This window comes from Pararge aegeria (genome assembly GCF_905163445.1).
Source record: "Pararge aegeria chromosome W unlocalized genomic scaffold, ilParAegt1.1 SUPER_W_unloc_3, whole genome shotgun sequence".
NCBI classification, from domain to species: Eukaryota; Metazoa; Arthropoda; class Insecta; order Lepidoptera; family Nymphalidae; genus Pararge; species Pararge aegeria.
Genome location: NW_024396989.1, coordinates 585,865 through 657,953, shown reverse-complemented (window position 1 = coordinate 657,953; position 72,089 = coordinate 585,865). Strand labels below are relative to the sequence as shown.

General features: G+C 35.3%; 3 protein-coding genes, 1 long non-coding RNA gene and 1 pseudogene across 4 annotated transcripts; 3 read left to right on the top strand and 2 right to left on the bottom strand.

Annotated features, from left to right (window-relative positions):
• The first annotated feature begins 25,329 nt into the window (after window positions 1–25,329).
• On the top strand, window positions 25,330–31,845 carry LOC120636820. Its single transcript, XM_039908383.1, has 7 exons — window positions 25,330–25,549; window positions 25,645–25,836; window positions 25,922–25,999; window positions 26,713–27,355; window positions 27,693–27,857; window positions 30,309–30,327; window positions 30,857–31,845. The coding sequence occupies exons 4-7, from the start codon at window positions 27,161–27,163 to the stop codon at window positions 31,063–31,065; spliced, it is 588 nt and encodes a 195-aa protein (XP_039764317.1). The 5' UTR covers window positions 25,330–25,549; window positions 25,645–25,836; window positions 25,922–25,999; window positions 26,713–27,160; the 3' UTR covers window positions 31,066–31,845.
• Window positions 31,846–34,575: 2,730 nt separating this feature from the next.
• On the top strand, window positions 34,576–39,542 carry LOC120636819. The gene is made up of 4 exons (XM_039908382.1): window positions 34,576–36,369; window positions 36,667–36,975; window positions 37,903–38,249; window positions 39,023–39,542. The coding sequence occupies exons 1-4, from the start codon at window positions 35,185–35,187 to the stop codon at window positions 39,540–39,542; spliced, it is 2,361 nt and encodes a 786-aa protein (XP_039764316.1). The 5' UTR covers window positions 34,576–35,184.
• A 3,259-nt stretch (window positions 39,543–42,801) lies between these two features.
• On the bottom strand, window positions 42,802–44,442 carry LOC120636825 (annotated as a pseudogene).
• A 188-nt stretch (window positions 44,443–44,630) lies between these two features.
• LOC120636829 lies at window positions 44,631–47,530 on the top strand. The gene is made up of 3 exons (XR_005659399.1): window positions 44,631–44,659; window positions 45,898–45,992; window positions 47,434–47,530. It is a non-coding gene; the product is annotated as an uncharacterized LOC120636829 (long non-coding RNA).
• A 5,060-nt stretch (window positions 47,531–52,590) lies between these two features.
• On the bottom strand, window positions 52,591–58,340 carry LOC120636818 (proton-coupled amino acid transporter-like protein pathetic). The gene is made up of 7 exons (XM_039908381.1): window positions 58,164–58,340; window positions 55,916–56,054; window positions 55,545–55,566; window positions 55,369–55,490; window positions 54,797–54,902; window positions 53,185–53,284; window positions 52,591–52,638 (listed from the first exon to the last, which is right to left on the bottom strand). The coding sequence occupies exons 1-7, from the start codon at window positions 58,338–58,340 to the stop codon at window positions 52,591–52,593; spliced, it is 714 nt and encodes a 237-aa protein (XP_039764315.1).
• Between the last annotated feature and the right edge of the window lie 13,749 nt (window positions 58,341–72,089).

The window sequence follows — 72,089 nt, the reverse complement described above, 5'->3', positions numbered from 1 at the left end:
AGAATTAAAAACATTATTCACAAATGTAAATACCTTTTAGTGTCTTTTAAGAAAATTAAGGATCTAATATTATCGAATTAGTCTTTCGTTTTGAAAATAATCTATGAAACCAAACGCTGTCTCAATTTTGAAAAATGAATAATTTAGGTTTTCCAGGAATCATTGGAGAGTGAGAGAGTTAACAATAAATATGGTTTCTATTTATTGTTTACATATCAAAATAAAATAGCGTTCGTACCCATACTTACAAAAAATTAAAGACATATTTTGACTAATTTCGATTGCAATATTATCATTAGCATATTCGATCGCCATTATTGTTTACCTTCGAACAATGCTGTATGGCGTTGGTGATAAATAAACGGTTCAAGTGCATAAATTCAGTAACTTATAAAAGTTTGAGCAGTGATAGTTTAATGTGTTAAGGTTAATTTATAGTTTATTCATTCATTTTATAATGAAAGCATATTCGTGCGGTCTTTGTTTGGGTTCAGTGTGCCTGGAAAAAGTACTTAGAGAAAACTTTAATTTCTATCCCTACTTATATCGTAAAATTAGAAATCATTCGCAAAGGAAGGAGTGTACCAATGTTACAAATATCCCAAAAAAAGGTGATAAAGTAACGCGTATATTTAATAATAAATATTACGAAAACTATTCTTGGCTAAGCGGCTTTGTACACACCAATCGATTAATTTGCTTTCCTTTTGTTTTATTGTCCAATATACGTAAAGTGTGGAATGATAAAGGATATTGTGATCTTAATAATTTTCATAAAAACGCTAAAAACATGATATGTTGGAAAAATATTATCATCATCAGTGTGCTTAGAAAATGCTGCCGAATGGTGTGTCATAATTTTGTGACGTAAATCAGGGTATGTACTTTTATTCAATTAGCAGTAGATAGACGATAGTATTAAATCAATCAAAAATATAACTTTCGTAAAGTAATTTGATTATAAACCGACATACCTATCTAAAATCTAAATTTTAATTTTACTTTATGTTTGTATTGAACACCTTGTGCATACCCTGGGTCCAAGGGCTATGCACGCCACTGAGTATATACCTTCAAAGAAGATAGCGGGCGTGTAGTTGTCCTGCGTAGTAGTCATACATAGCGCATGCCACGGATCGACCGAACCGTGCACGTACGCGACCCGACCGGCGGGTATGTTTAAACCACCGAACTCTTCATTAGTCCACTCAGCACACGCGTTCACAAACACAGAGTCAAATCTGTAACGAAGAGAAAATAATATTAAAAATTGTTCAATGTACATACTTGTTTCAGTGTTTATTTTATAACTTAAGCTTATTTAAGCGATTATTTATGAACTATTTATGAAATTTATAGCTAATAAATCTAATAGGTTGGGGAAAAAGTCTTTTCGCATTATAGTATGTATGAACATGTAATAAAATCTCTTTGGCTATACTATTTGTATCTGGCTGGTTTTGGTATCAAATTAGGAAAATGTGTGAAGATGAGTGAATCTAATGAAGAAATTCCTTTTTACCTTTTAAAATTTTACTACAAAAAAGGTAAAAATGCAACGCAAGCCGCGAAAAAAATTTGGGTTTAGCGTTTTCAATCCGGAAATTTTGATGTCAAAGATGCACCTCGCTCTGGTTAGGAGGAGCCCTATGACGGATATAATGGATGCCATTTTTGAAAAAGTGGACCAAGATGGGCAAATCAGTAGGTACAATGTAGCTGAAGAACTGGGAATTGACCACAAAACCATTTTTGACGGAGCTGATAAGAAGTGGATCATGACCGAACCATTTTTGAACTGGTGATGAGAAGTGGATCATGTACGACAAGAAAGTGCGAAAAAGGTCACGGTCAAAGGCCGATCAGGCTTCACAGACTGTGGCGAAACCCGGGTTAACTCGCAACAAGGTGACGCTGTGTGTGTAGTAGTAGGATTGGAAGGGCATTATTCATTATAAGCTGTTACCACCAGGCAGGACCATCAATTCTGAATTCTACTGCGAACAACTGATGAGATTAAAGCAAGAAGTTTAGAGAAAGCGGCCGGAATTAATCAACAGAAGAGGTGTGGTTTTTCATCATGATAACGCTAGACCTAACACATCTTTAGCCACTCAGCTAAAATTAAGATAGTTTGGCTGGGAGGTGGTAATGCATCCGCTGTATAGTCCTGACCTTACACCTTCAGATTTCCACCTGTTTCGGTCTCTTCAGAATTCTTTAGGCAGTGTCAGGTTAACATCACGAGAGGACTGCCAAAACTACTTGTCGCGGTTTTTTGATTTCAGAAACCCCAAAATTTCTATAGCAATGGGATTATGTCCCTACCTACCTATGCCTAATTTATGCAAAGGAAGAAAATAAATTCCAAAAACTTTTTAATGATGATAGTACTTCTAGAAAAAGAGGTAGTATTTAGATTTTATTACAACGTTCTACATAGATACTAGTTTGCGAAAAGACTATTATTCCCGCAACCCACTTTTCCGCAAATTTCTCCCTATATCACATTTCAATTTGTATGTCCACTTAAACTAACTTTATAACATTACTATCAGCAGGTGGATCAACTGAATTCCAAACTTTTTTCTCCAAAAGTGACAGATACTCTACATTCATAGCTTTTTGCCACCAGAGGAGTTTGATAACTTTATTGCCTACACATATGTTTGTGGCTTCTCAAAAATTCTGGTCTACATACCTATTTTATAATCGCCATATTTCGTCGGCGGTGTACCACGTGTACTGCGCATGGATCGGCAGCTGACAGACTCCTCTGTACTAGTCGCCACTTCCCCTCCAACTATAGCGCCGCCGACGTCTCGCGTCGTTTTTTCTCTCTTCCGCCTTTCCTCAGCAGAAGACTCGGCATCAGTAGAGGCCTGCTCTACCTCACTGTTGTTGCAGCAGTCATCGCCAGACTCACCATCTGTTAATTCATATAAAAATCATGTGATTTATTTATATTATATAAGACGAGAATTACGATATTCATCAATGTCAGCACATTTATTTTCAATAAAAAGTACATTAGGAATGTGCTTTTTACTATACAGAATAACCTTCCTTGGATTTATTTAATGGTTCTATAAATCGGTAACGCTGAATAACCGACAAAAATGCACAACTTTCTCTTAGCGTTCAATTTATTATGTAGACTAGACTGCGGGATTAATGAATAGGCAATGCATCCAAAAACAAAGGTTTCCTTTACAAATAGTGTGTCGGGACCACACTTCCTCAGTGTTGCTTCTGGTATTCAAATACATCTGCTGAGTACAATGCGGTAAGGTAAGCTGGTGAGCTGTTCCCTTCTTCTCTAGGAAACACTTAACACTGCCCCTATGGTAATTCAAAATCAAAACCAATGTTATCAAAACGCAGGCATTTTATATGTTACGCACTTACGTAATAATTATTTGATAAAGCAATCTTACACTTCACACATTTTCTTGAATAAATATCTAAAGTTTTGAAGAGAAAAATTATTAGTAGTAAGGGCGAGTAAGTACCTTGCATTTCCACAGCTGGAGTCTCTCATAGGGCTCCACACGTCACTATGGATGAGTTCCAAGGGTCGGCCAACACGTTTCGTAGATCTTTTCGGAGCCCGGGCCACAGGCTTTCCTTCCAGGCAGGCGCAAACTTGTTGAAATCTTCTTTGTCATCCTGAAATGAACATACCTTTAAGACAATGATACCCTAACCGTCTATGCCATAAATCAGTATTCATGTTAAGTATTATTAGACTTAACTAACTTTGCAATATTGACTTCCTGCGCTTGATGTAGGACAGTCATCGATTGCTCTTTTGCAAAACAAAACATTCATTCTATCAGTGACGTGCATAGAGGGTATGTAAAGTATATGCAAATGTTTATTTAATTTTCATTTTCATTAATTCTTCATTTTATATCATCTGCATACCCTGTACATAGCCTCAATGCACGCTACTGCATTCTATATACACCCACATAGATTAGCAGATATAACAGGCTGGTGTTGTATACTACAACTGTCATGGACAAAACACCCATCTACATTCATGATCACAACCATGCCTCTTTCACATAATTTAATAACAGAAAACAAATTTTGCAGACAACTACGGAACGTAAAAAACATTGTTTAAGGTTTTATCAAAGTTATTTATGCTGTTTACATGAATATCTGTAGAGCTCTCCAGTTTAGTCGCTCCATCATCACAAGTGATCATCCTTTTCCATCCATCACCACGGAAAGATCTGGAGCAGTCTTATTCCTAGCCAGGACTGCACGGACAATGTGATCAAAAGAGTTAGTGTTTAAAATTATACAACTTTAGGAAGTAACAGTTTCTACCCTTAGTAAAAGTTTGTTCACTGGCAATACAGTACAGCGTCGCTGGTACAGTTGCTTTCGAGTATTGTAGCAGTATACTTCAGTTAAATTGAATGTATATCCAAACCCTGTTTTAAAGCCTATAAACACTTCAACAGCCTAGACAGTAGATCTAAAAGGAACGTTTGTAAGTGGATAAAAATCAATACAGGATTTGCGACACTAAAACGATTGCAGTAAGAAGTTTTACTAAGACCGAAAGTTTTGTTTCGATACGCGAAATCGACTACGACTGCGAGCGTGCAAATGTGCTAAGGGTAAAAAGTCTTTCCCCATCAAATAAATAAATGAAAATATCATAATAATGTACTCAAGACTCCCCAGTAAACTGGTTAAAAGTAAAAGTCTTTTAAACTGTAATAAACCACATCCGAGCATGTTCACATTGAAATTGCCTGGTCTCCCCGTCCTCCCGTGTCAAACGGATGGTAACCCCTTTAGACCCTGACCTATTACCCCCATCTCTCCCATCCCCCTTAATTCTTAAATCTAGACAGATTACGAGTCTTAGAATATCTACGTCGAGTTTGTAAACACTTATTTTTCTTCAGTTAAAGGCAAATCCGCGTAACTATTACGCACCAACGCCAACATTAATAATCAATCAAATCCAACATATTCATTAAAATTAATTTTGGTCAGAACATTTCAATTATAAGTATAGGTATTAAAGAAAATGTAGATAGAGCGAAAGTACAATCTCATGTTAAATGTTTTTAAGGAGAAGTAGAAAGCTTCTGAAATCCATTGGTTGATATTATAGTGTATTCTTAAATCTAAGTAAAAAAAAAAAAAAAAAAAAAACTGCATTGATAACCTCTTCCTTTATTTGAAGTCGGTTAGAACTATGAAATATGAAATCTCCCAATCCGGTTGGTCACCGTGGGAGAGAATGACCACCACCCTCCAATCAGCAACAATAAAAGTAAAAATTCGGAAATCGGTACCAACAATTTTATAATAAAAAATTATAGTATTAAAAAACAAAAGTTTAATAACTTCCACATTTTGAGCATGAACGTTAGAACATTAGGAAGCGATGAACGATTAATGGAATTGGAATTAGCACTTCAAAGAGTGAAATGGGATATACTTGGTCTATGCGAAGTTCGCAGAATGGGAGAATGTATAGAGGAAAGGGATGACTATATTTTCTTTCATATAGGTGAAACCAAAGGCCAGTATGGTACAGGCTTTCTAGTAAAAAAATATCTCAAAAAGAACATTAAAGAATTTATCGGAATATCAGAGCGCATAGCTATATTAAAAATTTACCTTAGAACTTTGGGTATGACAACAATAATAGAAGTATGGCGTATACTTCTATTATTGTTGTCATACCCAACGGAAGAATCAGAAAAACAAAAAAAAGAAGATTTTTACACTAAATTACAGGAGACTATTAATAATAACTTAGAGAAAAATATTTTTGTCATGGGTGATTTTAATGCTCAAATCGGTAAAGGTAAGAAGCAAGGTGACTTCATAATGGGCCCATACACTTATGGCACGACGTGTAATGATAACGGAGAAAGAATTATTCAATTAGCAAGAAGTAATAACCTCTCTATAATAAATACTTTCTATAATAGAAAACAACAACGAAAATGGACCTGGATATCACCAGATGGTCATACGACCAACGAAATAGACTTCTTTTTAAGCAATAACAAAAAACATGTAAAAAACTTCAAGATTCTAAATAACTTTAACTTTTATTCTGATCATAGACTAATAAGAGCTGAAGTAATTCTAAAACACCAAAAAAAGAGTAGAAAAAACTATTCGAACAACACTAAAAGATTTGGAAGAGAAGACAGTCTAATAATTAACAAAGAATTGGAACAATGGAAAAATGAAGAAAATTTTAATAAAACTGATGTCACGTCAATAGAGGTACAACAGTGTTATAATAATTTTGAAGCAAAGATCAAGTCAATACTTAATTCCTTAACTACTAAAACTTCTAATGAAAAACATGTATCAAAAACTCTTTTGGGTTTGATGGAGCAGCGGAAACTGTTACTATCAAATAGAACACATAACAAAGCAGAAATAACTAAAATTAGTAAAAAAATTAACCGATATTCTAGGCTGAAAAAACGAGAATACAGATCAAATACATTAAAAAAATATATAGAATTATCTGGGGCTACTCATAAAGCATACAGAGAATTAGATAAAAAAATACAATGGATGCCCAAAATTCTAAATAAAGAAAAGAAAATAGTTAACAATAGAGAAGGAATTATATCTATAGCTACAGAATTCTACGAACGTTTATATAAATCTAGCCAAAACTCTATCGAAGACATAGACTCGAATAGTATTGAGGAATCGATACCATGGATCTTGCCGAAAGAAGTATCCAACGCTTTGTCATCACAAAAAAATAATAAATCTCCAGGTGAGGACGGTTTTACTAATGAACTTCTTAAGTCTGCCGAACCTACAATTAGTGACATATTATGCACAATTTTCAACGCAATTTTATACACTGAAAATATACCAATGCAATGGACGCGATCAATAATAAAACTACTTCATAAAAAAGGTGATACTAGCGATATCAATAATTACCGTCCCATTAGTTTATCTTCGAATATTTACAAAATATTTTCAAAAGTAATTTTGAAAAGAATAGAAAATAGATTGGATGAAAATCAGCCTCTAGAACAAGCTGGTTTTCGAGCAAGTTTTTCAACTATTGATCATATTCATACACTGAATCAAATTATAGAAAAATATAACGAGTATAAGAAAACCATATACATCTTATTCATAGACTACTCAAAAGCGTTTGATAGTCTAGAATTTAGTGAAATATGGAGGGCACTTTTTGAACAAGGGGTACATCCAAAATATATACGGATAATAAAAAATATATATGTCAATAGCACGGCAAAAGTCAAATTAGATCGTGAAGGCAAATGGTTTAAACTGTCAAGAGGTGTAAAGCAGGGAGATCCTATGTCGCCAAAAATTTTTAACGCAGTTCTTGAAAATATATTTCGTAGATTAAGTTGGGAAAACCAAGGAATAAAAGTAGATGGCAAATTCTTAAGTAATTTGAGATTTGCGGACGATGTAGTCTTATTCTCTGAAAGCCCTACTAAATTAGAATCAATGTTAAATGAACTACTGTATGAAAGCAAAAAAGTCGGCCTGGATATGAATATGCAAAAGACAAAGGCAATGACAAACGGAGATCATAAATGCATTAAAGCTAATAATATGGAGATAGAATATGTGGAAGAATACATTTATCTCGGGGAAATAGTGTCTACAACAGACGCAATAAGTAAGAAAATAGAACGTCGAACCACAAATGCATGGAATAGGTACTGGATGTTTAAAGAAGTGATGAAATCGAAAGACATGCCAATGAAATACAAACAAAAAGTTTTCGATATGTGCATAACTCCTATATTAACCTATGGAAGCCAGACTTGGGCTTTAACGCAAAAGTTAGAACAAAAATTAGCAATTTGTCAGCGCTCGATGGAACGTAGTATGTTACATGTTAAACGGTTAGACAAAATAAGAAATGAATCACTAAGAAAAGAAACGAACATAACAGATGTTAAAGTAAAAATCCGAAAACTAAAATGGAAATGGGCGGGACATGTGTGCAGGCAAAAGCAAGACAGGTGTGCCAAAAGAGTTAAAGAATGGTATCCGAGAGAAGGGAAGCGATCTAGAGGACGGCAGAGAATTAGGTGGAGCGATGATTTTGTCAAAATGATGGGAGCAACATGGCAAAGACTGGCGCGTGATAGAGATGCATGGAAAGAAATGGAGGAGGCCTTCGTCCAAAGGGCGTACTGAACTGCGAAACTGTCAAATATAAATAATATGTTAAGAAAAATAGTCATAAGGAAGATTGTGTTTTAAATAATAGTTTAAATATTTATGTTTTTTTTTTGTTAACAATCATGTATTTTTTTTTCAGTAATAAAGGGCTTTATTATTATTATTATTATTAGAACTATGAAAGAAGAAATAACCTACCCTACCCAGTAATGCGGAAGCCACTTAGGAAGAATAAGTTAAAAGTAGTTAATAATTAGTATATACAGTGGCGTGCATTGCATATATGCAAATAAGCAGTGCATACCCTACCCTCAGGGTCTTAAAGAGCCTTCAGATAGGACCATTAAAGTTTTGTAATTAAAAAAACACTAAGTAAAAAATATATGAAAGCGCCATCTAGTAATGAGCGGCCAAACTTCTAGGTCAATTGTCGCTAGACAGGCGACAGCGCAACCAGCGCGCGCGAGGCGCATAGCGTACAAAATAAAATCTTTAGCGTATATCTCTAAAAGCGTATTTTAATTTTTAACCGTAAATGCTAAACATTTACCTTTTAAAACACGTAAAAATCTCATGTTATCTATTGCAGGGTAAATCAATTATTATGAATCACTCGACATATGACGCCCTCTACTGTTGCATAGAAATATCAAATAAAATAAGCACGCCCAAAGAAAGAATCGTTCTGCTAGATGTGTGCGTGCAAGTTAGTAGTGTGTGTCGTGTAATGTTATAATCGTGCGCTTGTACTTACAAGATTAGCATCGGTCTTGTGTGAACAGTTTCATTCATAAATTCTCTATTCTCTAATTACGTGTTTCATTTTTTCTATGAATAAAATGATTTGCTTGGTTTGTTATTGTTGTTAAAGGTCATTATTCTTTTTTTAGAATTAAAAACATTATTCACAAATGTAAATACCTTTTAGTGTCTTTTAAGAAAATTAAGGATCTAATATTATCGAATTAGTCTTTCGTTTTGAAAATAATCTATGAAACCAAACGCTGTCTCAATTTTGAAAAATGAATAATTTAGGTTTTCCAGGAATCATTGGAGAGTGAGAGAGTTAACAATAAATATGGTTTCTATTTATTGTTTACATATCAAAATAAAATAGCGTTCGTACCCATACTTACAAAAAATTAAAGACATATTTTGACTAATTTCGATTGCAATATTATCATTAGCATATTCGATCGCCATTATTGTTTACCTTCGAACAATGCTGTATGGCGTTGGTGATAAATAAACGGTTCAAGTGCATAAATTCAGTAACTTATAAAAGTTTGAGCAGTGATAGTTTAATGTGTTAAGGTTAATTTATAGTTTATTCATTCATTTTATAATGAAAGCATATTCGTGCGGTCTTTGTTTGGGTTCAGTGTGCCTGGAAAAAGTACTTAGAGAAAACTTTAATTTCTATCCCTACTTATATCGTAAAATTAGAAATCATTCGCAAAGGAAGGAGTGTACCAATGTTACAAATATCCCAAAAAAAGGTGATAAAGTAACGCGTATATTTAATAATAAATATTACGAAAACTATTCTTGGCTAAGCGGCTTTGTACACACCAATCGATTAATTTGCTTTCCTTTTGTTTTATTGTCCAATATACGTAAACTGTGGAATGATAAAGGATATTGTGATCTTAATAATTTTCATAAAAACGCTAAAAACATGATATGTTGGAAAAATATTATCATCATCAGTGTGCTTAGAAAATGCTGCCGAATGGTGTGTCATAATTTTGTGACGTAAATCAGGGTATGTACTTTTATTCAATTAGCAGTAGATAGACGATAGTATTAAATCAATCAAAAATATAACTTTCGTAAAGTAATTTGATTATAAACCGACATACCTATCTAAAATCTAAATTTTAATTTTACTTTATGTTTGTGTTGAACACCTTGTGCATACCCTGGGTCCAAGGGCTATGCACGCCACTGAGTATATACCTTCAAAGAAGATAGCGGGCGTGTAGTTGTCCTGCGTAGTAGTCATACATAGCGCATGCCACGGATCGACCGAACCGTGCACGTACGCGACCCGACCGGCGGGTATGTTTAAACCACCGAACTCTTCATTAGTCCACTCAGCACACGCGTTCACAAACACAGAGTCAAATCTGTAACGAAGAGAAAATAATATTAAAAATTGTTCAATGTACATACTTGTTTCAGTGTTTATTTTATAAATTAAGCTTATTTAAGCGATTATTTATGAACTATTTATGAAATTTATAGCTAATAAATCTAATAGGTTGGGGAAAAAGTCTTTTCGCATTATAGTATGTATGAACATGTAATAAAATCTCTTTGGCTATACTATTTGTATCTGGCTGGTTTTGGTATCAAATTAGGAAAATGTGTGAAGATGAGTGAATCTAATGAAGAAATTCCTTTTTACCTTTTAAAATTTTACTACAAAAAAGGTAAAAATGCAACGCAAGCCGCGAAAAAAATTTGGGTTTAGCGTTTTCAATCCGGAAATTTTGATGTCAAAGATGCACCTCGCTCTGGTTAGGAGGAGCCCTATGACGGATATAATGGATGCCATTTTTGAAAAAGTGGACCAAGATGGGCAAATCAGTAGGTACAATGTAGCTGAAGAACTGGGAATTGACCACAAAACCATTTTTGACGGAGCTGATAAGAAGTGGATCATGACCGAACCATTTTTGAACTGGTGATGAGAAGTGGATCATGTACGACAAGAAAGTGCGAAAAAGGTCACGGTCAAAGGCCGATCAGGCTTCACAGACTGTGGCGAAACCCGGGTTAACTCGCAACAAGGTGACGCTGTGTGTGTAGTAGTAGGATTGGAAGGGCATTATTCATTATAAGCTGTTACCACCAGGCAGGACCATCAATTCTGAATTCTACTGCGAACAACTGATGAGATTAAAGCAAGAAGTTTAGAGAAAGCGGCCGGAATTAATCAACAGAAGAGGTGTGGTTTTTCATCATGATAACGCTAGACCTAACACATCTTTAGCCACTCAGCTAAAATTAAGATAGTTTGGCTGGGAGGTGGTAATGCATCCGCTGTATAGTCCTGACCTTACACCTTCAGATTTCCACCTGTTTCGGTCTCTTCAGAATTCTTTAGGCAGTGTCAGGTTAACATCACGAGAGGACTGCCAAAACTACTTGTCGCGGTTTTTTGATTTCAGAAACCCCAAAATTTCTATAGCAATGGGATTATGTCCCTACCTACCTATGCCTAATTTATGCAAAGGAAGAAAATAAATTCCAAAAACTTTTTAATGATGATAGTACTTCTAGAAAAAGAGGTAGTATTTAGATTTTATTACAACGTTCTACATAGATACTAGTTTGCGAAAAGACTATTATTCCCGCAACCCACTTTTCCGCAAATTTCTCCCTATATCACATTTCAATTTGTATGTCCACTTAAACTAACTTTATAACATTACTATCAGCAGGTGGATCAACTGAATTCCAAACTTTTTTCTCCAAAAGTGACAGATACTCTACATTCATAGCTTTTTGCCACCAGAGGAGTTTGATAACTTTATTGCCTACACATATGTTTGTGGCTTCTCAAAAATTCTGGTCTACATACCTATTTTATAATCGCCATATTTCGTCGGCGGTGTACCACGTGTACTGCGCATGGATCGGCAGCTGACAGACTCCTCTGTACTAGTCGCCACTTCCCCTCCAACTATAGCGCCGCCGACGTCTCGCGTCGTGTTTTCTCTCTTCCGCCTTTCCTCAGCAGAAGACTCGGCATCAGTAGAGGCCTGCTCTACCTCACTGTTGTTGCAGCAGTCATCGCCAGACTCACCATCTGTTAATTCATATAAAAATCATGTGATTTATTTATATTATATAAGACGAGAATTACGATATTCATCAATGTCAGCACATTTATTTTCAATAAAAAGTACATTAGGAATGTGCTTTTTACTATACAGAATAACCTTCCTTGGATTTATTTAATGGTTCTATAAATCGGTAACGCTGAATAACCGACAAAAATGCACAACTTTCTCTTAGCGTTCAATTTATTATGTAGACTAGACTGCGGGATTAATGAATAGGCAATGCATCCAAAAACAAAGGTTTCCTTTACAAATAGTGTGTCGGGACCACACTTCCTCAGTGTTGCTTCTGGTATTCAAATACATCTGCTGAGTACAATGCGGTAAGGTAAGCTGGTGAGCTGTTCCCTTCTTCTCTAGGAAACACTTAACACTGCCCCTATGGTAATTCAAAATCAAAACCAATGTTATCAAAACGCAGGCATTTTATATGTTACGCACTTACGTAATAATTATTTGATAAAGCAATCTTACACTTCACACATTTTCTTGAATAAATATCTAAAGTTTTGAAGAGAAAAATTATTAGTAGTAAGGGCGAGTAAGTACCTTGCATTTCCACAGCTGGAGTCTCTCATAGGGCTCCACACGTCACTATGGATGAGTTCCAAGGGTCGGCCAACACGTTTCGTAGATCTTTTCGGAGCCCTGGCCACAGGCTTTCCTTCCAGGCAGGCGCACACTTGTAGAAATCTTCTTTGTCATCCTGAAATGAACATACCTTTAAGACAATGATACCCTAACCGTCTATGCCATAAATCAGTATTCATGTTAAGTATTATTAGACTTAACTAACTTTGCAATATTGACTTCCTGTTGATGTAGGACAGTCATCGATTGCTCTTTTGCAAAACAAAACATTCATTCTATCAGTGACGTGCATAGAGGGTATGTAAAGTATATGCAAATGTTTATTTAATTTTCATTTTCATTAATTCTTCATTTTATATCATCTGCATACCCTGTACATAGCCTCAATGCACGCTACTGCATTCTATATACACCCACATAGATTAGCAGATATAACAGGCTGGTGTTGTATACTACAACTGTCATGGACAAAACACCCATCTACATTCATGATCACAACCATGCCTCTTTCACATAATTTAATAACAGAAAACAAATTTTGCAGACAACTACGGAACGTAAAAAACATTGTTTAAGGTTTTATCAAAGTTATTTATGCTGTTTACATGAATATCTGTAGAGCTCTCCAGTTTAGTCGCTCCATCATCACAAGTGATCATCCTTTTCCATCCATCACCACGGAAAGATCTGGAGCAGTCTTATTCCTAGCCAGGACTGCACGGACAATGTGATCAAAAGAGTTAGTGTTTAAAATTATACAACTTTAGGAAGTAACAGTTTCTACCCTTAGTAAAAGTTTGTTCACTGGCAATACAGTACAGCGTCGCTGGTACAGTTGCTTTCGAGTATTGTAGCAGTATACTTCAGTTAAATTGAATGTATATCCAAACCCTGTTTTAAAGCCTATAAACACTTCAACAGCCTAGACAGTAGATCTAAAAGGAACGTTTGTAAGTGGATAAAAATCAATACAGGATTTGCGACACTAAAACGATTGCAGTAAGAAGTTTTACTAAGACCGAAAGTTTTGTTTCGATACGCGAAATCGACTACGACTGCGAGCGTGCAAATGTGCTAAGGGTAAAAAGTCTTTCCCCATCAAATAAATAAATGAAAATATCATAATAATGTACTCAAGACTCCCCAGTAAACTGGTTAAAAGTAAAAGTCTTTTAAACTGTAATAAACCACATCCGAGCATGTTCACATTGAAATTGCCTGGTCTCCCCGTCCTCCCGTGTCAAACGGATGGTAACCCCTTTAGACCCTGACCTATTACCCCCATCTCTCCCATCCCCCTTAATTCTTAAATCTAGACAGATTACGAGTCTTAGAATATCTACGTCGAGTTTGTAAACACTTATTTTTCTTCAGTTAAAGGCAAATCCGCGTAACTATTACGCACCAACGCCAACATTAATAATCAATCAAATCCAACATATTCATTAAAATTAATTTTGGTCAGAACATTTCAATTATAAGTATAGGTATTAAAGAAAATGTAGATAGAGCGAAAGTACAATCTCATGTTAAATGTTTTTAAGGAGAAGTAGAAAGCTTCTGAAATCCATTGGTTGATATTATAGTGTATTCTTAAATCTAAGTAAAAAAAAAAAAAAAAAAAAACTGCATTGATAACCTCTTCCTTTATTTGAAGTCGGTTAGAACTATGAAAGAAGAAATAACCTACCCTACCCAGTAATGCGGAAGCCACTTAGGAAGAATAAGTTAAAAGTAGTTAATAATTAGTATATACAGTGGCGTGCATTGCATATATGCAAATAAGCAGTGCATACCCTACCCTCAGGGTCTTAAAGAGCCTTCAGATAGGACCATTAAAGTTTTGTAATTAAAAAAACACTAAGTAAAAAATATATGAAAGCGCCATCTAGTAATGAGCGGCCAAACTTCTAGGTCAATTGTCGCTAGACAGGCGACAGCGCAACCAGCGCGCGCGAGGCGCATAGCGTACAAAATAAAATCTTTAGCGTATATCTCTAAAAGCGTATTTTAATTTTTAACCGTAAATGCTAAACATTTACCTTTTAAAACACGTAAAAATCTCATGTTATCTATTGCAGGGTAAATCAATTATTATGAATCACTCGACATATGACGCCCTCTACTGTTGCATAGAAATATCAAATAAAATAAGCACGCCCAAAGAAAGAATCGTTCTGCTAGATGTGTGCGTGCAAGTTAGTAGTGTGTGTCGTGTAATGTTATAATCGTGCGCTTGTACTTACAAGATTAGCATCGGTCTTGTGTGAACAGTTTCATTCATAAATTCTCTATTCTCTAATTACGTGTTTCATTTTTTCTATGAATAAAATGATTTGCTTGGTTTGTTATTGTTGTTAAAGGTCATTATTCTTTTTTTAGAATTAAAAACATTATTCACAAATGTAAATACCTTTTAGTGTCTTTTAAGAAAATTAAGGATCTAATATTATCGAATTAGTCTTTCGTTTTGAAAATAATCTATGAAACCAAACGCTGTCTCAATTTTGAAAAATGAATAATTTAGGTTTTCCAGGAATCATTGGAGAGTGAGAGAGTTAACAATAAATATGGTTTCTATTTATTGTTTACATATCAAAATAAAATAGCGTTCGTACCCATACTTACAAAAAATTAAAGACATATTTTGACTAATTTCGATTGCAATATTATCATTAGCATATTCGATCGCCATTATTGTTTACCTTCGAACAATGCTGTATGGCGTTGGTGATAAATAAACGGTTCAAGTGCATACATTCAGTAACTTATAAAAGTTTGAGCAGTGATAGTTTAATGTGTTAAGGTTAATTTATAGTTTATTCATTCATTTTATAATGAAAGCATATTCGTGCGGTCTTTGTTTGGGTTCAGTGTGCCTGGAAAAAGTACTTAGAGAAAACTTTAATTTCTATCCCTACTTATATCGTAAAATTAGAAATCATTCGCAAAGGAAGGAGTGTACCAATGTTACAAATATCCCAAAAAAAGGTGATAAAGTAACGCGTATATTTAATAATAAATATTACGAAAACTATTTATAATAGTGTGTGTATATCGTCCCCCCTCAGGTGATTTTAGCCTTTTTGAGGATGTAATGGAAGATGTGCTTAAGCGATTGTCTGTATCCACAAAAAAAGCAATAATATGCGGGGATTTAAATGTTGATATTTTACTTAGTAATGCAACTACGACTAGGTTGCTAAACTTATTTAAATGTTTTAATTTAAATTATGCTTTTAGTGAACCTACTAGAATCACAGCAACCTCAGCATCGTGTTTAGATAATATTTTTCTCAACTGTGATATCTTAGGTAAATCGATAATAACCAACTTAAGATCAGATCATTGTGGCCAACAAATTACTGTTTTGAATAATATAAACAAAGATAAACATATCGTCAAGTGTAGGCCGATACCTAAGAGCAAATTGACGCGATTCAAAGGTGAAATATCATCCAAAATTCCTGCCCTTGTCTTTAAGAACGGTCATCCTGACAGCATTTATGGTACGCTCTTTAATATCATAGAAAATGAATTTAACAAAATATTCAATTTCAAACATATAGATTTCAATAAAAAAATAAAGTTTAGCGATTGGGCAACTATTGGCATATACAAAAGTAGAGATAATTTGTATGAGCTCTATAGTGAAAAACAATATAACCATACTCCAGCTTTCCTACAACACGTAAAAATGTACTCTAAAACGTTTAAGAACGTTTGCTTTCATGCTAAGTCGCTATACTTTAAGGATCAAATCATAAAATCGGATAACAAAGTACAAACAACCTGGAAAATTGTTAATAATGAAACTGGGAAAGCTAAATCTCGCAACGTAAACTTTGAATTAATTATTAATGATAATAAAGTTACCGCTGACAGTGAGGTTGCAAGTACCTTTGAAAACTTTTTTCAGAGTGTTCCTATTTTGTTGACTGATTCACTTAATTCTTCACCTACTGCAGCTCAGAGTTTATTGAGGAACAACGTTAATGAGTGCAACGTTTTATTTAATTTTAAACATATATCTGCATATGATATAATAAAGAATTTTAAGTTGTTGAAACAGAAAAAAACCGGTGATTTATGGGGTATGTCTGTAATGGTAATATCTAACATTATAGACGTTATTGCCCCTTACTTAGCCATACTTTTTAATGAATGTGTTGATAGAGGTACTTTTCCAAATTTAATGAAACATAGTAAACTTATACCTCTATTTAAATCTGGCAATAAAAACGACATTAACAATTACAGACCCATTTCAATCTTACCAGCTCTTAGTAAGGTCTTTGAAAAAATTATATTAAATCAACTTTTGAATCACTTCAATGTAAATAACTTACTACATCCGGAGCAGTACGGTTTTACTAAAGGTCGTAGCACCACGGATGCAGGCGCTAAACTTTTAAAACATGTGTACGATGCCTGGGAACGTTCGCAGAATGCCATTGGTGTTTTTTGTGATCTATCCAAAGCATTCGATTGTGTCGATCATAAAACCTTGCTTCTTAAACTAGCCCATTATGGTATCAAAAACGTTGCACTAAATTTGGTTGCCTCTTATCTCAGTGACAGAACCCAAAGGGTTTGCATAAAAGACATTAAGTCGCAGGGGTCGGCTACGTCAATGGGTGTCCCACAGGGTTCAATCTTGGGTCCCTTTCTATTTTTGGTGTATATAAATGATCTACCACACCATGTCAGTGAAACCTGTGACATTGTACTGTTTGCTGATGATACATCTCTAATTTTTAAAACTGATAGAGGTAGAGACAACTCTGACGATGTAAGCCGTGCTATGTCGCATGTGTCGCACTGGTTTACTGTCAATAATTTACTTTTAAATGCAAAAAAAACTAAGTGTGTGGAATTTATTTTACCAAATGTAAAGAAAGTTAATAAAAATATAATAATAAATGGAGAATCACTAAAAATGGAAGATTCCACGGTTTTTCTGGGCATGACCTTGGATTGTAAGCTTCAGTGGGGTACCCATATAGATACACTAGCAGGTAAACTAAGCTCGGCTGCCTACGCCGTCAGGAAAATTAGACAGATTACTGACGTAGAAACAGCAAGACTTGTTTACTTCGCGTACTTTCATAGTGTGATGTCTTACGGGATCTTATTATGGGGCAAAGCTGCTGATATTGAAACTATATTCATATTGCAGAAAAGAGCTGTACGGTCAATATATAAACTTAAATCACGTGAATCGCTCCGGGAAAAATTTAAAGAAATTGGTATACTTACGGTAGCCTCACAATACATTTATAACAATATAGTATTTGTAAGACAACATATTAGTCTTTATAAACAAAAAGTGGATATAAACAGTCGACTTACAAGAAATGGTCATAAATTGGTGACATCTGCATATCGTCTGCGAAAGGTGCAGAAGTCATTTGTGGGATTGAGTATACGCTTTTATAATATGATTCCTAAGGTAATTTTGGACCTACCAATCCATAAGTTTAAAGAATGTGTTAAAACACATTTATTACAGCGAGGTTATTATACAATTGATGAGTTTCTTAATGACAAGGTTGCTTGGAAGCACCCGGCTCCGCTTTCATCTCTCACAAGATAGAAAAATGAATGTTAAAATATAAAATGTAAATTTTTGATGTTGGAAAAGAGCAACTGCTGAGTTTCTTGCCGGCTTCTTCTCGGTAGAATCTGCCTTCCGAACCGGTGGTAGAGTCACTACACACGGACAGACTTGACGTTTCAAAAGTGCTTGTATTAGGCCTACTTGAAATAAATGAATTTTGAATTTTTTGAATTTTGAATTTATTCTTGGCTAAGCGGCTTTGTACACACCAATCGATTAATTTGCTTTCCTTTTGTTTTATTGTTTAATATACGTAAAGTGTGGAATGATAAAGGATATTGTGATCTTAATAATTTTCATAAAAACGCTAAAAACATGATATGTTGGAAAAATATTATCATCATCAGTGTGCTTAGAAAATGCTGCCGAATGGTGTGTCATAATTTTGTGACGTAAATCAGGGTATGTACTTTTATTCAATTAGCAGTAGATAGACGATAGTATTAAATCAATCAAAAATATAACTTTCGTAAAGTAATTTGATTATAAACCGACATACCTATCTAAAATCTAAATTTTAATTTTACTTTATGTTTGTGTTGAACACCTTGTGCATACCCTGGGTCCAAGGGCTATGCACGCCACTGAGTATATACCTTCAAAGAAGATAGCGGGCGTGTAGTTGTCCTGCGTAGTAGTCATACATAGCGCATGCCACGGATCGACCGAACCGTGCACGTACGCGACCCGACCGGCGGGTATGTTTAAACCACCGAACTCTTCATTAGTCCACTCAGCACACGCGTTCACAAACACAGAGTCAAATCTGTAACGAAGAGAAAATAATATTAAAAATTGTTCAATGTACATACTTGTTTCAGTGTTTATTTTATAACTTAAGCTTATTTAAGCGATTATTTATGAACTATTTATGAAATTTATAGCTAATAAATCTAATAGGTTGGGGAAAAAGTCTTTTCGCATTATAGTATGTATGAACATGTAATAAAATCTCTTTGGCTATACTATTTGTATCTGGCTGGTTTTGGTATCAAATTAGGAAAATGTGTGAAGATGAGTGAATCTAATGAAGAAATTCCTTTTTACCTTTTAAAATTTTACTACAAAAAAGGTAAAAATGCAACGCAAGCCGCGAAAAAAATTTGGGTTTAGCGTTTTCAATCCGGAAATTTTGATGTCAAAGATGCACCTCGCTCTGGTTAGGAGGAGCCCTATGACGGATATAATGGATGCCATTTTTGAAAAAGTGGACCAAGATGGGCAAATCAGTAGGTACAATGTAGCTGAAGAACTGGGAATTGACCACAAAACCATTTTTGACGGAGCTGATAAGAAGTGGATCATGACCGAACCATTTTTGAACTGGTGATGAGAAGTGGATCATGTACGACAAGAAAGTGCGAAAAAGGTCACGGTCAAAGGCCGATCAGGCTTCACAGACTGTGGCGAAACCCGGGTTAACTCGCAACAAGGTGACGCTGTGTGTGTAGTAGTAGGATTGGAAGGGCATTATTCATTATAAGCTGTTACCACCAGGCAGGACCATCAATTCTGAATTCTACTGCGAACAACTGATGAGATTAAAGCAAGAAGTTTAGAGAAAGCGGCCGGAATTAATCAACAGAAGAGGTGTGGTTTTTCATCATGATAACGCTAGACCTAACACATCTTTAGCCACTCAGCTAAAATTAAGATAGTTTGGCTGGGAGGTGGTAATGCATCCGCTGTATAGTCCTGACCTTACACCTTCAGATTTCCACCTGTTTCGGTCTCTTCAGAATTCTTTAGGCAGTGTCAGGTTAACATCACGAGAGGACTGCCAAAACTACTTGTCGCGGTTTTTTGATTTCAGAAACCCCAAAATTTCTATAGCAATGGGATTATGTCCCTACCTACCTATGCCTAATTTATGCAAAGGAAGAAAATAAATTCCAAAAACTTTTTAATGCTGATAGTACTTCTAGAAAAAGAGGTAGTATTTAGATTTTATTACAACGTTCTACATAGATACTAGTTTGCGAAAAGACTATTATTCCCGCAACCCACTTTTCCGCAAATTTCTCCCTATATCACATTTCAATTTGTATGTCCACTTAAACTAACTTTATAACATTACTATCAGCAGGTGGATCAACTGAATTCCAAACTTTTTTCTCCAAAAGTGACAGATACTCTACATTCATAGCTTTTTGCCACCAGAGGAGTTTGATAACTTTATTGCCTACACATATGTTTGTGGCTTCTCAAAAATTCTGGTCTACATACCTATTTTATAATCGCCATATTTCGTCGGCGGTGTACCACGTGTACTGCGCATGGATCGGCAGCTGACAGACTCCTCTGTACTAGTCGCCACTTCCCCTCCAACTATAGCGCCGCCGACGTCTCGCGTCGTTTTTTCTCTCTTCCGCCTTTCCTCAGCAGAAGACTCGGCATCAGTAGAGGCCTGCTCTACCTCACTGTTGTTGCAGCAGTCATCGCCAGACTCACCATCTGTTAATTCATATAAAAATCATGTGATTTATTTATATTATATAAGACGAGAATTACGATATTCATCAATGTCAGCACATTTATTTTCAATAAAAAGTACATTAGGAATGTGCTTTTTACTATACAGAATAACCTTCCTTGGATTTATTTAATGGTTCTATAAATCGGTAACGCTGAATAACCGACAAAAATGCACAACTTTCTCTTAGCGTTCAATTTATTATGTAGACTAGACTGCGGGATTAATGAATAGGCAATGCATCCAAAAACAAAGGTTTCCTTTACAAATAGTGTGTCGGGACCACACTTCCTCAGTGTTGCTTCTGGTATTCAAATACATCTGCTGAGTACAATGCGGTAAGGTAAGCTGGTGAGCTGTTCCCTTCTTCTCTAGGAAACACTTAACACTGCCCCTATGGTAATTCAAAATCAAAACCAATGTTATCAAAACGCAGGCATTTTATATGTTACGCACTTACGTAATAATTATTTGATAAAGCAATCTTACACTTCACACATTTTCTTGAATAAATATCTAAAGTTTTGAAGAGAAAAATTATTAGTAGTAAGGGCGAGTAAGTACCTTGCATTTCCACAGCTGGAGTCTCTCATAGGGCTCCACACGTCACTATGGATGAGTTCCAAGGGTCGGCCAACATGTTTCGTAGATCTTTTCGGAGCCCTGGCCACAGGCTTTCCTTCCAGGCAGGCGCACACTTGTAGAAATCTTCTTTGTCATCCTGAAATGAACATACCTTTAAGACAATGATACCCTAACCGTCTATGCCATAAATCAGTATTCATGTTAAGTATTATTAGACTTAACTAACTTTGCAATATTGACTTCCTGTTGATGTAGGACAGTCATCGATTGCTCTTTTGCAAAACAAAACATTCATTCTATCAGTGACGTGCATAGAGGGTATGTAAAGTATATGCAAATGTTTATTTAATTTTCATTTTCATTAATTCTTCATTTTATATCATCTGCATACCCTGTACATAGCCTCAATGCACGCTACTGCATTCCATATACACCCACTTAGATTAGCAGATATAACAAGCTGGTGTTGTATACTACAACTGTCATGGACAAAACACCCATCTACATTCATGATCACAACCATGCCACTTTCACATAATTTAATAACAGAAAACAAATTTTGCAGACAACTACGGAACATATTAAACATTTTTATCAAACTTATCTATGCTGTTTACATGAATATCTGTAGAGCTCTCCAGTTTAGTCGCTCCATCATTACAAGTGATCATCCTTTTCCATCCATCACCACGGAAAGATCTGGAGCAGTCTTATTCCTAGCCACGACTGCACTCAAAAGAGTTAGTGTTTAAAATTATACAACTTTAGGAAGTAACAGTTTCTACCCTTAGTAAAAGTTTGTTCTACGACTGCGAGAGTGCAAATGTGCTAAGGGTAAAAAGTCTTTCCCCATCAAATAAATAAATGAAAATATCATAATAATGTACTCAAGACTCCCCAGTAAACTGGTTAAAAGTAAAAGTCTTTTAAACTGTAATAAACCACATCCGAGCATGTTCACATTGAAATTGCCTGGTCTCCCCGTCCTCCCGTGTCAAACGGATGCTAATATGTATATTATAACATAAGAAAGTATATCAAGTATGTGCAATAGACCTAAAATATATATTTTTAAAACATATTATAGACTAAAGAATAAAGTAAAAATTGATTTTTTCTATAAAGGCAGGTAAGAAAAGATGTGATCTATAAATAAACACAAGAAGCCTTATTTTATTTATTTGCGAACAATAACATAACTTAACCACTAATTAATGAAACAATGATTACTGTAAATCTGTAACAGTGATAAATATTATTATTTTAAGAATAAATTTTTGCACTACTTGCCAATTTCAAACTTTGAAAACCTTTCTACACTAATGGTGAGTTTTGGGTTCTGTAAGCAAGGCCTTAAATCATCCCTTCTTTGTCTAGGTTAAAGAAAATTTGTTATCAATCTGCCAAAAGATTTTACATTAAAAAAAAGTATCTACATTAAAAGTATGAGAAATACATACAAGTAAATTAAAGGTAATCTTATAAAATATCTACATATTTTTATGGTCCCTTAGTTGAACATTTTAATGTTTATTCATTCATATTAGGATCCTATACAGGATGAGTTCAAGTATAGACAAGTATAATCTAATAAATAGTAGACAAACTCATAGGAGTTTCTAGGGTAAATAAACTGAGTTTTAAGATGTGTTCAGCGGCGATCTAGCGTCAAAAAAAAATAAGGAAGTAATTGTTCTAAGTATAGAGAGGGCATTTTAGTCTTTTAACATGATTCTGTATTAGAACATGTACAGAAGGATTAGAAGCTAGAATGTTAGTTTATAATTGGAAATCCATCAATGCATAACGATAGTTTATGATTAGGTTAGAAACAAAATGCAACTCACCGAATTGTCAAAAGAAACACACACTCATCCTTGTAAACCAGCTGCTGGGGCGCCGGTATTTTAATTTTGGACAAATGCGGTGTTAGAGCGTCCAACGATGCCATTTTAGCGATGCTATCGCATATATATTTAATTTTAATTAATTTAAAGAAACTTGTTTAGCGGCAGAGCCAGTCTCAGAAAAATGACAATTGACAAATTTGAAATGACAATGAAAACCATAGATTAAATTAGAAATACCGAGAAAATACCAAATGTTAATAGTCTAAAGAGAGGTTCTAAAGATTGTTTAATGCTGGCGTATGTATCCTCATTGTGTGTTGCCAAAGAGCGTATAAATATACAACTAGAAGAAAACAAAAGAAGAAAATACCATGATATAATGTATGTCACGCTTGTATACTTATTGATGCAAACTATTACACTACACTGTGACAATGATGATCCAATCAGAGATATTTATTATATCTTATGATCATCCTCGATTATCTACTGGTTTTTTTTAAAGGGCACAGTCAGCTGGACTTAATTACAAAAAAAAATTGCATAATGCTGAAGCCTGGTTGAGTAAAAATATGAGTGATCCTATGAAATTTGGTAGATGGGTCCTTTACAGAAGGATTTACTAACACAATAATTATTTCGCTCATGCTTCTCGTCCAGGCGGCTCGCTGCGCGCGTCAAAGGTTAATAATATGAGTTCAACCGTTGAATTTAACTGAAGAGTACAGGCTCTAGACTTATAATTACTGATTTAAAGAGTCCGTCAATATAAAAGATTGCTTAATATTATGAGATTCTACAAAAAGGATGTTTTCAAGGATTGCTATAGACTCCCTAGTGAATACCGAGGATTGTGGTTTGCACTTGAATTTTACACATATTTCACTTTTTACAATTTCAAGCAAGGATTTCATTGCTCCAAGTAAGATTTTGTAGAGTCTCAAAGATTTTAATTCAATTTTAATCAATTTGTTGAAAGCCAATTTGTTTATAGGGTTTAATACAAATAGCCCATAGTCTAAATGACTGCGAACTATGGCATTGTATAGAAGTTTTTTAGAAAATGGTAGAGTACCCAACCACACCCCCGATAAAGTCCGTTCCCTAGCTAAAGATTATTGATTTTGGTATTGATAACAAAAAACTTTGCAACTGCAACTGATAGTTTAAAAATCTCAAAATAATTGATATACGCAGTGATTTTCACAGTTCAAGCGGTATATAAGAAATTATTGTTTCTAGAGAAGTGACGTCGTAATTTTGAATTCGGCGATTCAACCGCCATGGCAGATCGCTAGATTTTGCAGTTTTATTTATTCAAATTCAAATTCATTTATTTCAAGTAGGCCTACTTTATAAGCACTTTTGAAACGTCAAGTATGTATGTTTGTGTGACTCTACCACCGGTTCGGAAAGCAGATTCTACCGAGAAGAGCCGGCAAGAAACTCAGTAGTTGCTCTTTTCCAACATCAACATTTACAATCATTTTGCTATCTTGCGGGAGATGAGAGCGAGTCTGGCTGCTTCCATTCTACCTTGTCATTGAGGAATTCATCAAATGTATAGCTGTACTAGATGCGTTTTTACACATTTTTTAAATGTATGCATTGGTAGGTCAAGAATTTCCTTAGGAATCATGTTGTAAAAGCGTATACTCAACCCCACAAAGGAGTTCTGCACCTTTCGCAGACGATATGCAGATATCACTAATTTATGACCGTTTCTGGTAAGTCGATTGTTAATTTCAGCTTTTGATTTATAAAGAGTAATATTTTGCCTCACAAAGACTATATTATTATAAATGTATTGCGAAGCTACTGTAAGAATACCTATTTGTTTAAATTTTTTACGAAGCGATTCGCGTGATCCAAGTTTATATAATGATCGTACGGCTCTTTTCTGTAGTATAAATATACTTTCAATATCTGCAGCTTTTCCCCACAGCAAGATCCCATAGGACATAATACTGTGATAGTATGCGAAATAAACAAGCCTATTGAAAAATAAATACCAATCTGACTTGAAACTGCTGAGTGCGCTGTAGCCTGTATGCGACTGACACTTCAGTACGTTGGTATTTAGTCTATTCTGAGGCTGTATGGTATGTATGTATGGCTGTATGAATCTTTGCCTGTCCTGAGAGGAATTAAAAAACAATATTAGTCTATTGTCTGGTACTACTCTCTAGTATAGTGTACAATCTATGGGTACTGCAGTGGTAAAAATATGAGTTTCGTAATTGTGGAGAAAGAAGGACTCTATTCTATTGTTGTTAAACATGGCAGATAAATATAGAAAGTGTGTGAAGTGTGGTGTATCTGCTGCGTAAGACCCACTTACTTTTCATTCTTTCCCGAGAGCTGGAAAGGCATCTAATTTAGCAAGGTAGGTAATATAGTTTATGTAATTATCACTTCGCCGTTTTATTAAATAACTAAAATATTTTCTAAAAACACCATTAATTTCTTTAACTTCTAAAGTGGTTGAAAGTTGAAAATATTGCTGAAGTGGAGTTGAAAGACTTGCACAAGAGCCATAAGTTATTGTGTAGTAAGCATTTTGATCGCAGTGCCTTCACGAATGAGACGATGAAAAGGTTAAATCCTAATGCTGTTCCAAATTTGTTGTTCCCACCATTATTAGCGGAATTGTCACAAATGGAAGATTCAGCGGTATGATATTTAACACTTTTTTTGTTAATTTTACAAATTTTCCTTTAAAAAAGGGTTGTAATTTTATCTGCATTTTTTATTTCAGAGAACTTCAGTGTCTTCGCAATCTTTTACACAATATCTGCCTAACTCGCCTCTAAAAGGTCAAACACTGCAATTGGACGTAAGTATCATGCATCATCTATAGACTAAAACAGTACACTGCTAGACCAAAGCCCTCAAGAGGGAAGGGTATGTCTATAATCACCATGCTGGGCAGACGGGTTAGTGATTGCATTACTATGAATAGTTTTGCCCGCAGCTTCACTCACATTCAAATAGATAAATGTAAATTATTTTTTATTAGTGTACTACCTGCTGTATACTGTATTGCTATTTAATGGTTAATATATGATAAACTTATAAACTTATGAGATTTTAGAGGAATGTGCAGCGTCCAAATAAACTCATGTGAGTTTCAGAATGCGAAGATTAATAATTTTAGTAGTTTGTGTAATAAAAAAATAAATAAATAAAATAAATAAATAAAAAATAAAATTCAGGTTTTTTTTCTACTGGAAGAAATCTTGTTTTCTTCATTTGTGACAATTTGCATTCAAAATTTTCATGATGATCACTTGAACAGTGAGTGTGAAAGTGTAACAACCAAATAACCTTGTATTTGTATTTTTATTATTATTAGTTTGGATGTTCTGTTATGCTTCATAACAATGTTTTTTCATAATCTTCACCGACATCATCATGCATGCAACTTTCAGGCATGTGGGTTCCATCACAATGTTACTCTTCACCATCAACGCAAGTGATTTGTAATTGCTAAACAAAGTAAAATATACAAACTGTAATATAAATTAAATGGATATTTCTGTATTCCAGATTACTTTTGTGACTCAACCTGTCAATTTGAAGAACACAAAAAAGGCAAAAATTCTGCAGCAAGTAGAAAATCGCTATTAGACTCTCTCTCAAAGAGTGAGTACTTAGAAAAATTAAATGAAAATTTAAAACCTGCATTTGGTGTGCTTTGACAAAGCCAAATGGTTAATACACCTAGAAAATTAAATGGTCGTCGTTGGACTCTAAATGAAAAAATCATAGCACTGGCTATGTATAAAAAATCCAGTGCATGCTATAGATTGCTCAGAAGATTGTTTTGCTTGCCAAACCCTGGTACTTTAAAAAGTCTTTTAAATTAAGTAAATTTACCTTGTGGAATTGACAGTAAAGTTATGGCAAATTTAAAGGAAATTACACTAACACAGTCAAAAACTGATAATTTGTGTACATTAATGTTTGACGAGATGACAATTCGAAAAATAATCGTATGTTATATATTCCAAGAACAGACAAGATTGAAGGATACCAGGATCATGGTTCCCAAGGTAGAAGCCAACAAATAGCATCACATGCATTGGTTTTTATGTTGGTAGGATTAAGAAAAAGGTGGAAGCAACCAATAGCCCACTATTTCTCAGGAGAATCGGTAACAGCTGATAGACTTCAAGCAATTATTAAAGAGGTGCGTAGATAAACACTAATATTTCATAACTGCTCCCTTTACTAAACTTTGTAGTTATTCCATATACAGTAGAAGTAGGGGTGAGAAGTATGATCAGCAAAATTTCAATTACCTTCTAAAAGATATCTTGAACAATTACTGTAATATTTTAACATATTAACTTTAAATAATATTAAACCTATACATAATAACCCTACCTCTTAAATCACTCGATCTAATGATGAAACCAGTAGTTTTAAAGATATAAGCAGAGGAACAGATGGTGGAAAGTACCTTTGTATTATTCTATGCAGATACCTGTTTTATATGTATTTAATCACATTTTTGTTTATTTTAGGTATTGTCAGAATGTTACTTAAACAATTTAATAGTTGTAGCAACAGTGTGTGACATGGATGGAGTAAATGTAAGAGCCATAAATTCCCTAGGGTCCACACTCAGTGGCGTGCCTAGGGTTTTGAGTTTTAGCAAGCCCAGTTACCTAAAGGACAAATTTAACTCGTCATGATCTCCAAGTCACCATTCTTGTTGTGATAAATGACAAACAATATCAACAAATCTTTGAAAAATACTAGGTACGATTAAGTCAGCACGCGAATTATGATAAAGAAGTTTCTATGCAATGTTTGCCAACATTAAAAGTAATCATAGAAATCCCAAGTGTTTCTTTGAGTTCTGCTCTCTTTAATTCTTATGATGACTAGTAATTTATGTCGTAACCAGCCGCGTTCCAACCATTCTTTTCATTAGAAAAAAAATATGCAAAGCCAACAAACAATTTTTAAATTAAATAAATTTACCTGTTGTTCGCCAATTATTTTTTGATTTCGCCACAGAAACAATTTGCACACAATTGGAGCTCATATTTAACAATATTTACTATAATTTGTAAGAATATTCAACTCAAAAAAAACAATAAACTCCTAACTAGTTATTAATCAATAATAATGAATCTGTTAAGTGTCAACTAGTTGAAGCGCAAATAATAACACGCGTGAAGTTGTTTCAATTCGCTCGCTGGTCATCTTCACTAACTTCAACTCGCAATCTGGCATTTGATCTCCATACTAAATTATAACTTCAACTCGCAATCTGGCATTTGATCTCCATACTAAATTATTAAATAATCTAGATTGTCTCTGCTAAATACATGGAAATTTCTATGAGAGAGAGCAGTAAAATAAAAGCCCCGTATAAGCAAATGAGTGTGAGCGAGACAAAGCGGGACCTCCGATCGCGTACGAAGACACGCGAAGAGCGCGATAGTGATAGTTCGGCGCGGCGCCGCGCCGTTCGGCTGGTTGCCACCACAGAGTCTACCTGCCAGAGTAACGTAGTGCTTACAGTAAAGTAGACAAAGAGTATATACATTATTGAGCAAAAGTTAAAAAATTGTATTTATATCCTCATTGCTATCAAGTTATAATTATTTTGTTAATTTCATTTCGGAATAGTCGAGAAAAATTTAAAAGAGATATTTATTGTAACGCAAGCCCGGCTTTTCGGCTTGTATGGTAGTACCGCCATCCACACTAGAGACACCGTAGACAGAGAAGTAAATAGACGAATGGTTGGCGTGCCGCTTGTGAGACAGAGCATATTTGAGAAATGTTGCCATACATTTTTTTTTTACCCCGATTCTAAGGTCCCAGATTTCTGGTCTTCTACCACACTTATAGTTTGTTGGTATTTGTTTATTACTATTTGTTCATACAAAATTTATTTATTTATTTCCAACTTACGACTAGTTTTACAGGAATTTTCCTAATGCACTAGCGTAGATACTTATGCCTACCTACATACTAAACTTTATCAGTGTAGCAAAATGTAGGCATTTGTTTCATTAGAAGCAGCTGCACTTAGAAACATAGCCTAAAGGAACTGCATAATAATTTTTGATGTTCCATAATTAACTTAATTGTAAAATGGGAACATTTATGGAATAACATTAGTACGTTGGTCTGTGAAGCAATTTTGCAGTTTTTTTTATGAGAAAGGATTCTGGCTCGTGATAAATTGGAAGATGAAAGCGGAGCGGCTAGCTTCCAGGCAACTTTTATTAACATTATAAATCTATATATATACAAACTAAAGATGATTTTATAGTAGGCTAATAAACAAAAAGTGTCATAATTATATCATCCAGCATATCCATACAATGAAAACTCAAAAGCTAAATTATTCACTGACCAGTGTTGGAACAGCGTTAGGATACAGAACCGTTAGCTTGTTCTTTTTAATGACCATATTTTTATGAAAGTGTTTGCTGCAAATCTTTGAACTCTTTTTGGGTGTCCAATTAGTGCGACCTGTGGATTCAACCCATAGCAACAATAAATTATGGACCGTAGGAAAACTGGAACAAAATATTTTAAACATAACTTTTAATAATAGTTGGGAGATTCGTTTCTCCGCATAGTATAGTTTTAAGTTTACTTTTCTGTACATGAAAATGGTCAAAGACTATCTTCGATGGATTCCGAAATATTTCGAGGAGTATAAAAAAAAATTAGCTTTAGACTTTACAACGTAGTGCTTGCATATTTGTTGGAGTCAACAAGTTTTTTTCTTACAGTTCCACCAAATACATTTTTTCTCTAATACATCAACATCGTATCATACATCCATGGAATTAAATTTATGATTATTGACACATAAAATTTGAAATTCTATAATTTTAATAAATTAAACAATTTTCATGTTGAATGTAGGCAACACTGCACTCTATTATACTTTAGGTTATGTATGATTAAAATTAGCATAAAACCTTATAAACGATTTATTTTCTATTGCAAATTGTGTTGTATATTATAGAAATATAATAAACGATAATTATTTATACTTTTAGCAAATCAAAAGTATTGTACTTACGAGTGGAACGACAAATCCGTAAATTTACGTTCACTATCACTTTTTACATCCTAAAACACTGCACCGAACCATGTTTTCGCAGAAATTCTTCACGGAAGCTGGTTATTAACAATGTCAAATTAGTTAGGTCTGTATTTTTGTGCTCACAATCCGTTTATCTTGAATTTCTTACTAATAAAAGTATCTCTTACTAATAAAACGATGGCTAACTGTCAAACTTGTTTCGCAAAGTGCTTTGCTAATCCATGAAAAAACCGGCACGCGGTATGAGACAAAAGACCCTATCGCTTTATCTCGTTTATTTACTAGACGTATACATAAGTTGTTCTCTTACTTGTGTGAATGCGACGGATGCTATCCATTTGTCTATTTACTTCTCTGTCTACGAGAGACACCTTATTTTCAACTTCAAGGAAATGAAATTGTGACTATTATGGATCCCCCACATCTCCTCAAGTGTTTTAGGAACAACTTTTTAAAACACAATATTGAATGTCCAGAAAATTTTTCAATACATAGAACAACAGGTACTATCTAAATTTATATATTATGATTAAATTGTATTCTGCAATAGTAAATAAGAAAATTAAGTAAATTGGTAGATACTACAATGTGGTTTTACGATTTCAGGACTGGCAAAATGGAAGCATATCCAAGACTTTTTTAAAGTGGACAATAAAAATTCCAATTTCGTATTTGCACCTGCACTCACAGAACAACATATTAATCCAAATGGGAAACAAAAAATGAAAGTGAAGTTAGCAGCACAAGTGTTAAGTCATTCGGTTGCTGCAGCATTGTTTGCTAAAGTTTCTTCAAGTAAGTTGCTTATATATTAATGTGTATCTTGAGTTGCTACAAATAGGACAAGTCCTACATATCATAACAAAAGACCTTGAATTAAAAAAAACCATAAATGCACACCCTTTAGCATGGTAATATTATTATAGATTTTGAACTTATATATTCAGTAGGTACTTTAGTTTATCAGATATTTATAACAACCGGAAATTGTATGACAATTTAGTAAAGGAAATAAGCAGGCATAGAAATTTACTTTTCCTTTGTTCAGACCAATTTATGCTTATTAAAATTAAATTATGGTTAGTTTGATATTTTATTTTAGTTAATTTAAAAAGAGGTAAGAAATTTTCATCAAATCTCAGTAAATCAAGTGGACATTTAGAGCTATTCTCAGAATTAAAAACATTTTTTAAGAATGTTAAATTTATTGGGGCTCATTGGCCAATGGGTGGATACGAACAATTGGGGCTGTAGAAAGGCTTCGGCATAATTTGCAAAAATTAAAAATACAGGCAATTTCTACCCGAAGACTAAACCAAGACCCTTTAGAAAATCTCTTTGGTTGTATATGGGGCCACTGTGGTTCCAATCCTAACTCAAATGTGCAACAATTTATTGCTGGTTTAAAAAACCAGCATTGTAAATAATTTAAAATATAAATGTAATAGTAAAAATTGTGAAGATGATGCTAACACACTATTAACTAATATGACCACATATTTGAAAACTAGAACGCATGTACCAGTGTCATCACCTAATGAGTTGTACGATATTGATGTTACTGACATTAATGAGGACACAGAGGATAATGCGGAGAACCAGGCATATGCCTATGTATGTGGATTTGTATTAAAAAAACTTAAAAACAATACATGTATTAGTTGCAAAGAAATTATGCTATCGAATTCTATAGAACCAGTGCACATATTTAATAGTTTTAAGGAATATAATGAAAGAAAGTCTAGCTTGAATTATGTTACTGCTGAGTTAATACAATGCGTTGAGTTATGTGCAACTTACATTAATGAATTTTTGAATATGAATTCACATACGGGAGAGTTAAAAAAAACATTAAATAGAAAATTAAAGGACAGAATATCCTTCAGCTGGTTAGATGGATGCATGACTCATAAAGTTGAAAACACTACTCATATTCTTAATAGTGTGTTAGCAATATGCATTAAAAGGTTTTGTATTTTAAAAAACAGAACTTTTGCGGCAGAAGCTAGTAAAAATTCATTACTAAGAAAAATAACTATTTTAAAACATGTATAAAAATAATAAAAGATATAACCAAATCCTATGTTGTGTTTTCTTCACTCTATCTGCATACGAAAAAATAGGTAAAAAGAACTATTTTGCAAACTACGATGGCTGGAATAAAAATATGTAAAACACCGAATTATTATTCTACGGTGTTTTAAATATTTTTATTTCAGCCATCACAGTTCGAAAACTTCCAAAATTTCATTCAATAATTTCCCGCCACAATTTTTGTTGTGTGGAACCATTAACAGATGGCGTGGCGGCGAATAGTCTGCACATTTTTGTATGTAGTTGTACTTCTTCTCCTTGGAGTAATATTGTTCTGTGTTTATATGCCTCTAATAAAAAACTTTATTATTATTATTTATTTTTTTGGTTTTAACAACGAAAAAAAGATTGAATTGAGTTACCATGCCGTAACCACGGCATCCCGCTGATGCAGCAAGCTTCACGAACAATAGGCCAGAGAGGAATGCCAGCTTGCAAATTGAACCACGCAGGGAACAATGGAAAGGAACGTCAGTCTGAAGTCACCTACACACGCGTTAACTATTAATTGTTATTTTATTCATTTAAATAATTTCTGTAATTTTCAATTAATTTTTGATAATTAAATTAATAATTTTTTAAAAAGTCTTTTGTTCACCGCCATATCGTAACTGGCGCAGTCGGTTTTTCGCGAAAATTGGCTGGAATAAAGGCCAATTGAACGGTTCCGACCGTGTAAATCGCGAGGTTGAACCTACGACGGCGGCCCGGACAAAGGATTCCACGTGGAAGGTGTCAGACCCGTAAGGAGATGCTGAGAACGCTGTGGTGAGTACTCTCGCTAATTCAAGTTCCCAAGTTCTATTTCCTTATGTATGTTAGTATTAAGTTCTGTCTAGAAGCTAATTTCGCTAGAGACATAAAATTAAGAGATTTTTAGAGTAGGTAAAAGTCTGACAGTAAAAATTGTTATAGACTTTATTAAAGTTATAGTAGTGCATGTCTAACAGCTATTATCGTGATAGGCAGGTACTATATTATACAAAACAAACATTTTCATCAGTTATTAGATAATTATTTTGCAAAATGTCTATCCCAGATTGCGATACGACTAGTTTTAAATTAATTGCGGATTTAATTCCAAAATATGATGGTAATACAAAGAGATTAAATTATTATATTCGAGAAATTGAAAATATCCTTGCTTTATTAGACGAAAATGCTAAGGTACACCCGGCATTTATATGCCTCATTAAAAGTAGACTCAGTGATACCGCGATTGATGCAATAGCATACGAAGAAAGCCTTAATTCTTGGGACTCCATTAAGGATGCTCTTATACGGAGATTGCGAGAACCCAGGAATGAGATCCAAGTTATGCAGGAGCTCAGTAGGGTGCGGCGTCATAAAAACGAGAACGCTGATATGCTTGGTAGGCGTCTGCGTGAGTTATTAGACACTTTGTTTTCCGTAGGCACCCATTCCAACAAATCATACTATGAAAAAATGGTTATAGAACAGTATACGAACAATTTAGAGTTCCAAGTATCGATAGGGGTGCGAATAGCACAACCCCTCACTTTAGAATCAGCCATAGTCTTAGCTAGGCAAGAGGAAGCTAGACTTGCTTATAATAAGACAAATTACAACAATAACTTTTATAACACACCATCAACATCGGCTCAGGCAAAGTTTAGGGAACCAATACGTGCTTTAAATCAGCCTCAAACCCCTTTATCACCCAAATATATTAACTCACAAAATAATCTAAGTAATACAACTGTAGTTCCACGTCAGAATAACCTGACTCCAGAACAAAGGCAGCAATGGGTACAATCCATGTTACCATGGAAAAACCGTCCAACAACAAATAACTATAGACCTACCTCAGGCAACTTTAGAAACAACATACCACATCAACAGGTTAGTCCCCCTCAGAAGGTGTCTGATGTCACAATGAGATCTGTAAGTAAACCACAAAAACCACAGTTTGCTGCTGAGGAGCTATTTTACACAGGCTCACCGGGAGACTACGAGCAACCAAATCTCGAGGACGAGGAGGACTATGCCGATCAGCAAGGTCAGTACCAAGATTGGGTCAACCAGCAGGAGTATGAACCTCAAACGGAGGACGGAGAGGCCCAGGCAAATTTTCTACAAGGTCAGCACAACGTCGACCAAGGATAATAAAACTAAACAACCACGATAAAGATCACCTGCCGTATATTGTGCTACCAGAATTTCAAGGTAAGTTCCTCATAGACACAGGAGCTTTGCGCTCTATGATATCACCCAGTGTAATACATAACACAATTTTCCAACACCTTGTCGAGTACGAACCCTTTGAAGTAAAGACAGCACACGCTACTACACGGCACAATCAAGTTGCATATTTACCACTTCCCCCTGCATTCAATAGTGACTTAATTCATAAATTCCTTATTTTTGATTTTGACAGGAAATATAAAGGCCTTATAGGGTTAGATCTACTAAAAACACTATCTTGTAATATTGATATTAAAAATAGGCTTTTACATACCGCCAACTCAAGTATTCCTATTGCGTTCGATTACCCAAGTAAGAAAATAACAATAGAGCCAAGATGCGAAAAAATTATATTAGTAAAAACCAATTATGCAGACGGTCAGTACATTCAAGATGAGTTCATATGGTGTAACGGCTTAAAATCCCCCACCGCAATAGTCGAAGTAAGAGAAGGTCAATTTAGAACATCTGTTATTAACTTTAATTCCGAGAAAAGAATAATAGCCAACAATGAAAAGTTTGTTTTAGAACCATACTTTGAGTATACAGAGGTTTGTAATTTAAATCATATACAGGGAAGTTCAGACATAGATAAAGAGTTATGTGACAACTTAGGCAAAATTAGAACGGAACATATGAACGAAGAAGAGCAACGCGAGATAAATAGGATTTGCTACCTTTATAGAGACATTTTCTACTCAGAAAACATTCCACTTTCCTTCACACATACTGTTAAACATCAGCTAAGATTGACAGACCAGACTCCAATTTTTGTTAGAAGTTATAGGCAACCCCCTCAGGAACGCAAAGAAATACAAAATCAAGTAGATAACCTTTTAAAACAGGGTATTATTCGTGAAAGTATATCTCCATGGTCATGTCCTGTACATATCGTCCCGAAGAAACCAGACGCATCAGGAAAAGTAAAATGGAGGTTAGTCATTGACTATAGAAGGCTAAACGATCGAATAGTAGAAGACAAGTACCCGTTACCTAATATATATGACATACTAGACAGACTAGGACGCGCGCAATATTTTACAACACTTGATTTAGCAAGCGGTTATCATCAGGTGGAAATGCACCCCGATGATATAGAAAAAACTGCTTTTACCACCGAGAGAGGACACTACGAATTTCTTAGGATGCCATTTGGTTTAAAGAATGCACCTAGTACTTTCCAGAGACTTATGGATCACATCCTTAGAGGTATAGATAACGTGTTCACTTACTTAGATGACGTCATAATTATATCTACGTCATTACAGGAACATATGGAAAAGCTCAAACAGGTTTTTGATAGATTTAAAATACACAACCTTAAAATTCAGTTAGATAAGTCGGAATTTTTGCGTAAACACGTCACATTTTTAGGACATGAACTCACTGATCAAGGTCTCAAACCGAACCAAGACAAAATCAAAGCGGTTTTGAATTTTCCATTACCTGAGACACAAAAAGACATTAAGAGCTTTCTAGGACTCGTAGGCTATTACAGAAAGTTTATAAAAGACTTTGCCAAGCTTACTAAACCGATGACCTTATGTCTTAAGAAAAAGAGCAAAGTAATACACTCCCCGGAATTTTTAGAATGTTTCAATAAATGCAAACAAATTTTGACCAATGCACCTATTTTACAGTATCCAAATTTTGACGAGTCTTTTATATTAACAACAGATGCGTCAGACGTAGCCCTTGGTGCAGTATTGTCTCAAGGAAAACTAGGCTCAGATAAGCCAGTGGCATACGCATCAAGAACTCTTTCCGATACAGAAGCCCGATATTCCACCATAGAAAAAGAACTTTTAGCCATCGTCTGGGCAATGAAGTACTTTAGACCGTATCTTTACGGGCGAAAGTTTGTAATATATACCGACCATAGGCCTTTAACGTGGCTTATGTCACTAAAAGACCCCAATTCTAAATTGACTAGGTGGAGACTTAAACTGGCTGAGTACGATTACACGGTTGTATATAAAAAGGGTTGACAAAATACAAATGCGGATGCCCTCTCGCGAGTTAAAATTTACCATAAAAGAGTAGATTCACTTGCAGTAAACTTAGACGACAATGACGATGACGATATTATAAATAGAATATTTGACAACGTTCGCCAGGGAGCAGTACAGGATAACGTACCTGCGGATAATAATGACAGTATTAGCGATAATAATAGCACTAACGACAATAACGTGACAGTTAGACCTAACATATTACATAACCCAGACACTGAATCTGACAGTATGAGCGTCGTGTCACTGGACCCTGATAATTTAGTTTCAACAAACTATACCCAGCCTGATAACGAAAATAACGGAATACCAATCTTATCAGATGCTATAGACAGACAATTAAAGCAATTTCATATTAGGTCAACCCCAGGTTCCACATATAGAGTAGAAAATAGGTCAACTAACTCTAGAACGGTAATTAAAGATGTCTTTATTCCAGTGAATAACACAGAGAAAGAAATAGTTCAATTCTTAAAAGAACATACTATTGCCGATCGTGTATTTTACTGCTACTTCTATAACGAAGAGTTATATTTAGCATTTTCTAATGTTTACACAACAATTTTTAATGAGAGAGGTCCTAAGCTCTTCAGATGCAAATCACGCGTTACCTTAGTTGAAAACAAGACGGAACAACAAGAAATAATTAAGAAATATCATGAGGGTAAAACAGTGCATCGTGGTATACAAGAAACGTATAAGCAAATACACAAAAACTACCACTGGTCCCACATGTTGCTTACCATCCAGGCATTTATAAATAAGTGTAGCATCTGTTTACAAGCAAAATATGAAAGAAACCCCCTTAGACCCTCGTTAGCCCTAACGGAAACACCCACTAAACCTATGCAACATATTTTTATGGATTTATATTCTACAGGTGGAGCTACCTTCCTTACTATTATAGATAATTTTTCAAAATTCGCACAAGCAATCCCATTAAACGCAACTAGTAGTGTACATATAGCTGATGCCCTATTTCAGGTTTTCTCAATTTTAGGTACCCCATTTAAAATTACTACAGACTCTGATAGCAAGTTTGATAATGAGGTAATAAAAGAGATGTGCGCTTTACATGATATCAACATTCACTTTACAACGCCGTATAATCCGAATTCAAATTCACCCGTAGAACGCTTTCATTCAACTATAGGAGAAATTATTAGAATCCAACGAATGACTAACAAGGACGACCCTATACAATTAATTATGAAGTTTTCCATCATAGCTTACAACAACTCTATTCATTCTGCAACGGAATATACCCCACACGAGCTACTCTTCGGACACACAGCATCCAGAAACCCACTAGAGTTACATTAACCTAAGCAATTTTACCAGGATTATGTTATCAAACACAAAATGCAAGCCGAAGCTGTACAAGAATGCGTTACGGCGCACATGGCGAAAAACAAGGAGCAGGTAATAGCGAAGCGGAACCAGGCAGCAGAAGAAATAACATTCAAGGTAGGTGAAACAGTTTACAAACAGGTGGCCAAAACAGCGAGAAACGACAAAACCAAACCGGTTTTCAAAGGACCCTATAAAATCATCCATTTTCATCCAAACAGTGTAGCAGAAATTATAGGAAATCACCCTAATTCTAAGTCGATCCGGGCTCACTTCAAACTTCTACGAAGGCCTCATCTTGTTCCAGGACAATCATCCTCGGAGCCTTCGTGTTCCAGGCAAGATCCGAAATAACATTTCAACCCGTAGACAATACGAACGGAGTTTTATTACTTAGACAGGGGCAGATCCTTAAACAAATAGATTCCTTCAACCTTGCTTGCGTTTACAATGTTACTCACTTACATTTAATATCGACAAAATTAATGTCATTATACGCAAGTACTAGAATGGCTGAAAGCAACACCACTGCAAATGAGCTACATAAAACATATAGGGATCAGATAGAACATAAGTTAGATTTAATTACTAAGAAATTAATTTTTATTTCACCTAGAAGTAGAATTAAGCGTGGTATTATTAACGGATTAGGTCATGTAGTAAAGTTGATAACTGGTAACCTGGATAGCAATGACGCAATCCGTTTCGAAAGTGAAATCAATAAAATTCGTACTTCAGTCTCTAAAATTCAAGGCTCGCAAAAGCGAACTTTATCTTTGGCGGAAAATACAATAACAGAATATTCGAATCAATTAATGAAGATAAATGACAACCAGAAGATACTATCGTCTATATTGAAAAATATTACAATAACTTCCAATGCAGTCGAAAACCAGTTACACTTTTTAGAAATATACGTTCAAATAAGTTTTAGTTTGCAGATTATTTTAGATAAGATGATGTTGCTAAAAGATGCCGTATCATTTTCTCAATTAGGCATAATGCACCCTAGTATTATAAGCCCTAGAAATTTAGTAACAGAAATTAATAATTTACAGAAGTACTTTTCGTTAAATCCCATAGAAAAAATAAGTATAGATAATATTCATAGGACAGAAAGGTCTATCAGCGTTAAAGCTTATAGTACAGAACATTCGCTAACATTTATACTAGAAATCCCGTCCATTCAACCCACTACATATGATTATATACATATCTACTCCCTACCCAACAACCGTAACCTTACCATTATACCAAAATCCAAATTCCTTGCACTTGGAAGCGATGAGTACGCTTATCTAGAAGAAAACTGCAAGAAGATAGCTGAAGACACCCAGCTCTGCAAAGCATTAGACACGAGATCAATAGAGAAGTCAGAAGATTGCATCATTTCACTCATTAAACAGAAACCTGGTAACTGTACTCATGCTCGTATACACCTGAAACGAGGAAAACTACAGAAGATTCAAGAAAATACATGGCTTATAGTATCAAATGAACCGGAAGTTGTGAAAACGCAGTGCGGCCAGAAAACCGAATATAAAAAATTAGCAGGAACATTCCTCGCCAACCTAACAGAGGACTGTCAAATTAACCCAGATAAGCCTACTGTCCTATATTTAGGACAGTAGAAATAAAAAAAAATATCAGAATACCCTCTTTATCTAAGATTATTTAGTCTTATGATTTGCAGTAAGAAACGTGTCAGCTTTATTAGAAAAAATAAAAAGACAGTTATTTTAACAGTTTTTACCTTATATTTTACCTTATAAGTGTGTAATAAAAGTGCGTTGCAGACATGGCAAATGACAGGTATGTATAAAAAGTTATATTTTACTCGTGAGTTGTTTTTTTCTGTGTTAATATCTAGTTGATAACCTTAACTTTTGTACTAAATAAATATTCTAGCAAAATAATATAAATAAATTACGTATAACTTGTTACAAATACTAGCGTACTATATATAGGACAGTAGGATAATATACATGATTTTAGTACAATAATACAACTTTTTCTTTACAGACCGTTAGCTGCGCATGAAATTTTAGATGCTTTAGAAAATGTTTCTGATAATGAAGAAGATTATAGAGAACGACTGATATGTATTCTACCTCCTCCTGTTGATCCTGACTGTCTCACTGACGAAGATTCGGGTGAAGAAGATAATGTAACTTTGAATAATTTGCCACGAAACATTCTGCTTCAACCGGCTGAAGTAATGATTCAAGGGCAGATTATGGTGAGTGATACAGAAGAAGAACCTTCTGATTCTACAGGTCGAACTAAACGTAGGCGTACCTACGAATGGAGAAAACGGGACTTGGCAAAAAATCCCGTGAATTGGCCAGATGTTCAAGGCGCTTGCCAAGATAAGCGCCCAATTGAGTGGTTTGAATTTTGATTACAGAACGACACATGACAACACGTTCATTATTGCTAAATGGCATGACAATAATATATTCAGTATTGCTTCTAATGCTGTAGGAAAAAATCCTAAACAATCTGCCAAACGCTTGTCCCAAAGTGAAAAGAGAAACATTGTCATAGAAGAACCACATATGGTGTCCATCTATAACAAATATATGGGAGGAGTGGATCGGTCTGATGAAAATATTTCACATTACCGAATTGGTATACGAGGTAAGAAATGGTACATGCCGTTGCTCACACACATGATTGATCTTGCCGAACATAATGCATGGCAGTTATATAAAATAAATCATGGAAAATTGGATCATCTTGGCTTTCGCAGAAGGGTAGCAATTGCTTTGATTGAATCAAACAGAAAAAATGCCAAAAGAGGGCCTAGCCGACCCTCCCATCATGAACATGCTGATAGTCGTAAAGACCAAATGAATCATCTGGTTATTCCTCAATCGAAGCAAACACACTGTCGTCAATGTCACAAAAAATGCTTGACACGTTGCAAGAAATGTGATGTTGGAGTGTGTGTCAAGTGTTTTGAAACATATCATTCATAAATAGTGTTAATCTAGTAAATTACATATAACAATGGGTAATATAATCAATAGTTATCTAATAAACTACACTTTTTGATTACATTCTGTTTTGTCATAAATGGTCTTTTATTTCCTCTTATTATCCTACTGTCCTACATATAGGACGGCTGTTTCCCTGAAAGCCTTACACTTAATTTTTTTTTCATAATTTTTTTTATGTTGCATAAGATCTAATAAACTAAATAATGTAACTTTTTTCAAAATTTTCAGAAAATTTTAGTTTCAGGCTTATCTGGGTTAATATTATGAACAGAACAATAAGAACACACACCACTAGTACCACCATCAATGAAATAATCCCATTACCTAACGAATACCTCATACCACAGAAAGAAGCCCAATACGAGATTCATCTTGAAGACGTCTCATTGGATAGTGTCCATGAACTGATAAACAAAGCTGAAGACATTGAAGAAGTCGAACCTGTCAACTGGACCTATATGATGGCAATCCCCAGTTGGCCCACATTGCTCCTCTACACATTCGTAATATCCGCAATAAGCTGGAGAATATACAGTTTCAAGAAACATACAGCGGTAGCAAGTCGCGAGGACGCTCCTGGAAGCTCTAGGACTAGCTTCCATCTTAAGGAGGGAGGAGTTACCATGCCGTAACCACGGCATCCCGCTGATGCAGCAAGCTTCACGAACAATAGGCCAGAGAGGAATGCCAGCTTGCAAATTGAACCACGCAGGGAACAATGGAAAGGAACGTCAGTCTGAAGTCACCTACACACGCGTTAACTATTAATTGTTATTTTATTCATTTAAATAATTTCTGTAATTTTCAATTAATTTTTGATAATTAAATTTATAATTTTTTAAAAAGTCTTTTGTTCACCGCCATATCGTAACTATTGTCGTACATTTTTTGCTAACAGAGTTCACAACCGGCCACATCGGTTGTTACTCAGTAGTATCATAGTATGTCGTCAACTATTAGTAAGTCTGCTTCACAAGACCGTTGTTTTGCGATTTACTTGGTGCAATTTAGCTTGTCTAACGTGTTTTTTACAAGTACAAGAAGTAACGGCCAGGACGGACCGTGTTAAGTGCGTGGCACAGCACCCTATGGAGCATTGGCTGCTGTGTTCAATACCCCCATATTGAACGTCCATATATGGAATTATGAAACACACATATAGGTCAAAAGATCTGAGGTAAGGCACCCAAACATTCTTATAAATGAATTGTTATAGTGCTTCTAACTCCTTTAGTATGTTAGGGCTGTGTACAAAGAAGTTGCGATCTATGTTCATAAGCTTAATAAAGTAATATTATTATTTTGACGGCCGATTGGCACAGTTTGTAGCGAGCATGAATGTTTTTCAGTATCTGGGTGTTTAAGTCTTAGTACGGTAAAAGTATAGATATCCGGTACTTGCGTACGAGGGTGGGAGTGGGAGTGGGGAGGTAGGGGAAGCCCCCCCCCCCCACCTTTCCCCTTTGTCGGAAAAGTATAGTTTTCGAATAATGATTTTTTTTATAAATCATAACCTCACTTCTTTTACATAGGAATATTGACCTATATATTAAATATCCTATGTTAAATATACCTTTTTAGTGTCAGATTCTAGGGGACGTCTCGCTCCGCTCTGCTTCGCTCGGCTCTCAATGGTCTTTTATGTTCTAACCTAACCTAACCTAGCTTCTTAAAATAGATCTGACCTATGTATTAAATATCCTATGTTAAATATACCTTTTTAGTGTCAGATTCTAGGGGACGCCTCTCTCCGCTCCACTTCGCTCGGCTCTCAATGGTCTTTTATGTTCTAACCTAACCTAGCTTTTTAAAATATATTCTGACCTATAAATATATTAATTATCCTGTGTTAAATATACCTTTTTTCTATGATAGTGGTAAATGAAACAATGGAAGTTTTATTTTAATTATTTAATTAATTTTATATACATGTTTTATACCTTGCATTACTTCAAGGAATGGATCCTTTTTATATTTCTCAATATTTCGCCTCCACAAATATTCAACTATGACGTCTGCAATTGTGTATTATTGTAATTTTGTTTTTTAAAATATCTTTTTATCGCTCTCCATTGGGACTCAATTCGTTGAGTATGAGTCCCATCTTCAGCCACAAATGGATTGTCTGGGTCTGAGTGGTTGACTTTTTTATGGATGTACCCGTGTTCTGCCAAGCAATCATATGCCCGCCAACAATCTGTATGAACTGTGGTGCCAGCAGCCACGTGTTTCTTTATAAGTGGCACCAGCACCTCAGCAGATCTAATATTGTCCGGGCACACCTCTAGTCTGAGATCCTCAGACCCATCTTCAATCATACCGAGAACCCAGTGTCCTTCTATGTGACATCCTACAACAAGTAAAATTAATTTTAGAAATTTAGCATGGCAAAAAGTAGATGTGAAAAGTCATCTTACTTATATGTATGTTACCTTTATTATATTTGCGTTTTCCAAATTTGCTCTCGTCAATCTGCACGATTTTGCCTGGGCCACCAATCATTCCCGAAAACTAGTTTTTCAAGGTGGTAAATAACAACCACTTCTCTACAATAATTAAACCAATCACTTATTGTGTTTCGGCTTAAACATTGCTGTTTCTCTCTTTTGTATGGGTCTTCATGAATTGTTTTATTATAAGACCATCCTTGAGAATATGCATAGATCAAATAATATACATGTGGTAAATCAAGCACAACATTTTCAAAAAAAGTTCCTAGTCTTCGGGAGATTTTAACTCCACTGCCTCCACCTTTCTTCTTACAGGATGCTTTGGCACATATAAATGTGCCGAAAGATTTGCAGCCAGTTGTGTAACATATTTTCATTAATGTTTTATGTTTTCCGCAACGCCGTTCCTTAAGGACCAGCCCTTCATCTTCACTATATCGAACACATTGCTCATTTGTTCCGAGTTTGCGCACGATATCCATCAGATTCCACATGAGTAGAATCTCTGAAACGTATAGCCCACGATTCACGTAGTCGCCGTCGTCGTCGACGTAAATGGATGATGGTGGCTCCAGTTGAGCGTCAGGCGCCGAAGAGGGCCCCGCTACGGGTTCGTAATCGCCCATTCTCAGGTCCGGTAAGCAAGCCAAAGTCCAAAGAATTGCAATCCAATTGAGTCCAGAAATAAAGCCAAGGTCAAACGTAAAAGCGATCAAAAAAGTCCAAAAACAGAGCAGAAGTCGTCGTAAAAACAGAGAAAACACAGCACTTCACAACAAAGAACATTCGCGTGACCACTAGAGAAACGGAATGACGATTGACATTTGACATTGACGGACGTTCGCAAAATGGCCGTCGACAACGTTCCGTTACACACTTTTTTGTTGTAACTATTCATAAACTATACCAAATACATATCTAGCTGCATTTCGTTATACGCAATTTTTAGTGAAATTTATTTTTATCGTAATTAATTCAAAATGCATTTCCGAAATCCAAAAACAGTGTATATGGACCAAGTTTAACCCAGACAAAGCTCCTAAGCAAAAAACATATGTAAAATCAAGTACCGGATATCTATACCCAACCCCTTAGTACCCATAACACAAGCTACGCTTACTTTGGGGCTAGATGGCGATGTGTGTATTGTCGTAGTATATTTATTTATTATTTATTTATTAATATATATTTATATTCATATATAAATATATTTTTTTAATCTGTTCCTTTTATTTTATGTCATCTTTCATTAATTGTCTTAGTTATCCACAAATTATGTAGTTCTTCCTTGTAAGTGTAAGTGGCCCTGCTGTACTAATAAGATGTAAAATAAATATATAAAATAAATTAAAGATTTTAAATTAAGATTTTCGTGGTTAATCAACATTTCTTAAATATAGTTAACGGGTACATACCTACCACGATAATATTTTATATTTGTCGATATTTCAACCCAATTGCATGGATTGTGGTCACAACGGAACTGAAATATTGACAAATCCAAAATATTATTTGGATTTGTCAGTATTGGCAAAGTTTGGGAATGAACGCAACGAAAATTTAAATTATCTCGACTACTTAATGTCTAACTAGACCTAACCTCAATCGAAATGACTAAACTTCAACATATAACGTAGTTCTAAGTTAAAAAACTTAAATCTCTTTCTACCTTTAATGTGTTTATTAGTGTACCTTTATAGTATTCTTAAAACTTATTGCTGCAAATTCACTAATTACAAGAAATGGAAAGTAGTCACTTTTTCATTATTCCAGTGCATTATTCAAGTTAAAACACTTAAATGTTATTTTTGTTAGTTCTCTGAATTATGTTATTTCTTATTGTTTGGCAATTGAACTTATACGAGTATACTAAACCTACTTTATAAAGTATGTTGTTGTTTTGTTAATATTTTATGCTACGAGTATATACCGTTTATACTAAGTTATAAATTCTTAGTTTATGCACTACACACTTGTTGAACCGCTAACCAGAAACCCACTAGAGTTACATTACCCAAAGCAATTTTACCAGGATTATGTTATCAGATATTTTTCTACCATCCATTGAAATGACACAACACAGACATGCGTAAAAATATCTGATTATTTTACACCAATTTAATAGACATTGGGCAAGATAATGGGTCACATTGGTAACACGAAAAATAGTTTTTTTTTCTTAATATTATTTTCGCGGTATGGCGACAATGCCACCTATTACGCCCTCTCTAAAATTTCTTATTCAATTATACGTTAGCCTTTACTGCAATCTCACTTGATAGTAAGTGATGATGCAGTCTAAGATGGTAGCGGGCCGACCTGTTACAGGTATGACAATCATATCAATCTCATACCCAGTACCGGTCGTATGGTAACATGGCAGAAGCCCCTAACCAGAGCGAGGAAAATCAGAAATTATAAATTTACAAAATGGCCCCTCCGTGGATCGAACCTGGGGCCTCCCACCTACGATTGTCTATACACATATTTTGTATCTACAATAAAGTGTATTTTTATTTCATTTATATTTTCAGTTGGGAAACTTCTTCACAGCCTTCTTGGTTTTCATTTTCCCTGCAATCATGGAGACAATGATCACGTGGAAAGAGCCAAGAAAGTTAATTTTCCGGTAATATTTTATTCCATTTCACTGATATCGTTCTGTAACTTCCTAAGTGAGTAATTTAGTTTGGTCGGCCTAGAAATTTATAGGTCTGTAAAGAAGCCCGTAGGAACAAACTGGAATCAGGAAATTTTCTGTGTCCACGTGCGTCGGCGAGCACGTTAAGTAATCGATGTATTTAATGTAAATAAATAAATAAGTATATTACGACAATACATGCATCGCCATCTAGCCCCATTTAAGGCGTCGCTTGTGTTTTGGGTACTAAAATAGCTGATGAATATTTTTATGAATACATATTAAATACATAAATACTTATAATTTACAGATAAACACCCAGACACTGAAAAACATTCATGTTCATCACACAAACATTTTCCAGTGGTGGGAATCGTATATGATCGTATATCGTATATCGGACTATGTATGTACATATAGCGTGGCGATGCGTCGCCACGGCCTGTATCGTCACGCCAACAACCAGGTTTACCCTCGTCTATAGATGTTTCACATCAAAAAGAAAAAAAGTGTGTGCGTGTAACCTTTACGCGCGATTGAAGTAAAACTTTTATTATTATTTACTGATGAAAGAGTAATATGTTCCTGGGACTCCGCCATTTCATTTAATATTCAAAATTCATTAATATCACTTTCACATTTTATAAATATTTTCATTTGTTAAATAGAATAATAATTGAGAGTAGACAATTGAAGGTTAGATCAGCACATTTCAATATAACCTTGTCATTGAATATTATAGAATGTCGCAATCGTCAGAAAATTTATAAATAAGTTTTTTTATTACAAAAATAAATTAATATATTTAATAAATAAACCATTATATTTAAAGATTTTCAAAAAACTTTGCTATTTAAAATATTTTTTTAAACTTGAATTTTTTAATACGTTTGAAAATATTGGCAATAAATAATCCTAATTGATTATTATATTTGCCACTAGCTGATGACATATACTTACGACTAATCCAAATTATTGTTTTTAAATACCGGAAACTACACAGACGTCTGACGTAAGCTTTACTTCCGTCTGAAAAACATCTGAGTTACTCCCTCGTCCACCTGAAGAAGTTTTACTTCAAAAACTGTTTATTAATTTTTAGACGACCGATTGGCGCAGTTTGCAGCGACCCTGCTTTCTGAGTCCAAGGCCGTGGGTTCGATTCCCACAACTGGGAAATGTTTGTGTGATGAGCATGAATGTTTTTCAGTGTCTGGGTCTTATTGTATATAATAAGTATTATATGTATATTATTCATAAAAATATTCATCAGTCATCTTAGTATCCATAACACAAGCTAAGCTTACTTTGGGGCTAGATGTGTATACACACATCGCCTTGTCTTGTCTTGTCATAGTATATTTATTTATATTTATTAATTGAAATTACTAACTAGTGAATTGCATTAATATATTAAAATCTGTTACAGGTTGTCACTATTGAAGAATGTAAGCCTCGTACTGTTCGGTTTATTCTTAGGCGGAGGTGCGTTTTATTCTTCATAAATAAATGAATACGATTATAATTTTTTTTATTTTAAACTAGCCAGTAATTTTATCCGCTTATTTCGGTGTTTTTAAGCTAAAACTTTGTTTGAGAGTCATTCTCTCGAAGCCTCGTAATTTCACATTGAATCTATAACTTGCACACGAGTCTAGGTCGTCAACTGAACTGTATGCATTCACTACAGCGTCACTAAACTGCGCGAAACCTCCGATACACTGATAAAGTATCCTATGTCCTTCTTGGCGCAGTGGGTCTTATAATTGGGAGGTCCCAGGTAAGACTTCCGGCGGGGGTCAGTTTGGAAATATATAATTTATTAATTTTCTCTGGGCTGTTCTGGTGTGGGGCTTCGGACGTAGATAGTTACCAGCCTATTTACAAAGATAGCGTTCTGTTACGATGCCGCAAAGAAACCAAAGGGGTATAGGTTTCTGTCATATATCTAACCTTCTATTCTATCTATTAGCCGGTTACCATTTTGGACTGCATCATCACTTTTCATCAGGTGAGATTGCAGTCAAGGGCTAACTTGTATTGAATTTTGAATTTTTGAATTTTGAATAAAACTATAACACCACAGCGCTCACCTCCAGGGTGGTTGTCAACACAGACTTAAGAACATACAGAATCCTCATTCAGCCATTATTGTATGCAGTGCATTGTGTCTAAAAACAGAGAAGACCCCCCGCGCACGTCTCACTTTACACCCGCGGAATGTTACTAGCCCACGAACTTTTTCTATTTTCCTCATTTCATGGGAAACGTTTAGAACATTAGAGGTAAAAAAAATACTGTCATCTGCTAAATGAATGAAGTGTCTAACCGCCTGTTCGAGAAAAACTACTAATGTGGAGTGCTTTTTGATGCTGATAATGAGATTCTGTATGTTCTTTACTCTTTGGTTGTCAATAATTATAATCTGTGGTTCTAATATTACAATTGGCCATGTTGTAAATTCGGTTTTTAGGTTATTAATAATTTTTCTGTGGTAGAATGAGCCTATTTTTGGTTTTTTATCATTACGATGTTCTTATACCTAAGCATATTGTGCAGATAAACTACTTTGTTAAATATAATCTAAATAAAACCGGTTATTTACACCGAGATAAGGTTTAAACACAGTTTCACGGCTTAGAAAGACAATAACAATTGAAGATAAAGGAATTATTATCATCAACGCTTGAAAACTCTCTATAGGAATGAATGTTTTACCTACGTGCAAAGATTTAAAATGGAGTTATGCCTTGACACCAAAAAAACTATGCCTTCGTTTTAATTCTTAAACGCAGCCTAAGCGTTCGCGTGTATTTTTATTTCGTATCTAGCGTGCGTATAATAATAAATATAATGCTGTCGCAGATTTTTAGTACTTTTAAATGGGTATAACTTCGTGGTACATGATTTTATCGAAACTTTTACGCAGCGCACCCGTACGATCTCTGTATACTATTCTGAGTATTAAATAACTAATGAATCCACACTTGGCCAGTGTGGTGTCCACCATGCCTAAACCCCTTATTTTAAGAGGCGCACGACCCCAGTAGTGGGCCGGTAATATTGTAAAATTACACCAGCCCAAATTAAAAACCAGTTTCAGAATCAATATCATCTTTTCGAAACAGGCGACCTTCTCAATCATATTTCTCTGACTGTCCCGCACCGTTACACCAGATGTTGCAAATCCACATTTTTTTTTTTCATAAACCGTTTACTTTTTTTTTTTTATATTAATAGCGGGCAAACGAGCAAGTGGCTCACCTGATGGTAAGTGATTCACTCGCCGCCCATAAACATCTGCAGCACCAGAGGAGCCACCGATGCGTTGCCGGCTTTTAAGGAGTGTGTTTATCCGCCCCTTGAATAACCCTAGATTGTATTTTTGAGGAAACACATGGGAGATTGTTCCATAATTTGCAAGTGCGCGGTAGAAATGATCTGGTATTTCGAACAGTAGAAGAATACCAGGCATCCAGATGATGAGGGTGAAATTTATTTCTACGGCGTGAGGTGCGGTCAGAGAACAGGGAAGGAGGTATCAACGCAAACAACTCTTCGGAACACTCTCCATTATAGAGTCGATAGAAACAATTCTGAAGTCCATGCAGACGAAGTCGCGGGCAGAAGCTAGTATACAATAAAAAAAAAAAACCACCGTCACTGAATAACGAAAATATTAACTTAGTATCTTAGGTCAAGCTTTTATTTGATAGATATTGAAGAAGTTGTAGTATAATCCGCCATTTTGAGGCGGAGAACATCTTGGACCGATTTTGTTCAAACATAGCTGAGAGCACTCTCGATTGTTTCACCTTTCAAAGAAAGGAGACGAAATCAAAATCGGTTCAGCCGTTTGGGAGCTACGGTGCCACAGACGCACAGACACGTCAAACTCATAACACCCCGTCGTTTTTGCTTCGGGGGTTCCAAACAAGTATCCCTACTAATATTATAAATGTCAATGTAAGTTTGTTTGTTACGCTTTCACGCAAAAACTACTTAACCGATTCTCATGAAACTTTGTACACATATTCTTGGAAGTGTTAGAAGTAATATAGGATACTTTTTATCCCGACATTACACCATAACTCCGACAAATTATAACTATACTATAGAGGTTATAATATGTGTTTAATTTTGCCCAAACTTTGTGTAGATCCGATGAATGTGGTTGGAGACGGAGGACAGAACTCCTCAGCGGAAAGCAACTAACCCCTCATTTAAGGCTTAGCGATACTGAATACTTTAATTTTTTTAGACACACTTCTACAGCTAAATTTAATGCCATATCATAAAACAAAATCAAACGCATACGAAGTCGCGGGCAATAGCTAGTAAACGATAAATGTAAAAAGTAACTTCGGTGGGTCAAGAAATTTGCATTACAAACTTCAGTACGCCGCCGTTCTATTCCCATAAGTGCCGTATTTCTTACTTACCTGCTAGTCTTACAGTTTTCCTACTGATTTTCAAAGTTTAAATAAAACATGTGGCGCATTGATATACAAAACTGCAAAGATGCACAGTTCCATACACATGTTCAGCATAATTAACAAACTTGCTGTTGCCAGCCTTCTTCGTCCGCTTTTATTAAGGTTTTAGAAATCCCGTTGGTTTTTCCGAAATTAAAAGTAGCCTTTATTACTCTCTGACCTATTAACTAACTCTATGAAAAAAAAATCTACTTAGCACAAACAAACACTTTCGCATTTTTAATGTTAGTACGGATGATTGTAAGAATAGTAAGATTTTAAGCTGTGATACACCAAGCTGGCCAAGTGCGGTTTGGAAGATTGGTTGCTTTGAGTACGTTATGGAAAACTCACAGGCATGCAGGTTTCCTTACGATCTTTTTCCTTCACCGTTATAATAATATACTACGACAATACACACATCGCCACCTAACCCCAAAATAAGCGTAGCTTGTGTTATGGGTACTAAGATGACTGATGAATATTTTTATAAATTATATATACATAAATACTTAGAAAATACATATAAACACCCAGACACTTAAGAACACTCATGCTCATCACACAAACATTTTCCAGTTGTGGGAATCGAGCCCACGGCCTTGGACTCAGAAAGCAGGGTCGCTGCCCACTGCGCCAGTCGGCCGTCAGTAGCAAGTGATATCAGGTTATAGCCGAGCATTTTTCTTCAGAGTTTGTTCGCGGAAAGACGCGGGGGATACCTAGTTTGCGGGACAATATAAAAACAAACAAATAAACTCACTTGTTTGAGTGTTTGCGCAATCATTATTTCGAAAATGCAGCACGTGCCGTTGAAGTTCAGAAATAAAAATACGTCGGTTAGATACCTGGGAAAATAATCCTCATTATAATTCTTTTTAGATTTTTCATATCCCACAGGAATGGGCCAAAACACTCCTACCCCATAGGGATTTTTTTTATTCCTCTACAAGTTAGCCCTTGACTGCAATCTCACCTGGTGATAAGTAATGATGCAGTCTAAGATGGTAGCGGGCTAACCTGTTAGGGAGGATGGTAGCATACCATACTAAAAAAAAATTTAAAAGTAGGTAATAGTTTGGTGTATAAGAATCATCCTATACTGAGTGTAAGAGGCGCGGTGCGGTGGGGCTATCAATTCAGTGCTATGTATTCATTTCGGTCGTTTCATGTAGCAGAAAAAAAAATAGTCGATAAGGTATTTAATTTGATCAGCAGCTTCCAAATTCCAAAATGCAGAAATTTATCTTTTAACTGGACTTGTCTCGTAAACTTTTTCATTTTCTATGAGACGGATCAAGTCGACATCGAAACTTTGAATGTGTTTAGATTAATTATTAAAACTGGTGCGATGTTAGGTCCAAAAGTACCTTTGGAGTCATGTTACAAGAGCGCCCTGTGCTCTCACAAAGAATGCCTGTACCTTTTGCAGACTTTGTGCTATTACTTATTTATGTCCGAGATATCTGCATATCGTTTGCGAAAGTTACTTTGAAGATAAGGCCGCACTGAGAGAACTGCACTGCATGACTTGGCTGACTTGGCATGATATGACGTGGCTCTATGTAGTAAAACGCAACGCTGCAGTGCAGTAGAACTTTTAAATGCTTTTGGTTAATAAGGTTTTCAAACCAACAGTGGTGAACTCATCTTCCCCGCGAGTATCAACCCGAGTGCTTAGACAGACTTCGGTTTCAAGAATCCACAAAACAACAAAAAGTTTCACACATTTCTACCATTAAAACACTGGTCTTGACTTCTAATAATTATAAAAATATCTGGGCCTTTAAACCGGTGAATTTCATACCAGTGTTTGGGAATTAAATGTTCAATATATTTAATTCCCAAACACCCTTTCCCGGATAGCGAGAATTTGCCTTGTGTGCCTTGATTGAGTTGATTGACCACTAATGTTCGATATGACTCTTAACAGCAGCGGGGAGCTGGAAGGGTGCGTGGATCTGCGTTCTTACTAAGTTTATCTGAGCCCGTGTAGTGTGAGATCGAACTTGAGCAGTATAAATTTTAGGGTAGGCAGTGCTTTTGTGCATGTATGAAGTGCACGCTACTGTTGACCAGTGACTAGATTTCACTCATTGGGTCGAAGAAGCTTAGTGAGAACGCACATCCACCCGCAATACCCAGCTGCCCGCCGCACTCTTAAATGTGAGATTGAACATGAGCGGTCATTCAACCCAATCAACGCTCACAAAAATAAAATATCCATTAACCGATGTCCATTACATCGGTTAATAGATAGTTTGGATTTTGTTCATTATCAAATTTGTAATCTAATCGGTTCCTAATATTAAATGTTTAAACTACACTGTTTTTACCAACTTTATTATTTTAAAACTATTAATTTTGTTTACAATATGAATACGATTAAAAGAAGGTAGCCGTTATAATATATGCCATCAATAGCCTGTAACAGTCCACTGTTAGACAAAATGCCTCTCCCAACGGGGGGAGTATCCCATAATCACCACGCTGGGCAGACGGGCTAGTGATACCTTGCGTCGGGCGGTGTTAGATTACCTTAGTCGCCTCGTACGACACCCGCTGGAGGGGGGAGTGACAACTGTATTCTGGTCTGCCATCACCACGCGGTACAAAAAACAGTAAAGACAAAAATAACCAGTTTTTTAGAACAGGATTTTAAAGGTATGAAAAAATAAATAGGCATATAAAATTATTAATCTCACAAAACTCATCCAATTGCTCATATTCGGAAATGCTATTGACAGACACGATATCATGAACACGTATACAGTTCTATATAAACGTTCCCATACTCCACGCCTCCTGTTAAATGTAACCAATCGATTATATGAATAAGTGAATGAATTAATGAATGAACTTACGAGTATATTGTACACAACAGAAAAAGAAAATAACAGAAAATAAGAATACACGGAGCAATTTAGATATAAAGAGCAATTCGGTGACCTTATCGCTTCATAGCGTTCTGTTCCAGGCAGCCTAAGGCGTAAAACGTCACTTAGGTAACAAGCAGTGGCTCGCACCTCATACATGCACAAAAGCACTGCCTACCCTAAAGTTTATATATACCTCGTATAAGAGAAGGATTTTTGCCGTTTTATGCAATTTTCCTGCTGTATGCATAACCTGATAAGAAACCCAGTGCACGCCAGTGCTAACAAGTCAGCATATCGACCCATTACCGGCCCACTACAGGGCACGGGTCTCCACACTCAATGAGAATTAAGGCCGTAGTCCACCACGCTGGCCCAGTGCGGATAGGTGGACTCCACAGACCTTTGAGAACATTATGTAAAACTCTCAGGCATACAGGTTTCCTCACGATGTTTTCCTTCACCGCTGAAGCAATTGATATTTTAATTGCTGAAAACACACATAACTTTGAATAGTTGGAGGTGCGTGGTGGGATTCGAAATCAGGTCTAGGTCTTTCCTAGGTGAAATTCCTAGTGAAAACGGGCATAATGTTCTCAAATGGACATGAATAAATTATTCATCAACATGAAATTTGACTTTGATTTGAAAATTTCGGTAGTTTAGGTCGTAAAGAGACGGAAAAAAAATATATGGCATGAAAAACTTTGGTGCTTAGAAGACTGTTATAATTGACCACATATAAAACAAAATGCATCAGCATCGTATTAATTGCACTTTCGTGACGACATTTTAAGTTATTCTGGGCTTGTAAATAACACCTGATGGTTGTTTATCACTTGGGTGCCATCTAGCGGCACAGTGTAAACGTTAATACCCCACTCTCACCGCGCGGTCTTTTTAAAAATATTAAAATCAATTAAAATGTATGAAAAAATTGAAAAATTAGTATTATTATTATAACTATCACAAAAGCAAACTTTATACCGAAAAAAAGTATTTTCTTTTCGTTTTTGTGCATAACTAACTGGAAAATAATAGTATAAACTTTAGGACAAAGAACGAAATTTTTTTTGTAGAGTCGTGTTATGATAGAATCTACTGTAGTTTAAGGGTCACTTAGTAAGATGGATGTATTCAAAAACTAATTCTTTAACTTTTACAATGTTTGGGGGTTTTCTACCATAGATTTAAGTAATACTTTATACTACTAAAAAAATACTTATTTTAAAATTACAGTCCATTTGACATCCTAAAAATAAGGATCATAATTCTAAAACAAAACGTGAAGTATATTTAAATTATACAGCCTTAAGATCGTACAGTTTTAAATGATTTAATTACGATTTGAAGACTATTAATGCGAGTAAGTTTGGTTACTAAGGTTACAAAATTTAAGATTAAAAAAGGTTGTAACAGGTTACAGAGGTTGTGAACTTACGTATTCGAAGGCATGTGAACTGTGAACGGGGAGCGGCACGGTTCTCCCCAAGCCCAGTAACCGAAGAATCCAATTATCATGACCAATGTTACTACAAATGGCATACCTGTAACAGGAACCGTTCCTTTATATTTATTTATTTATAGAGTATTCAACTAAGGGTTTATGCTGAATTTGTTTTGGGCGCCCCTAAACCCCCCGATACACTCAGGATTCTAGATGCAACAAGAAACAAACATGAGATTTCGCTGCACTGGTGCAGATTCTTTTGTACACAAATAATTAAACTAATTTGACTTGTCTAAAAGTATTTCTATTCTTTTCGCACTGTATCCCCTAGAGACGGATGGCCCTATTTTCTGTAATTTTTTTTTAAAAAGAAATATGTACCTACAACAGAAATGGCTTCATTACCAACTTATTAAAAACGTATTAAAAGCGCGGGTAGGCGGGTGCGATGCGGAGGGTCGAGATGTATTGTGTTGCGATGAAACGGGAAATAACGGGAAATAATTTACTTATGAAGTAAGGAAGTTGTACGGGAAACGTGTTGACGATAATAATATAATTACCCCATTGCAAAACAGCCCTGAAATACACCGGTCTCCGCATATTGTTCTCAATAGGTAGAGTCACGCCTATTCCGTTGATGCTATATATGCATATGCCAAGGAAACGGAGTAAACCATGCGTACTCTTCCATACAGGTCGCTTGTTCAGGTCAGCTGCTACTGATATGCTTTAGTACATCGTGGTTAGGACGCATGTAACTGAAAAATTAAGTTTACAGTACATAATGTTAGTATTCAAGCATTTCATTTTTTCCGGAATATTCCCCTCGTTAGCGGAACAAAATTAGTTTGAAAGACAAGCCTTTATTACTTAGGAGCAACTGTATAAACAGCGCCATCTATTAAAAAACATGGGTACTACGTAGCTGGCGCATGTATCTCCATAGAAACTGTTAAGCCCAGTTGTTAATAGTACCAGTATTATCCGATGTGGGGCGCTGTTTTGAGTACAGAATGACAGTTCTACATTAACCATCTTATTAATAAAAATAAACAATTGTAAATCATTCTGTGCACAAAGCAATTGTTTTGTTTGACAGGAGCTCACCAATAATTAAATCGGCAACTAATGAAAACGGCGCTAAATATTTCAAACTTCTTATCAAGCACAGAGCAATCAGTGGCGCAGTTATTATCAAAATAAGAATGCTCATTGATAACTTATAATCTGTTACTGATGCAAGTACCTGTGAGAAGAGAAATTAATTAAATAACGTTAATACACATTAATAAGTCGGCGGTTCTGAATGTACCTAGAGAGCAGATTAAAGATGAAGGCCACAGTTTGTAATCCCAGCCTGCGTTCTTTTAATAGTCTTGTGCAGGAATGATGGAACGAGTTGCCGGAGCCAACCAAGCGAGCTCCTTCTATACGCTCGTTTAAAAGATAGCTCTAGGAGCATCTTCTCAAAAAGTGTCAGTGAAATACCTAAGACGTAAACACTTTTGTTCCGTACCATCAGTGGTCTATTTTTTTTTTTTTTATTTAAAAAAAAAAAAAAATATAGACCACTGATGATGGTATATACAGCGGGCAAACGAGCAAGTGGGTCACCTGATGTTAGTGATCACCGCCGCCCATAGACATCTGCAGCACCAGAGGAGCCACCGATGCGTTGCCGGCTTTTTGTTTCGGTTTCGGAATTTGTTTATCCGCCCCTTGAATAACCCTAGATTGTATTTGTGAGGAAACACATCAGATGGGAGATTGTTTCACAATTTGCAAGTGCGCAGTAGAAATGATCTGGTATTTCGAACAGTAGAAGAGTACCAGGCATCCAGATGATGAGGGTGGAATTTATTTCTACGGCGTGAGGTGCGGCCCGAGAACAGGGAAGGAGTTATCAATGTAAACAACTATTTATAAAAGTAGGTATATAATTTACTATATTATATCAATTAGTTAAATGATATTGACACAAATGTAGTACATATTTATATATTTTTTATGAATCACGAGGTACTGGCTTCGATTCCCAGGTCGTGCTAAAAATCGTTTAGTAGTGGGTTTACTTAAGGGGTAAGTCCCGGTTATTATCGCTATGATAACATGTAATGTTGAAGGCCGCCATTCCGTATAGGATTGTTGATCCTCTCCTACACAGTATTCTCCGTTTAGGCCGTAGTCCACCACACTGGCACAGCGCGGATTGGTGGACTTCGCACACGTTTGGGAACATTATGGAGAACTCTCAGGCATGCAGGTTTCCTCACGAAGTTTTCCTTTACCGTTGAAGCAAGTGATATTTCAATTGCCAACAACGCGCATATCTTAAAAAAGTAAGAGGTGTGTGTCGGGATTCGAACTCGCCCCCTCGAAAGTGAAGTCGAAGTCTTACACACTGGGTTATCACCGCTTCAATATAAGATTATATTTGAATTATACAAACTAAATTTGACGAAGATAAGACCGTATATTCGTTAAAACAAAATAATCGCGTTGAAAAAATTCTCCTCCGTTTTGAAGGCGGTTAAAATACGCATATTTTCCACTTAATAAATCTCCGCCGGCCATCCATAAGGGTCTTCACCCCTCGCTCATATGTCGAACGATGAAATTGCATTTTATTGTACGCTGTACGGTGTACGGTATCTAATCGAGTAAAAAATTCACGATACTATACCATTTCATATATAGTTCTAGACAGTCTAGGTACACGGAGATTTGTGTTAATATAGGTTTTTGACGACCTCCGTGGCGTAGTTGTGACCGCTTTGGACTGTTAAATATAGGGGTCGCAGATTCGATGACGGCGGCGGAGATTTGGAATTTCTAATTGGTGATCTTTCTCTAGTGAAAAGCTTTAGCTAAAGAATGAAGAATATACATCACCATCATTGTGTCAAAACAATGAAAATTGCTCTCGCACATCTCATCTCACATACGGGGAAGTTTGCTAGCTCACAAACTTTTCCCATTTTCCCAATTTTATGGTAAACGTTTAGAACATTAGTGGTCAAATAATTACTGTCAAATGCTTAATGGCATAAAGTGACTAACCGCCTGTTCCGAAACACTACTGAAGTGTGTACACGGTTTCTGTGTGTTCTTAATTCTGTGGCTTCAGCTTATTAGGTACGACGAAAAAGTCGGGCCACTAAGAGATTTTCCGGTACAATGTCGCGCACTAACCGATTAGGGGTCTCGGCTTATCATAACTGCCATACCACTAACCCGTTACCATCTAAAACTGCATCTTTAAAACATTTTAAGTTAAATTTAACAACCACTTGTTAGGGTGATTTGATTGGAGTTTACTGCTTTTGTACTTTATTTCATGTTAAAAATTCGTTGCCATGTAGAGACCGCTTAGACAGGTCTTTTGTAAGGATGGCAGGTCTTTTTTAAGCAGTTCCACAATAAACAGTTCTTGGCCGGTTGTTTCCAACGTCTCCCATTTGATGTCGCCTGTCCACCTCGTTGGGGGCCGACCAACGCTGAGTTTACCTGTGAGGGGTCGCCATTCTAGCATCTTGGGGCCCAACGTCCATCGGTTCTCTTAGACCATTCCGCTTTGAGATTCGTTGAGCTATGTCGGTACCCATATTTAGATAGATAGATAAAGTGTTTATTGCACAAATTAACGGAGAAAGCAAGATGTGAGCGAAACAAATAAAAATATATAAAATGTGTAAAGGCGTCTTTATCGCCTTAAGATAACCCTTTATGGAAGAAGAAAGTAAGGGAAAACGTTAGTTCTTCTACTGGTCTCCTCATTTCATTGATTGCGTAGAGATACTCCTCTCTCCATCGCCCGCTGAGTGCCTTCTTATGAGGATCATAGTAAGCGGCCACGTTTCAGATCCGTAAGACCTTAGAGGTCAGCCCGTTAAAAAGAAAAGGTACCTACTTAATCGTAGACGATTTCGGAGCTCGCAACAAATCTTGCAATCTAGCGAGTGACAACTTCTTAAACTTGTGTAACTCTTGCAACGATTCCTTGATATGCCGTTTATATATCATCTAAATCATCATCATCAACATATAATTACCGGGCCGCAATGCTAGGAGTGATAGTCTGTGCCGATCTGTATCCTTAGCGAAAGATTTTTTAGCGCGCAATCGGTGAGACGTTTTGGAATATGGAAATACTTGAACATCGAAATAAAATAGATCTTATTTACAATGTTAAAACTCAAATTTGCCTACAGCTCGGAGTTTTGACAGAACTTTTATAAAAAAAGAATCAGTACAGAATTTGCGATTTAAAACGAGTGATATTAGGTCTATATTACTTCGACGATACAGAGTTTGATGTGCAAAAACGAATCCTCTTTTTCGAGCGGGTAAATCTTGTACGATGGCTACTGTACTGATAACTCATAATCCACTCGCTGGCCACTCGTGACGTCCACGCCGGGTGAAACGATGGTGGAACAGTGACGAGTTAATAAAGAAATCAAAGCAACAACCTTAGCATAGCAACGGCGATAATTTTATCGTCTTAAAAACTTAACAAAGGGATTATGGAAATCCTTTTTCCTTGAAAAAGCTTTTAAAAATGATTATAGAAGCTCCGATAAAATAAAACTCTTGATTCGGATTAACTTCCATAAATAAACGCTAGCACCGTCCCACGTAATATTGTGATCTTTTAATGAGTTGTTTTTATATTTTCTACGGATATCGACGTTTACGTAACTAAAGATTATCTCTGAAACGGCTGAAATAGGACTGGCAGGTATGTTATAAATATAATATTTTTACCTGATAAATCTGTATCATAACATAAAAATTTCTATCTTTATTTTTCTCCGGATGTTATAAGAACTGATACAAAGCGGATAAAGGAAACTGCAAGAGTATGAATAAACTACTTGAGACGTCTACCTACGACGTTTTGTCTGCTTATTTATTATGGCCACAAACAACACTTTTGATGTAAGTTATCCTAGGGGCGGATAAACAAACTCCTCAAAACCAACTCAATCTGATGCTTTCTATTAACCTACGACGTTGACTTTGAATATATGATATATTCAAAGTCAATGTTGAATATTTCTTTATTGAAATAAGCCAATAAGCTCTTTTGAAACGCAATCCACACACTCCTATGGATGTGTCCATAGCTCTGAGTGTGTGGATTGCCAGTGAGTGCAAATAAACAAAGGAGGCCATACCAAACCTCAACCCACGATTAATAACCAAACAACTACAACGAAACCAGGTGAAACACAGTTGCATGCATGATAACGGGACACTGTCAACTAAACAAACACCTTTTTATTCTAAGTATAACCGACTGTCCTCTGTGCAGAGCATGCATGAGTTGACGGCCGAGTGGCGCAGTGGGCAGCGACCCTGCTTTCTGAGTCAAAAGGCGTGGGTTCGATTGCCACAACTGGAAAATGTTTGTGTGATGACCACGAATTTTTTTCAGTGTCTGGGTGTGTATATCCATAGTATAAGTATTTATGTATTACATTATTCATAAAAATATTCATCAGGCATCTTATGACCCATACAAGCTACTCTTACTTTGGGGCTAGACGTGTGCATTGTCGAAGTTTATTTATTTATTATTTAAAGGAAACACCGATGCACGTAATGCTCCGATGTATCGGAGTAGCAGAACAAAGCGCAGCATACCTTGGCTCCTCAGCGTCACTACCTGAAGCAGGCGACCTGGACTGCTAAGCTTCTGGAGTGAGCTTGGCTGGCTGGAGTAACCCAGCGGGGAGCCGTACCAGCAGCAAACAGAAGGAGAAAAAAGAAGAAAAAGCTCTTTTGGTGCGTAAAATACATTAAAAAATACTTGGTAGATTTTGACGATAACGACATTCGTAAGCGAAAACAGAGGCTACGAGGTTTGCCAAGTTGAATTCTAAGGTAGATTAAAAAAAAATGTTTGTTTTGGAGCTTATTCCTCTGATAGTGACGTATCGTATAGCTTTAAAAACATTAGGGTCCTCGGTATGGAAGGACTTTTTATGAGATTAAAACCAGCGGCGAGTGTTAAATCAAATTAGGATCGCCCGGGGATAAACGGGGATAGGTAAACTAACAAAATATGAAAATACGAGTGTAAACAAAACATACCCGTATCAGGCTTGACGCTTAGTTGGTGAAAGAAGGAAAAAATCACTCATTCGACTACGACTCTTTATGTAGCCAATAAGGATAAGATGATAAAAAGTAACTATTAGAGTTTTATAATTGCCGTGCCGTGAAGCGGTGATAGCCCAGTGGGTAGGAGCTCGACTTTACTTTTGGGGAGCCGAGTTCGAATCCCAGCACGCACCTCTAACTTCTCTAAGTTATGTCCGTTTGTAAGTTTCCGGTGAAGGAAGGAAAACATCAAGTCAAGTCAAGTCAAATATTTCTTTATTCAAATAGGCACATAGATGGCACTTTTGATGCGTACATTACATGTAAAATATGACATAGGAGTGAGTTGATGGCAAAAAATAAATTCGTCAACTTAAAACTAAAGCTACGAGGGTTCCAAACGCGCCCTGGTCTAAGAAGAAGCGCACAACAAACTTAGCCGGTTGTTATTTTTTTTTCGTTATCACCATCTCACATTGTCATTTAAAAACTATTATCACATACATCGTGAAGAAACCTGCATGCCTGAGAGTTCTAACCATTTCTCGTTGTGGGAGTAGACCCATGCCCTGTATGATGCCCTGATTGATATGATGATGATGATGGACTGCCGTGGACTGATGTAAAATACCATGTAACCTTCCACAACAACTGCGCATTATATGTCTTCTCCTTCTACTTTCTTTTTTCAGCTGTCATCTTACTATCCACTCTTTTTACACGCAATCTTCATTTAACTGCCGTATTGGTCTAGTGGTTAGTATATTCGATTGCAAATCTTGAGATCAGGCGATTCAGGCAACAGTTTTGGGTTTTTTGTACCAAACCGAAGTTTTGGGATTGGCAGTGATTTACCTCCGTGCCTCGGAGAGCACGTTAAGTCGGTCGTGCGCCTGATCTCTTTCCGGTTGTGTCGGAGCTGCCATCCCATCGGACTACGAGAGTGATTGAGTGAGTGAGTGATTGTGCACCTGATGAAATATCTCCCGCGTAGTTAGAAAATCTCTCTGGAGATTGATCACCGTGATCGAAATCGGTCAGGGAAACTGGGTTGTTTTAAAATTCTTCTGGTAACATGATTTTCTTCCCAACGCATATAATATCGCGCTTTATCTGATAATACTGAACACTCGACCGGTCTTCTGGTCGGTTAATTCACCTGCGTTTTAAGTCAATTATAGGTGAACGGTGATGGTTTTAAGTTTCTGTTATGAAACAAGAAACTCCTGAAATTCCGCCATGTTTTTTCCAAAACTGTTATGTCACGCTGAAACAGTATTTAAATGATGGAATAAGAAAGCTTTGCAAATAATTTAAGTACACACTTAAGTTAATATCTTGAATAGTACTAAATCGTTAGTGAATATTTTAAATTAAACTTTAGTTATTTTCTAAGTTGGTACTGGTATCCAAGAGACTCAAGATGCAGACGAGGTCTGCCATTAAGAATTTATATGTAATGCACGCATCTAAAGTGTCATACCTATTTGAATAAAGAAATATTTGACTTTGAAGGTAGTAAGCCAAATCGGTTTCTTCGCGACATTGTACCGGAACGCTAAATCGCTTAAACGTCTTTAACGGTAGAGTGGTAACTAGCCACGCCTGAAGCGTAGAGGAGACTAGAAAGAATTCAGAAATAACAAATTCGATCCAACCCGAGTCGTCTGTACGTACTTATTTATTTATTTCATATTTTATTTTAAGTAACGCCTAATCAAAGAAGATGCTTAAAGTGTCTATGATCATTTCTTACGTGTGTATTCTAACACACACATTTATTTTTTCTACGCATCACCTAACTCATTAGGCATCCGATTTGAGCGATCCCTAGGTTTAGTTAAAACGTTCATAAATGTTTCTGCTACGGAACTAATGACCGTCATGACACGCGCTTGACCGAATATTTTTTATTAGTTTATCTGCAACCAGGCATTGGAAAATGCATTTACGCGCGAGGGAGAGACCTTTGGCAGCGACTAATAAGCTGAGAGGGAAATGCCCGGGGTGGTTCTATCAGGTCCGACAGGTCTCGGGATCCCATTAGCAGCGAATGAACGCCCTGGGGTCATTACTCGAATTACGCGCATCATCAAATTACTATATGCCCTGGACTTATACATAAACATAAAAAAAATAAAAAGAGGTCTTCTTCAAATTTACTTAATGATGAACGTGTAAATATAAATATGGCCAACCAATACCTAGTTGTGGCCAAGGCTTTACTTTTTTTAAATATGTCTCCACTTGAACTAATTTTGGTCAAATACATTTTTTTTTCTTTTAATTGTTATTTTTTTTTTTCCCTTTTCTTGTGTGTTTCTTGTAGTTTTTCTAAGTTTGTGCAATAAAGTACTAAACTAAACTAAACTACAATTACTTACTAAATCAATGAAGAACAACGAATAATTTTTCATGTGTTTTTTTTTCATAAAATGCTTTCTATTGGCAAGCAACTTCAATATTGAAATAAAACCGTTGATTAGTTACCTCCTTAGTGCCATGTATCGGAGTAGATCCTTGAATTTTAACGTTACGCGACGGATATGGATTCACTGTGTAATTTATTTTGGCCGCTAAAACACGACCGATGTGTATTTTCATACAACTTTTGTCGGCCGCTACGCTCAAGTATTTGCGCAGTACAGTCAACAATTTCTTTATATCTCGTAGCAGGTTGTCAATATAATGCTGAAATTTCCAGAAAATGCATGTTTGAGAAAAATACTTTTTCGACCTCTGTAAAAAAAAAAAAACATCTGCAAGTATTTTGGAAATTGTAAAGTAATATATGTTAAGTTATAAAACCAACTATGATTTTTGTGTGATGAACATGAATGTTTTCCAGTATCTGGGTGATATTATGAGTATTTATGTCTAATACTTATTCATAAAAATGTTTATCTTAGTACCCATAACACAAGCTACGCTTACTTTGGGGCTAGATGACGATGCGTGTATTATTTAGTATATAGTATATTTATTTAACCAAGCCAGGTAATAGTTTCTGAATGTACATAGAACAAAAAGAAAAGTATGAATAAAACAACGTATACAATTTGGCGGCCTTATCGCTACACACACACACACACTAGAGAAAATTCAGAAATTATAAATTTCCAAACAAATCCCCAAATTAATTTTAATAATCCCCTGCATGGAATCGAACCCGGGACGGCCTACTTAAATTCACAGCGCTCAACGTTGCGCCAGGGATGTCATCAAAACTCAACCTATTTCAGACGAGTTGGTGTTGAGTCGATAATATACTGTGCGAAGGTTTTAATCGTTTTTTTTGGCGTCCCCCTTTTGTGGGTCCCGGTTTGGTATATCGCTAGCACCGCCCCAAGCCTACTTGAAATCGGGGGAAATTCCGTACGTATATTAAAAAAAAATTGGTAATCCCCTTAAAGGGATCATAAAATAGGGGATGAGTGTTATTCAATGAAAACAGGTGAAATAGATAATAATAGATGAAGATATCACAAGACCAAGAGAAGGTTACACGGCTTCCTAAAAAAAAAAACTATCTTCAGAGCATTGGACAAAGCCCAGTGGGTAGGACTTCGTTTTTATCACATTGTTTGCTGACAAGTTACTGACAAATGAAGCTAATTTGAATTACATCAAAAGTGCTAGCAACTGCTACCTTATTTAATTTTAGTACCTCATTTTTAGGATTGTAGGAATCCTAAAAATCCATAAGGAACACGGATTTATCGTTTTACTTCATTCGTCTGCCCTTGTAGACAGATATACTTACAGTAGCCTCGCAATCCCTATCCCTATTCCTATCCCTACTTCCCTACTTAATATTATAAATGTCAATGTAAGTTTATTTGTTACGCTTTCACGCAAAAACTACTAAACCGATCCTCATGAAACTTTGTACAAATATTCTTGGAAGTGTTAGAAGTAATATAGGATACTTTTTATCCTATGACATTAAGCTCGGTTCCTTTGGGAGAGGGGATGAAAGTGTTTGACGATTTTACACCATAACTCCGCCAAATTATAATAGATTTAAATAATTATTTTTGTACTATAGAGGTTATAATATGTGTTTAATTTTGCCCAAACTGTGGTAAGAGATAGAGGACAGAACTCCTCAGCGGACAGCAGCAAACCCCTCATTAAAGGCTTAGCGATACTGAATACTTTAAATTTTTTTAGAACTACAACTAAATTTAATGCCACATCAAAAAACAAAATAAAACGCAGACGAAGTCGCGGGCAACAGCTAGTAGATTTATAAAACAAACATTAGCCATTACATAATAAAAAAAGTGCATACAAACAATCCACTAAGTAGAAACGGACATAAATTAGTAGTATACAATAATATCGTCTGAGAAAAGTATAAAAATACTTCGTGGGATAGGTAAATGCTTTTATAGCATGATACCGAAGATAATATCAGATTTACCTATGCCTACGTTTAAATAATGTATTAAAAACTACTTGACAAAGCTGCTTACCGTTCTGCTATCATTTCACACAAGATAGAAAAATTATTGTTAATCTGTAAAAATATGATTTTAAAAGAGTAATATGCTCGGCTTCTTTTAAGTAGAATCTGTTTTCAGAAGCGGTGGTAGAGTCACTTCAAAAGTGCTTAAACAGGCCTTCATGAAATTAGGTAATTTTGAAGTTGTACGTCTGTTTGTCTGTCCGTCAGCGGTTTATCTCAAAGACCCTTAGAACTAGAAAGATCTTAGCACTATTCAGTGTGACTGTACATATAATTTACGTTAACATCATGGTAAAATAAAAGCCGGGTAAAAACTTGACTCTTAAATAAAGTTAGAACTTCAAAGCTGTGTTATAAAAGCATAAACCTACTTTTTTCTTAAGTTGATTATTTATATCAAAAGTTGATGTAAATAATCAACAAGTTGATTTTATAAATACTAATGTTTTCTTTTACTTGGATTAAATAAAAATAAAAATATCCCATTACCTAAAATTTTTCACGAAGGGTACATGTCCATGTTTTTATATTGAGTGAGCTCATTTCTGTAATATAAATAAAGCTTCTGTATAAACAGCTTTGCCCCTACCAAATAGATAATTAGACATTAGATTATGATTAAAAACAAGATACTACCTAAACATTTATTAAAGTACGCAAAATAAAAAAGCCTTACATTTTTAAATGTGGATAAAATGTCTAATTGTTCTGACTACAAAAGGCAGCTGAGCTAACTTTACTCGCTAGTATCTTACAATTCGAAGACACTCCCACCAAAATTGTAGAATACTAAGCGATTTTCGATTTTTCATTAGATTTTCATTAATACTCTGAACATTTGGTTAAATAAATTAAAAAACAGTTTTCTTGCAACGAAAAGTTACTTATTGTCAGTAAAACGGTCAGAAACAGCACGGTTTATATCGTTAGAATAGTCTTGAATCTTTACATGTATAAAATAATTTACCGACGGAGCGTTGATAAATTGGCCTACGAAAGTTTAGTTCAACTTCGGGGAAAGAGCGGGAAAAGCATCACGCATATATCCCTCCCGCCTCCGCCGGGCGGGATAGTCGTTGCTGAAGTCCCGCCCTCCTGTAATTCAGCCCCTACTCTACCAGCCGCACTGGGAGCTAGGACGGTCAGTCGCCGACAAACTTCGAACCAGCGAACACCTCTAGTAGACGTGCCTCTGCTTAGTTACAACAAAGGATTGTCTGAAAATAGGAACATATTTTCTGAGACTCGTAAAAAATTAAGTCCATTTAAAAAAAAGAAGTATATAAATTGTGCAAAATTATGATTAATCTTAAAGTCAATCGGGGGTGACTAGTATTATAAAAAGGGCTCTCCCTTTTAATTCGGGATTCGCAATAAGTTAATTTCGAGTTTCACCAAACAGACTGCAGTAAGTACATTTTTTTTTATTTCAACGGAACCATATCCCTTTTAAAGTCCTTTGGTTTCGTTTTTAATTTTTTAATTTTTATTTTTTCCAATTTTTATATTAAACATTGAGTAATAATATTCTGTTATATCTTTTTTTATATAAATAGACATTAAGTTACATGAATCTTGGATAACCATTTTATATTGTTGCAGAAAGCCTTTCTGTTGGTGGAAAATAGAAGAAAATCATCAGTTATTTATGACGTTCTGATTTGTGAAAAAGGTAAATTATTTTTATTTATTTATCTGTTACATAGATTAATTATTGCCTATAATACATTTTTAACTTAAAAAATATTATCTTTAATTTATTGAAGTTATTTATTTCTAAAATCCGCGTGACCTATTTTATTTTCTCCGTTATTAAAAAAAAAAAAACATTTTCTTATTTGAATTAAATATTTTTAATTTTAATTTTTAGCATTATTATTTTACCATTTAATTTTAACATATTTTATAATTTTTTTAATAAAAGATGTGTTTGGTGAACCAGTGACGAATGACGCTTGTTGTTTCAGAAAACGTTTCTGTTGGTGGGAAAAGAAGAAAATCACCGGCTACTCGTTATGCTTCATTGAACCAGTCGAGATGGTAAATATTTTTGATATTTTTTTTTTTGTGTAATTTTATAAACGATTTATTTTATCGAGTAAGCGTATTGTCCTTTACCTTATCAATTTCTAATAAAATATACTTAACAAAAACAAAAATTAAATAAATTTGTGTTACAGGTCTGTCGTTTCCTGGGATACTAAGGTCAGTGATATTATAGATACATTACAGGAGCTACGGAGACTTTTATCTACATTTTTATATAATAAATTGTTTGCGTTTACCGTTGAAATACGTTTTTCTATGAAAATCAAGAAGGCAGTTATTATGTGCTGTTTCGTCCCCAGAGACTCGAAACTAAAACACCATTTCGTCGTATCTTATTTTGTCATCATGATTGAACAGAGAAGTCGTTTAACAATTTGGATAGTTAAAGTAAAATACGCACGATCTCGTGCTTTTTCGTATATGAACCGTCGAAGAAATTAAGAAAAAAAAAACTGCAACTGCTTTTTCTTTGAAATAATAAATATTTTGTCTGCATTTTAAAGAGCAAATAGAAAATATACAAAAATTGGAAAATAAATCTTAAATCAAGCAAATTAAACCCATATCCCGATAAAACAAGATGAAATTCATGTTCGATAAATGAATTGTATTTTTTGATACTTAGAAAAAATTGTTAAGATTCATGATTCATTCATGTTTCATGGTAATTTTGGGTAAACTCATCGGTCTTTGCAAGGGAAATCCCCTGCAACTATTTCTTTTCTTTTGCGTGAAATCTTTTTGTTGAAAGTGTTTCTAAATTGCATCTAGGACTACATTAATTCTGCGTAATATTTAAAAATATGAAAACAACTAAGATCGATGAACAAAGATATGTTCTTGCCTAATTTTACTTTAGTAAAACAAATCCGTCGTATTCTGATTTAGCACACACTTATGTTTATGAGTGCTTGTAAATGTTGAACGATTGGTGCAATTAATACACATGATTGTTTTATTAATAATGCGGTCCAGTCAGGTTTTTTTCCGATTGCCATTAAATGCGAGAAAACTAACATGGTTTATAGAAAAAATCGGTTCTGTCCGAACTAATTGACTTGTAAATGATATATCAAACTACTCTTTAAAAGAATTCTTGCAAAATGTCAAAGAAACATATTAATAAAGCATGTTCGCGTATCTCGCACCTAAGTGAAAAACACGAGCGGTCAATGAATCCAGTCAACGTTCTAACCGCTAGTTAAAAGGTTTTTTTAAATCTCTTTTAAAGAGCTGAGTCACTAAAGTGACTATATAGTTCTTGTGGATCTACAATTACAAACTAGCTTATTCTACGTCTACCTATTAATCTTAAATCTATTATATAAATATTTCGAGGCCTCAGAAAAGGGGTTTGAAAAACTTATGTTAATATCGGCAAACATTTTACTTTGAACCTCGCTACGGACACATTCGATCAGAATGTGATAAACATCTTCTTTTACACCACAGTCTGGACAATTGGGAGGAGACTTTCTGAGCATAAACCCAAATCTGTTCAGTGGAATGTGTCCGGAACGAAAACGAAAAGCTACGATAATGTCTTGTCTACTCAATTTTCAGCCTTCTATCAAAGAACAATCGCAGGGCGGTTTAATCGCTTAGTACCACCTTTTTTTCTTAGATTTTTTTTCTTTCGATCTTCCGTCGAAATATTCCTTCCACAGTTCTTTGCACCGTTTTTTTATTGAATGAAAGTAATCTGTGTAGCAAGGTAAGACATTAATAACAATTCCTAGAAGCTTGTTTTGCATAGGCATCAACTTTCTCGTTACCCTCAACACAAATGTGTGATGGGATGCACTGTATAACGATATCTTTTTCAAGTTTCTGCAAACTAAGTAGGAGATCCAGTATGGTATAGGCTATCAGTGTTCCTCGTATAGACGAGGTCCACATAGCCAGTTTTGTAGTGCACTTTTTGAGTCGGAGAGAATTATAAATGTAGCAAAATTATTAGACTATATAAGACAGTGCCTCCGCTACTGCTAAAAGTTCCGCGTACATAATAGATATGTTTGAATTTATCTTGAATTTTACATTGGTATTCATTTGCGGATCGTAGAAGGCAACACCGATATCATGACTATGTGAAGAAGCATCGGTAAATATTTTAAAGTACTCGGAATATTTTGAACTAATGCGTCTAATGCAGCTTCTCTTCAAAGCATTGGTTGTATGTATGTTTTGCTTTATTAACTTCTGGTACGTCTGTAATTTTATTTGATGAAATATTTAGTCGAGACATCCATGTATTCAATGAAAGCATTCCTAGTTGAGGACTGGAATGCTCGAAAATATTCCTATATTCTTCATGAATTAAGATTAGCAAAGGTTTTTCCTCCTTCTCCAATAGGCACTTTCATATTTACAGTCGGATTCATCCAGTAATATAAGTAGCCTATTTTCAGTGGAAGACTTTGCTTTAAACCAAAACTTTCTAACTAAATAATTTCTACGTATTGTAAGGGAGTAGTTATAACAAGTCCACCGACAATTCTAATGGCTTGATTTTTGATAATATCCAGTTAAGATAGATGGATAGATGAGATGGATAGTGCACTATTCTCAAATAGAAAGCTAGCATAATCAATTCTGCTTCTTATTATAGAAATATAAAGTTTTCTCAAAATGTTTTGGATGAATGAGCTAACATTATAAGTATATTTAAAAATTTTGAAACTCTTTGTTTAGTATCGCTAATATTTTTATCCCAATTGAGTTTACGATTCAACCACACCCCTAGGTTTTTTTACATTTTGTACAACTTCCAGAGCGTAATCTATTATTTTAAGGTAGATCGATTTTCAAATACCTTCGAGCAAAAAATGCATATTTTACTCTTTGCGGAGAAGCATCCTGACTTAAATTTTGAAGCAGCTGTCCAAAAGAATTAAGTGCACTTTTTAATTTATTTTCTGCAAATGTCAAGTTTTTATCCGATATGAAGTAGTCAACATACTGAGATTTCGATACATTTTGAATAGTTTTACATAATATGGTTGCTGTTGCTATATTGAACAATAATGGAGACAGTTGGTCTCTCTGAGCTAGACCACGACTACTGGATCTACTTAACTTAGTCTTTTCCAAACATATGCTTAAAGATCTATGATAAGAATCTCTATAATTAGCAACACGATTTTGATCCTATACCGTAAAAATCTAATGTGTAGGTTATGTATGTCAACGTTATTGTATCCACTATCAATATCTACGAAACAGCAAACTGTGGGTATTCCTTGTCCTAAATTTGTTTCCATATCGATTAATAGATGACTTAAGTTATCTAAACAAGAGCGGGATTTTCTAAAACCAGTCATATGTGCTGAAAATATACGAGATTTTAATACCATTTTTAATACCATTCAAGCCTATTATTCAATATCGAATGAAATACTTTGCAAACACAATAACTTAAAGATATTGGTCGTAAAGATGCTTGTGACTGTTGATGTTGACTAGATTTCGGTATTGGTATAACATAGTTTATTTCGGTATTTGTTTTCATTGTTGTGGTACAAATCAGTGATTACCGAACATATAAAATAAGTATAGCAACCAATTCTTCCCACAATATGACAAATGTCTTAGCATTAAAAATGATAATATCATGTCTAATCCCGGGGCAGTGTCCTTAAGACTTTATAGCTACTTCCAGCTTCTGCCTAGAGATCTGGGTTTCTAACTGTAAATTAAATGACTTAAACTTCGGGCAATCGTTGACAACTAAATCTGGTGTAAGGCTTTGTTGAAGATTTTCCGCACTATTTCCTTCAATATAAGATTTTTTACTGTAATGTCTTTTTAACCCTTTCATGCGTAGCCACATTTCATTGTTTGATGATACCTCACTGATCGAATTACAAAAAGCTTGCCAAGAATCCGATTTAGAAGTACGTACTATTTTTTGCGAAGCTGAGACTTTTCTCTTTAAAATGTGTAAGTTATTTGGTGTGGGGCTAGCCCTAAACTTGACCAGGGCTAAACGTTGTTCTGCTATACATTTAGAAACTATCATTTTCCAATATCATTTAGGCTTGAAATTGGAACTTGGGTTCAAATTAATTTTAATAAATGGAATTTGAATGTCTGCTGGCTTATTTATAGTCTATAAAAATATTGTAAGCACATTGCAGTTCTTCTGAATAGGTTAATTTATTTTTAATTCAGTTCTATATGATTCCCAGGTTGCATGTCTTCAACTTCCTTTTTTTAATAAAATTATGGGTTGGCGTACTATAGTATAGTTAAAAGACAACTTGATGGCTACGTGATCACTTCCTAATAATTCATTAGTGCTATCCCAAACAAGGTATAAGGCAATATCTGATGATGCCAGAGAAAAAGGTTACCATTACGTTTATATACGTACTTTATTCTTGTTGGTTTTTTTTGTTACTTTTTAATGAAAAAAATCATCCCAGTCTGTTTGTGCTTATTTCATAGATGGTGAGCAATATATAGCAGCAATATTCTCAACATTTTCACAGTTGTGGATTTAAACATGCAGTTATTCAATATTTGTATTACTTACACGGGTAGCACACACCTGAAACTTACGGAATGATGACAAAATCTCGCAACACCTCCGTAATCATCCCTCCTAAGACAATAAATATTGTAGCCTGTTTTTCTAATGTTAATCTCTGG

Coding starts and splice junctions, on each gene's coding strand:
- LOC120636820 (XM_039908383.1), top strand. CDS start 27,161: ATGTTATATATTCCAAGAACAGACAAGATTGAAGGATACCAGGATCAT. Junction 27,356..27,692: donor TTCAAGCAATTATTAAAGAG/GTGCGTAGATAA, acceptor TGTTTATTTTAG/GTATTGTCAGAATGTTACTT.
- LOC120636819 (XM_039908382.1), top strand. CDS start 35,185: ATGAACGAAGAAGAGCAACGCGAGATAAATAGGATTTGCTACCTTTAT. Junction 36,370..36,666: donor AACTTTTAGCCATCGTCTGG/GCAATGAAGTAC, acceptor AACGTTCGCCAG/GGAGCAGTACAGGATAACGT. Junction 38,250..39,022: donor TCGGAGCCTTCGTGTTCCAG/GCAAGATCCGAA, acceptor TAATATTCATAG/GACAGAAAGGTCTATCAGCG.
- LOC120636818 (XM_039908381.1), bottom strand. CDS start 58,340: ATGCTAGAATGGCGACCCCTCACAGGTAAACTCAGCGTTGGTCGGCCC. Junction 56,055..58,163: donor GTCTAAGCGGTCTCTACATG/GCAACGAATTTT, acceptor CTCTTCTCACAG/GTACTTGCATCAGTAACAGA. Junction 55,567..55,915: donor AGTTGCCGATTTAATTATTG/GTGAGCTCCTGT, acceptor TTAATTTTTCAG/TTACATGCGTCCTAACCACG.